This window comes from Pleurodeles waltl, chromosome 11, assembly GCF_031143425.1.
Source record: "Pleurodeles waltl isolate 20211129_DDA chromosome 11, aPleWal1.hap1.20221129, whole genome shotgun sequence".
NCBI lineage: Eukaryota > Metazoa > Chordata > Amphibia > Caudata > Salamandridae > Pleurodeles > Pleurodeles waltl.
The window spans coordinates 153,765,627-153,837,715 of record NC_090450.1 but is presented as its reverse complement, the minus strand read 5'-3'; positions in this window follow the sequence as shown (position 1 = coordinate 153,837,715).

The following is a 72,089-nucleotide window of genomic DNA, read 5'->3' as shown; positions in this document are numbered from 1 at the left end:
GGATTTTTTGTTTTGCTACTCAGAAAAGCTATTAAATGCTTGGATTTTCACATGGACTTGTGCCTGGGCTTTTCGTGTTTGGGAGATATTTTCTGTGGGATGCTTCACCCTAGTAACCCAGGCCGCACTGCAGGGTCTGTGGCCCCTTACGGAGCAGGAGGTGACAATGATAGTTTTTTGGAAGGGGCCCGACACGCTCACCTTCATGCAAACAAGGCATTTATCCGAGAAATATATTGTGATGGAGGTGAGCAAGGGATAGGAGGGAGACAGTGTGCCTCTCCTCTTACTTTTCATGTATTCCTTGTATTGCTGTTATCATGCTGGGCAGCAACTGTAAAAGCAAGTGGACTATCAAGTATTGGATACCTAATGCACACAAGAACATTTGTATGGTGAACTGAAGTGCCTGTGACGCTATTGCAGCTATATGGAAATTAAGCGCTCCAGTTCAGGAGTTTATTTATATGGAACTGTGCATTATGGGAGTTGGAGTTTGGTTATTGAAGTCACATGACTGTGTATTTAAAAAGCACTGGCTCACTCACACCTGCTCTTAATTATCTGTGAACAAGGCATGCTGTTGCCGAAACCCGTCAGGATTTTTTGTTTTGCTACTCAGAAAAGCTATTAAATGCTTGGATTTTCACATGGACTGGTGCCTGGGCTTTTCGTGTTTGGGAGATATTTTCTGTGGGATTCTTCGCCCCAGTAACCCAGGCCGCCCTGCAGGGTCTGTTGCCCCTTACGGAGCAGGAGGTGACAATGATTGTTTGGAAGGTTCCTGACTCGCTCACCTTCATGCAAACAAGGCATTTATCCGAGAAATATATTGTGATGGAGGTGAGCAAGGGATAGGAGGGAGACAGTGTGCCTCTCCTCTTACTTTTCATGTATTCCTTGTATTGCTGTTATCATGCTGGGCAGCAACTGTAAAAACAAGTGGACTATCAAGTATTGGATACTTAATGCACACAAGAACATTTGTATGGTGAACTGAAGTGCCTGTGACGCTATTGCAGCTATATGGATATTAAGCGCTCCAGTTCAGGAATTTATTTATATGGAACTGTGCATTATGGGAGTTGGAGTTTGGTTATTGAAGTCACATGACTGTGTATTTAAAAAGCACTGGCTCACTCACACCTGCTCTTAATTATCTGTGAACAAGGCATGCTGTTGCCGAAAAGTGTCAGGATTTTTTGTTTTGCTGCTCAGAAAAGCTATTAAATGCTTGGATTTTCACATGGACTTGTGCCTGGGCTTTTCGTGTTTGGGAGATATTTTCTGTGGGATGCTTTGCCCCAGTAACCCAGGCCGCCCTGCAGGGTCTGTGGTCCCTTACGGAGCAGGAGGTGACAATGATAGTTTTTTGGAAGGGGCCCGACTCTCTCACCTTCATGCAAACAAGGCATTTATCCGAGAAATATATTGTGATGAAGGTGAGCAAGGGACAGGAGGGAGACAGTGTGCCTCTCCTCTTACTTTTCATGTATTCCTTGTATTGCTGTTATCATGCTGGGCAGCAACTGTAAAAACAAGTGGACTATCAAGTATTGGATACCTAATGCACACAAGAACATTTGTATGGTGAACTGAAGTGCCTGTGACGCTATTGCAGCTATACAGGGAGTGCAGAATTATTAGGCAAATGAGTATTTTGACCACATCATCCTCGTTATGCATGTTGTCTTACTCCAAGCTGTATAGGCTCGAAAGCCTACTACCAATTAAGCATATTAGGTGATGTGCATCTCTGTAATGAGAAGGGGTGTGGTCTAATGACATCAACACCCTATATCAGGTTTGCATAATTATTAGGCAACTTCCTTTCCTTTGGCAAAATGGGTCAAAAGAAGGACTTGACAGGCTCAGAAAAGTCAAAAATAGTGAGATATATTGCAGAGGGATGCAGCACTCTTAAAATTGCAAAGCTTCTGAAGCGTGATCATCGAACAATCAAGCGTTTCATTCAAAATAGTCAACAGGGTCGCAAGAAGCGTGTGGAAAAACCAAGGCGCAAAATAACTGCCCATGAACTGAGAAAAGTCAAGCGTGCAGCTGCCACGATGCCACTTGCCACCAGTTTGGCCATATTTCAGAGCTGCAACATCACTGGTGTGCCCAAAAGCACAAGGTGTGCAATACTCAGAGACATGGCCAAGGTAAGAAAGGCTGAAAGACGACCACCACTGAACAAGACACACAAGCAGAAACGTCAAGACTGGGCCAAGAAATATCTCAAGACTGATTTTTCTAAGGTTTTATGGACTGATGAAATGAGAGTGAGTCTTGATGGGCCAGATGGATGGGCCCGTGGCTGGATTGGTAAAGGGCAGAGAGCTCCAGTCCGACTCAGACGCCAGCAAGGTGGAGGTGGAGTACTGGTTTGGGCTGGTATCATCAAAGATGAGCTTGTGGGGCCTTTTCGTTTTGAGGATGGAGTCAAGCTCAACTCCCAGTCCTACTGCCAGTTCCGGGAAGACTCCTTCTTCAAGCAGTGGTACAGGAAGAAGTCTGCATCCTTCAAGAAAAACATGGTTTTCATGCAGGACAATGCTCCATCACACGCGTCCAAGTACTCCACAGCGTGGCTGGCAAGAAAGGGTATAAAAGAAGGAAATCTAATGACATGGCCTCCTTGTTCACCTGATCTGAACCCCATTGAGAACCTGTGGTCCATCATCAAATGTGAGATTTACAAGGAGGGAAAACAGTACACCTCTCTGAACAGTGTCTGGGAGGCTGTGGTTGCTGCTGCACGCAATGTTGATGGTGAACAGATCAAAACACTGACAGAATCCATGGATGGCAGGCTTTTGAGTGTCCTTGCAAAGAAAGGTGGCTATATTGGTCACTGATTTGTTTTTGTTTTGTTTTTGAATGTCAGAAATGTATATTTGTGAATGTTGAGATGTTATATTGGTTTCACTGGTAATAATAAATAATTGAAATGGGTATATATTTTTTTTTGTTAAGTTGCCTAATAATTATGCACAGTAATAGTCACCTGCACACACAGATATCCCCCTAACATAGCTAAAACTAAAAACAAACTAAAAACTACTTCCAAAAATATTCAGCTTTGATATTAATGAGTTTTTTGGGTTTATTGAGAACATGGTTGTTGTTCAATAATAAAATTAATCCTCAAAAATACAACTTGCCTAATAATTCTGCACTCCCTGTATCGAAATTAAGCGCTCCAGTTCAGGAATTCATTTATATGGAACTGTGCATTATGGGAGTTGGAGTTTGGTTATTGAAGTCACATGACTGTGTATTTAAAAAACACTGGCTCACTCAAACCTGCTCTTACTTATCTGTGAACAAGGCATGCTGTTGCCGAAACACATCAGAATTTTTTGTTTTGCTGCTCAGAAAAGCTATTAAATGCTTGGATTTTCACTTGGACTTGTGCCTGGGCTTTTCGTGTTTGGGAGATATTTTCTGTGGGATGCTTCGCCCCAGTAACCCAGGCCGCCCTGCAGGGTCTGTGGCCCCTTACGGAGCAGGAGGTGACAATGATTGTTTGGAAGGGTCCTGACTCGCTCACCTTCATGCAAACAAGGCATTTATCCGAGAAATATATTGTGATGGAGGTGAGCAAGGGATAGGAGGGAGACAGTGTGCCTCTCCTCTTACTTTTCATGTATTCCTTGTATTGCTGTTATCATGCTGGGCAGCAACTGTAAAAACAAGTGGACTATCAAGTATTGGATACCTAATGCACACAAGAACATTTGTATGGTGAACTGAAGTGCCTGTGACGCTATTGCAGCTATATGGATATTAAGCGCTCCAGTTCAGGAATTTATTTATATGGAAGTGTGCATTATGGGAGTTGGAGTTTGGTTATTGAAGTCACATGACTGTGTATTTAAAAAGCACTGGCTCACTCACACCTGCTCTTACTTATCTGTGAACAAGGCATGCTGTTGCCGAAACGCGTCAGGATTTTTTGTTTTGCTGCTCAGAAAAGCTATTAAATGCTTGGATTTTCACATGGACTTGTGCCTGGGCTTTTCGTGTTTGGGAGATATTTTCTGTGGGATGCTTTGCCCCAGTAACCCAGGCCGCCCTGCAGGGTCTGTGGCCCCTTACGGAGCAGGAGGTGACAATGATTGTTTTGAAGGGTCCTGACTCGCTCACCTTCATGCAAACAAGGCATTTATCAGAGAAATATATTGTGATGGAGATGAGCAAGGGATAGGAGGTAGACAGTGTGCCTCTCCTCTTACTTTTCATGTATTCCTTGTATTGCTGTTATCATGATGGGCAGCAACTGTAAAAACAAGTGGACTATCAAGTATTGGATACCTAATGCACACAAGAACATTTGTATGGTGAACTGAAGTGCCTGTGACGCTATTGCAGCTATATGGAAATTAAGAGCTCCAGTTCAGGAATTTATTTATATGGAACTGTGCATTATGGGAGTTGGAGTTTGGTTATTGAAGTCACATGACTGTGTATTTAAAAAGCACTGGCTCACTCACACCTGCTCTTACTTATCTGTGAACAAGGCATGCTGTTGCCGAAACGCGTCACGATTTTTTGTTTTGCTGCTCAGAAAAGCTATTAAATGCTTGGATTTTCACATGGACTTGTGCCTGGGCTTTTCGTATTTGGGAGATATTTTCTGTGGGATGCTTCGCCCCAGTAACCCAGGCCGCCCTGCAGGGTCTGTGGCCCCTTACAGAGCAGGAGGTGACAATGATAGTTTTTTGGTTGGTGCCCGACTCGCTCACCTTCATGCAAACAAGGCATTTATCCGAGAAATATATTGTGATGGAGGTGAGCAAGGGATAGGAGGGAGACAGTGTGCCTCTCCTCTTACTTTTCATGTATTCCTTGTATTGCTGTTATCATGCTGGGCAGCAACTGTAAAGTAGGTGGACTATCGAGTATTGGATACCTAATGCACACAAGAACATTTGTATAGTGAACTGAAGTGCCTGTGACGCTATTGCAGTTATTTGGAAATTAAGCGCTCCAGTTCAGGAATTTATTTATATGGAAGTGTGCATTATGGGAGTTGGAGTTTGGTTATTGAAGTCACATGACTGTGTATTTAAAAAGCACTGGCTCACTCACACCTGCTCTTACTTATCTGTGAACAAGGCATGCTGTTGCCGAAACGCGTCAGGATTTTTTGTTTTGTTCTCAGAAAAGCTATTAAATGCTTGGATTTTCACATGGACTTGTGCCTGGGCTTTTCGTGTTCGGGATATATTTTCTGTGGGATGCTTCGCCTCAGTAACCCAGGCCACCCTGCAGGGTCTGTGGCCCCTTACGGAGCAGGAGGTGACAATGATAGTTTTTTGGAAGGGGCCCGACTCGCTCACCTTCATGCAAACAAGGCATTTATCCGAGAAATATATTGTGATGGAGGTGAGCAAGGGATAGGAGGGAGACAGTGTGCCTCTCCTCTTACTTTTCATGTATTCCTTGTATTGCTGTTATCATGCTGGGCAGCAACTGTAAAAACAAGTGGACTATCAAGTATTGGATACCTAATGCACACAAGAACATTTGTATGGTGAACTGAAGTGCCTGTGACGCTATTGCAGCTATATGGAAATTAAGTGCTCCAGTTCAGGAATTTATTAATATGGAACTGTGCATTATGGGAGTTGGAGTTTGGTTATTGAAGTCACATGACGGTGTATTTAAAAAGCACTGGCTAACTCACACCTGCTCTTACTTATCTGTGAACAAGGCATGCTGTTGCCGAAACGAGTCAGGATTTTTTGTTTTGCTGCTCAGAAAAGCTATTAAATGGTTGGATTTTCACATGGACTGCTGCCTGGGCTTTTCGTGTTTGGGAGATATATTCTGTGGGATGCTTCGCCCCAGTAACCCAGGCCGCCCTGCAGGGTCTGTGGCCCCTTACGGAGCAGGAGGTGACAATGATTGTTTGGAAGGGTCCTGACTCGCTCACCTTCATGCAAACAAGGCATTTATCCGAGAAATATATTGTGATGGAGGTGAGCAAGGGATAGGAGGTAGACAGTGTGCCTCTCCTCTTACTTTTCATGTATTCCTTGTATTGCTATTATCATGCTGGGCAGCAACTGTAAAAGCAAGTGGACTATCAAGTATTGGATACCTAATGCACACAAAAACATTTGTGTGGTGAACTGAAGTGCCTGTGACGCTATTGCAGCTATATGGAAATTAAGCGCTCCAGTTCAGGAATTTATTTATATGGAACTGTGCATTATGGGAGTTGGAGTTTGGTTATTGAAGTGACATGACTGTGTATTTAAAAAGCACTGGCTCACTCACACCTGCTCTTACTTATCTGTGAACAAGGCATGCTGTTGCCGAAACACGTCAGGATTTTTTGTTTTGCTGCTCAGAAAAGCTATTAAATGCTTGGATTTTCACATGGACTGGTGCCTGGGCTTTTCGTGTTTGGGAGATATTTTCTGTGGGATGCTTCGCCCCAGTAACCCAGGCCGCCCTGCAGGGTCTGTGGCCCCTTACGGAGCAGGAGGTGACAATGATTGTTTGGAAGGTTCCTGACTCGCTCACCTTCATGCAAACAAGGCATTTATCCGAGAAATATATTGTGATGGAGGTGAGCAAGGGATAGGAGGGAGACAGTGTGCCTCTCCTCTTACTTTTCATGTATTCCTTGTATTGCTGTTATCATGCTGGGCAGCAACTGTAAAAACAAGTGGACTATCAAGTATTGGATACCTAATGCACACAAGAACATTTGTATGGTGAACTGAAGTGCCTGTGACGCTATTGCAGCTATATGGATATTAAGCGCTCCAGTTCAGGAATTTATTTATATGGAAGTGTGCATTATGGGATTTGGAGTTTGGTTATTGAAGTCACATGACTGTGTATTTAAAAAGCACTGGCTCACTCACACCTGCTCTTAATTATCTGTGAACAAGGCATGCTGTTGCCGAAAAGTGTCAGGATTTTTTGTTTTGCTGCTCAGAAAAGCTATTAAATGCTTGGATTTTCACATGGACTTGTGCCTGGGCTTTTCGTGTTTGGGAGATATTTTCTGTAGGATGCTTTGCCCCAGTAACCCAGGCCACCCTGCAGGGTCTGTGGCCCCTTACGGAGCAGGAGGTGACAATGATAGTTTTTTGGAAGGGGGCCGACTCGCTCACCTTCATGCAAACAAGGCATTTATCCGAGAAATATATTGTGATGAAGGTGAGCAAGGGACAGGAGGGAGACAGTGTGCCTCTCCTCTTTCTTTTCATGTATTCCTTGTATTGCTGTTATCATGCTGGGCAGCAACTGTAAAAACAAGTGGACTATCAAGTATTGGATACCTAATGCACACAAGAACATTTGTATGGTGAACTGAAGTGCCTGTGACGCTATTGCAGCTATATGGAAATTCAGCGCTCCAGTTCAGGAATTTATTTATATGGAACTGTGCATTATGGGAGTTGGAGTTTGGTTATTGAAGTCACATGACTGTGTATTTAAAAAGCACTGGCTCACTCACACCTGTTCTTACTTATCAGTGAACAAGGCATGCTGTTGCCGAAACGCGTCAGGATTTTTTGTTTTGCTGCTCAGAAAAGCTATTAAATGCTTGGATTTTCACATGGACTTGTGCCTGGGCTTTTCGTGTTTGGGAGATATTTTCTGTGGGATGCTTCACCCTAGAAACCCAGGCCGCCCTGCAGGGTCTGTGGCCCCTTACGGAGCAGGAGGTGACAATTATTATTTGGAAGGGTCCTGACTCGCTCACCTTCATGCAAACAAGGTATTTATCCGAGAAATATATTGTGATGGAGGTGAGCAAAGGACTGGAGGGAGACAGTGTGCCTCTCCTCTTACTTTTCATGTATTCCTTGTATTGCTGTTATCATGCTGGGCAGCAACTGTAAAAGCAAGTGGACTATCAAGTATTGGATACCTAATGCACACAAGAACATTTGTATGGTGAACTAAAGTGCCTGTGACGCTATTGCAGCTATATGGAAATTAAGCGCTCCAGTTCAGGAATTTCTTTATATGGAACTCTGCATTATGGGAGTTGGAGTTTGGTTATTGAAGTCACATGACTGTGTATTTAAAAAGCACTGGCTCACTCACACCTGCTCTTACTTATCAGTGAACAAGGCATGCTGTTGCCGAAACGCGTCAGGATTTTTTGTTTTGCTGCTCAGAAAAGCTATTAAATGCTTGGATTTTCACATGGACTTGTGCCTGGGCTTTTCGTGTTTGGGAGATATTTTCTGTGGGATGCTTCACCCTAGTAACCCAGGCCGCCCTGCAGGGTCTGTGGCCCCTTACGGAGCAGGAGGTGACAATGATTGTTTGGAAGGGTCCTGACTCGCTCACCTTCATGCAAACAAGGCATTTATCAGAGAAATATATTGTGATGGAGGTGAGCAAGGGATAGGAGGGAGACAGTGTGCCTCTCCTCTTACTTTTCATGTATTCCTTGTATTGCTGTTATCATGCTGGGCAGCAACTGTAAAAACAAGTGGACTATCAAGTATTGGATACCTAATGCACACAAGAACATTTGTATGGTGAACTGAAGTGCCTGTGACGCTATTGCAGCTATATGGATATTAAGCGCTCCAGTTCAGGAATTTATTTATATGGAAGTGTGCATTATGGGAGTTGGAGTTTGGTTATTGAAGTCACATGACTGTGTATTTAAAAAGCACTGGCTCACTCACACCTGCTCTTACTTATCTGTGAACAAGGCATGCTGTTGCCGAAACGCGTCAGGATTTTTTGTTTTGCTGCTCAGAAAAGCTATTAAATGCTTGGATTTTCACATGGACTGGTGCCTGGGCTTTTCGTGTTTGGGAGATATTTTCTGTGGGATGCTTCGCCCCAGTAACCCAGGCCGCCCAGCAGGGTCTGTGGCCCCTTACGGAGCAGGAGGTGACAATGATTGTTTTGAAGGGTCCTGACTCGCTCACCTTCATGCAAACAAGGCATTTATCTGAGAAATATATTGTGATGGAGGTGAGCAAGGGATAGGAGGTAGACAGTGTGCCTCTCCTCTTACTTTTCATGTATTCCTTGTATTGCTGTTATCATGCTGGGCAGCAACTGTAAAAACAAGTGGACTATCAAGTATTGGATACCTAATGCACACAAAAACATTTGTGTGGTGAACTGAAGTGCCTGTGACGCTATTGCAGCTATATGGAAATTAAGCGCTCCAGTTCAGGAATTTATTTATATGGAACTGTGCATTATGGGAGTTGGAGTTTGGTTATTGAAGTGACATAAACTTCTGTGGCCCCTTACGGAGCAGGAGGTGACAATGATTGTTTGGAAGGTTCCTGACTCGCTCACCTTCATGCAAACAAGGCATTTATCCGAGAAATATATTGTGATGGAGGTGAGCAAGGGATAGGAGGGAGACAGTGTGCCTCTCCTCTTACTTTTCATGTATTCCTTGTATTGCTGTTATCATGCTGGGCAGCAACTGTAAAAACAAGTGGACTATCAAGTATTGGATACCTAATGCACACAAGAACATTTGTATGGTGAACTGAAGTGCCTGTGACGCTATTGCAGCTATATGGATATTAAGCGCTCCAGTTCAGGAATTTATTTATATGGAAGTGTGCATTATGAGAGTTGGAGTTTGGTTATTGAAGTCACATGACTGTGTATTTAAAAAGCACTGGCTCACTCACACCTGCTCTTAATTATCTGTGAACAAGGCATGCTGTTGCCGAAAAGTGTCAGGATTTTTTGTTTTGCTGCTCAGAAAACCTATTAAATGCTTGGATTTTCACATGGACTTGTGCCTGGGCTTTTCGTGTTTGGGAGATATTTTCTGTGGGATGCTTTGCCCCAGTAACCCAGGCCGCCCTGCAGGGTCTGTGGCCCCTTACGGAGCAGGAGGTGACAATGATGGTTTTTTGGAAGGGGGCCGACTCGCTCACCTTCATGCAAACAAGGCATTTATCCGAGAAATATATTGTGATGAAGGTGAGCAAGGGACAGGAGGGAGACAGTGTGCCTCTCCTCTTACTTTTCATGTATTCCTTGTATTGCTGTTATCATGCTGGGCAGCAACTGTAAAAACAAGTGGACTATCAAGTATTGGATACCTAATGCACACAAGAACATTTGTATGGTGAACTGAAGTGCCTGTGACGCTATTGCAGCTATATGGAAATTCAGCGCTCTAGTTCAGGAATTTATTTATATGGAACTGTGCATTATGGGAGTTGGAGTTTGGTTATTGAAGTCACATGACTGTGTATTTAAAAAGCACTGGCTCACTCACACCTGTTCTTACTTATCAGTGAACAAGGCATGCTGTCGCCGAAACGCGTCAGGATTTTTTGTTTTGCTGCTCAGAAAAGCTATTAAATGCTTGGATTTTCACATGGACTTGTGCCTGGGCTTTTCGTGTTTGGGAGATATTTTCTGTGGGATGCTTCACCCTAGTAACCCAGGCCGCCCTGCAGGGTCTGTGGCCCCTTACGGAGCAGGAGGTGACAATGATTATTTGGAAGGGTCCTGACTCGCTCACCTTCATGCAAACAAGGCATTTATCCGAGAAATATATTGTGATGGAGGTGAGCAAGGGATTGGAGGGAGACAGTGTGCCTCTCCTCTTACTTTTCATGTATTCCTTGTATTGCTGTTATCATGCTGGGCAGCAACTGTAAAAACAAGTGGAATATCAAGTATTGGATACCTAATGCACACAAGAACATTTGTATGGTGAACTGAAGTGCCTGTGACGCTATTGCAGCTATATGGATATTAAGCGCTCCAGTTCAGGAATTTATTTATATCGAAGTGTGCATTATGGGAGTTGGAGTTTGGTTATTGAAGTGACATGACTGTGTATTTAAAAAACACTGGCTCACTCAAACCTGCTCTTACTTATCTGTGAACAAGGCATGCTGTTGCCGAAACGCATCAGAATTTTTAGTTTTGCTGCTCAGAAAAGCTATTAAATGCTTGGATTTTCACTTGGACTTGTGCCTGGGCTTTTCGTGTTTGGAAGATATTTTCTGTGGGATGCTTCGCCCCAGTAACCCAGGCCGCCCTGCAGGGTCTGTGGCCCCTTACGGAGCAGGAGGTGACAATGATTGTTTGGAAGGGTCCTGACTCGCTCACCTTCATTCAAACAAGGCATTTATCCGAGAAATATATTGTGATGGAGGTGAGCAAGGGATAGGAGGGAGACAGTGTGCCTCTCCTCTTACTTTCATGTATTCCTTGTATTGCTGTTATCATGCTGGGCAGCAACTGTAAAAGCAAGTGGACTATCAAGTATTAGATACCTAATGCACACAAGAACATTTGTATGGTGAACTAAAGTGCCTGTGACGCTATTGCAGCTATATGGAAATTAAGCGCTCCAGTTCAGGAATTTATTTATATGGAACTGTGCATTATGGGAGTTGGAGTTTGGTTATTGAAGTCACATGACTGTGTATTTAAAAAGCACTGGCTCACTCACACCTGCTCTTACTTATCAGTGAACAAGGCATGCTGTTGCCGAAACGCGTCAGGATTTTTTGTTTTGCTGCTCAGAAAAGCTATTAAATGCTTGGATTTTCACATGGACTTGTGCCTGGGCTTTTCGTGTTTGGGAGATATTTTCTGTGGGATGCTTCACCCTAGTAACCCAGGCCGCCCTGCAGGGTCTGTGGCCCCTTACGGAGCAGGAGGTGACAATGATTGTTTGGAAGGGTCCTGACTCGCTCACCTTCATGCAAACAAGGCATTTATCCGAGAAATATATTGTGATGGAGGTGAGCAAGGGATAGGAGGGAGACAGTGTGCCTCTCCTCTTACTTTTCATGTATTCCTTGTATTGCTGTTATCATGCTGGGCAGCAACTGTAAAAACAAGTGGACTATCAAGTATTGGATACCTAATGCACACAAGAAAATTTGTATGGTGATCTGAAGTGCCTGTGACGCTATTGCAGCTATATGGATATTAAGCACTCCAGTTCAGGAATTTATTTATATGGAAGTGTGCATTATGGGAGTTGGAGTTTGGTTATTGAAGTGACATGACTGTGTATTTAAAAAGCACTGGCTCACTCACACCTGCTCTTACTTATCTGTGAACAAGGCATGCTGTTGCCGAAACGCGTCAGGATTTTTTGTTTTGCTGCTCAGAAAAGCTATTAAATGCTTGGATTTTCACATGGAGTGGTGCCTGGGCTTTTCGTGTTTGGGAGATATTTTCTGTGGGATGCTTCGCCCCAGTAACCCAGGCCGCCCTGCAGGGTCTGTGGCCCCTTACGGAGCAGGAGGTGACAATGATTGTTTTGAAGGGTCCTGACTCGCTCACCTTCATGCAAACAAGGCCTTTATCCGAAAAATGTATTGTGATGGAGGTGAGCAAGGGATAGGAGGTAGACAGTGTGCCTCTCCTCTTACTTTTCATGTATTCCTTGTATTGCTGTTATCATGCTGGGCAGCAACTGTAAAAACAAGTGGACTATCAAGTATTGGATACCTAATGCACACAAGAACATTTGTATGGTGAACTGAAGTTCCTGTGACGCTATTGCAGCTATATGGAAATTAAGCGCTCCAGTTCAGGAATTTATTAATATGGAACTGTGCATTATGGGAGTTGGAGTTTGGTTATTGAAGTCACATAACTGTGTAACTAAAAAGCACTGGCTCACTCACACCTGCTCTTACTTATCTGTGAACAAGGCATGCTGTTGCCGAAACGCGTCAGGATTTTTTGTTTTGCTGCTCAGAAAAGCTATTAAATGCTTGGATTTTCACATGGACTGGTGCCTGGGCTTTTCGTGTTTGGTAGAAATTTTCTGTGGGATGCTTCGCCCCAGTAACCCAGGCCGCCCTGCAGGGTCTGTGGCCCCTTACGGAGCAGGAGGTGACAATGATTGTTTGGAAGGGTCCTGACTCGCTCACCTTCATGCAAACAAGGCATTTATCCGAGAAATATATTGTGATGGAGGTGAGCAATGGATAGGAGGTAGACAGTGTGCCTCTCCTCTTACTTTTCATGTATTCCTTATATTGCTATTATCATGCTGGGCAGCAACTGTAAAAGCAAGTGGACTATCAAGTATTGGATACCTAATGCACACAAAAACATTTGTGTGGTGAACTGAAGTGCCTGTGACGCTATTGCAGCTATATGGAAATTAAGCGCTCCAGTTCAGGAATTTATTTATATGGAACTGTGCATTATGGGAGTTGGAGTTTTGTTATTGAAGTGACATGACTGTGTATTAAAAAAGCACTGGCTCACTCACACCTGCTCTTACTTATCTGTGAACAAGGCATGCTGTTGCCGAAACGCGTCAGGATTTTTTGTTTTGCTGCTCAGAAAAGCTATTAAATGCTTGGATTTTCACATGGACTTGTGCCTGGGCTTTTCGTGTTTGGGAGATATTTTCTGTGGGATGCTTCACCCTAGTAACCCAGGCCGCCCTGCAGGGTCTGTGGCCCCTTACGGAGCAGGAGGTGACAATTATTATTTGGAAGGGTCCTGACTCGCTCACCTTCATGCAAACAAGGTATTTATCCGAGAAATATATTGTGATGGTGGTGAGCAAAGGACTGGAGGGAGACAGTGTGCCTCTCCTCTTACTTTTCATGTATTCCTTGTATTGCTGTTATCATGCTGGGCAGCAACTGTAAAAGCAAGTGGACTATCAAGTATTGGATACCTAATGCACACAAGAACATTTGTATGGTGAACTAAAGTGCCTGTGACGCTGTTGCAGCTATATGGAAATTAAGCGCTCCAGTTCAGGAATTTATTTATATGGAACTCTGCATTATGGGAGTTGGAGTTTGGTTATTGAAGTCACATGACTGTGTATTTAAAAAGCACTGGCTCACTCACACCTGCTCTTACTTATCAGTGAACAAGGCATGCTGTTGCCGAAACGCGTCAGGATTTTTTGTTTTGCTGCTCAGAAAAGCTATTAAATGCTTGGATTTTCACATGGACTTGTGCCTGGGCTTTTCGTGTTTGGGAGATATTTTCTGTGGGATGCTTCACCCTAGTAACCCAGGCCGCCCTGCAGGGTCTGTGGCCCCTTACGGAGCAGGAGGTGACAATGATTGTTTGGAAGGGTCCTGACTCGCTCACCTTCATGCAAACAAGGCATTTATCAGAGAAATATATTGTGATGGAGGTGAGCAAGGGATAGGAGGGAGACAGTGTGCCTCTCCTCTTACTTTTCATGTATTCCTTGTATTGCTGTTATCATGCTGGGCAGCAACTGTAAAAACAAGTGGACTATCAAGTATTGGATACCTAATGCACACAAGAACATTTGTATGGTGAACTGAAGTGCCTGTGACGCTATTGCAGCTATATGGAAATTAAGCGCTCCAGTTCAGGAATTTATTTATATGGAAGTGTGCATTATGGGAGTTGGAGTTTGGTTATTGAAGTCACATGACTGTGTATTTAAAAAGCACTGGCTCACTCACACCTGCTCTTACTTATCTGTGAACAAGGCATGCTGTTGTCGAAACGCGTCAGGATTTTTTGTTTTGCTGCTCAGAAAAGCTATTAAATGCTTGGATTTTCACATGGAGTGGTGCCTGGGCTTTTCGTGTTTGGGAGATATTTTCTGTGGGATGCTTCGCCCCAGTAACCCAGGCCGCCCAGCAGGGTCTGTGGCCCCTTACGGAGCAGGAGGTGACAATGATTGTTTTGAAGGGTCCTGACTCGCTCACCTTCATGCAAACAAGGCATTTATCCGAGAAATATATTGTGATGGAGGTGAGCAAGGGATAGGAGGTAGACAGTGTGCCTCTCCTCTTACTTTTCATGTATTCCTTGTATTGCTGTTATCATGCTGGGCAGCAACTGTAAAAACAAGTGGACTATCAAGTATTGGATACCTAATGCACACAAGAACATTTGTATGGTGAACTGAAGTTCCTGTGACGCTATTGCAGCTATATGGAAATTAAGCGCTCCAGTTCAGGAATTTATTAATATGGAACTGTGCATTATGGGAGTTGGAGTTTGGTTATTGAAGTCACATAACTGTGTAACTAAAAAGCACTGGCTCACTCACACCTGCTCTTACTTATCTGTGAACAAGGCATGCTGTTGCCGAAACGCGTCAGGATTTTTTGTTTTGCTGCTCAGAAAAGCTATTAAATGCTTGGATTTTCACATGGACTGGTGCCTGGGCTTTTCGTGTTTGGGAGATATTTTCTGTGGGATGCTTCGCCCCAGTAACCCAGGCCGCCCTGCAGGGTCTGTGGCCCCTTACGGAGCAGGAGGTGACAATGATTGTTTGGAAGGTTCCTGACTCGCTCACCTTCATGCAAACAAGGCATTTATCCGAGAAATATATTGTGATGGAGGTGAGCAAGGGATAGGAGGAAGACAGTGTGCCTCTCCTCTTACTTTTCATGTATTCCTTGTATTGCTGTTATCATGCTGGGCAGCAACTGTAAAAACAAGTGGACTATCAAGTATTGGATACCTAATGCACACAAGAACATTTGTATGGTGAACTGAAGTGCCTGTGATGCTATTGCAGCTATATGGATATTAAGCGCTCCAGTTCAGGAATTTATTTATATGGAAGTGTGCATTATGGGAGTTGGAGTTTGGTTATTGAAGTCACATGACTGTGTATTTAAAAAGCACTGGCTCACTCACACCTGCTCTTACATATCTGTGAACAAGGCATGCTGTTGCCGAAAAGTGTCAGGATTTTTTGTTTTGCTGCTCAGAAAAGCTATTAAATGCTTGGATTTTCACATGGACTTGTGCCTGGGCTTTTCGTGTTTGGGAGATATTTTCTGTGGGATGCTTTGCCCCAGTAACCCAGGCCGCCCTGCAGGGTCTGTGGCCCCTTACGGAGCAGGAGGTGACAATGATAGTTTTTTGGAAGGGGCCCGACTCGCTCACCTTCATGCAAACAAGGCATTTATCCGAGAACGTATATTGTGATGGAGGTGAGCAAGGGATAGGAGGGAGACAGTGTGCCTCTCCTCTTACTTTTCATGTATTCCTTGTATTGCTGTTATCATGCTGGGCAGCAACTGTAAAGCAAGTGGACTATCAAGTATTGGATACCTAATGCACACAAGAACATTTGTATGGTGAACTGAAGTGCCTGTGACGCTATTGCAGCTATATGGATATTAAGCGCTCCAGTTCAGGAATTTATTTATATCGAAGTGTGCATTATGGGAGTTGGAGTTTGGTTATTGAAGTCACATGACTGTGTATTTAAAAAACACTGGCTCACTCAAACCTGCTCTTACTTATCTGTGAACAAGGCATGCTGTTGCCGAAACGCATCAGAATTTTTTGTTTTGCTGCTCAGAAAAGCTATTAAATGCTTGGATTTTCACTTGGACTTGTGCCTGGGCTTTTCGTGTTTGGAAGATATTTTCTGTGGGATGCTTCGCCCCAGTAACCCAGGCCGCCCTGCAGGGTCTGTGGCCCCTTACGGAGCAGGAGGTGACAATGATTGTTTGGAAGGGTCCTGACTCGCTCACCTTCATTCAAACAAGGCATTTATCCGAGAAATATATTGTGATGGAGGTGAGCAAGGGATAGGAGGGAGACAGTGTGCCTCTCCTCTTACTTTCATGTATTCCTTGTATTGCTGTTATCATGCTGGGCAGCAACTGTAAAAGCAAGTGGACTATCAAGTATTGGATACCTAATGCACACAAGAACATTTGTATGGTGAACTAAAGTGCCTGTGACGCTATTGCAGCTATATGGAAATTAAGCGCTCCAGTTCAGGAATTTCTTTATATGGAACTGTGCATTATGGGAGTTGGAGTTCGGTTATTGAAGTCACATGACTGTGTATTTAAAAAGCACTGGCTCACTCACACCTGCTCTTACTTATTAGTGAACAAGGCATGCTGTTGACGAAACGCGTCAGGATTTTTTGTTTTGCTGCTCAGAAAAGCTATTAAATGCTTGGATTTTCACATGGACTTGTGCCTGGGCTTTTCGTGTTTGGGAGATATTTTCTGTGGGATGCTTCACCCTAGTAACCCAGGCCGCCCTGCAGGGTCTGTGGCCCCTTACGGAGCAGGAGGTGACAATGATTGTTTGGAAGGGTCCTGACTCGCTCACCTTCATGCAAACAAGGCATTTATCCGAGAAATATATTGTGATGGAGGTGAGCAAGGGATAGGAGGGAGACAGTGTGCCTCTCCTCTTACTTTTCATGTATTCCTTGTATTGCTGTTATCATGCTGGGCAGCAACTGTAAAAACAAGTGGACTATCAAGTATTGGATACCTAATGCACACAAGAACATTTGTATGGTGAACTGAAGTGCCTGTGACGCTATTGCAGCTATATGGATATTAAGCGCTCCAGTTCAGGAATTTATTTATATGGAAGTGTGCATTATGGGAGTTGGAGTTTGGTAATCGAAGTGACATGACTGTGTATTTAAAAAGCACTGGCTCACTCACACCTGCTCTTACTTATCTGTGAACAAGGCATGCTGTTGCCGAAACGCGTCAGGATTTTTTGTTTTGCTGCTCAGAAAAGCTATTAAATGCTTGGATTTTCACATGGAGTGGTGCCTGGGCTTTTCGTGTTTGGGAGATATTTTCTGTGGGATGCTTCGCCCCAGTAACCCAGGCCGCCCTGCATGGTCTGTGGCCCCTTACGGAGCAGGAGGTGACAATGATTGTTTTGAAGGGTCCTGACTCGCTCACCTTCATGCAAACAAGGCATTTATCCGAGAAATATATTGTGATGGAGGTGAGCAAGGGATAGGAGGTAGACTGTGTGCCTCTCCTCTTACTTTTCATGTATTCCTTGTATTGCTGTTATCATGCTGGGCAGCAACTGTAAAAACAAGTGGACTATCAAGTATTGGATACCTAATGCACACAAGTACATTTGTATGGTGAACTGAAGTTCCTGTGACGCTATTGCAGCTATATGGAAATTAAGCGCTCCAGTTCAGGAATTTATTAATATGGAACTGTGCATTATGGGAGTTGGAGTTTGGTTATTGAAGTCACATAACTGTGTAACTAAAAAGCACTGGCTCACTCACACCTGCTCTTACTTATCTGTGAACAAGGCATGCTGTTGCCGAAACGCGTCAGGATTTTTTGTTTTGCTGCTCAGAAAAGCTATTAAATGCTTGGATTTTCACATGGACTTGTGCCTGGGCTTTTCGTGTTTGGGAGATATTTTCTGTGGGATGCTTCGCCCCAGTAACCCAGGCCGCCCTGCAGGGTCTGTGGCCCCTTACGGAGCAGGAGGTGACAATCATTGTTTGGAAGGGTCCTGACTCGCTCACCTTCATGCAAACAAGGCATTTATCCGAGAAATATATTGTGATGGAGGTGAGCAATGGATAGGAGGTAGACAGTGTGCCTCTCCTCTTACTTTTCATGTATTCCTTGTATTGCTATTATCATGCTGGGCAGCAACTGTAAAAGCAAGTGGACTATCAAGTATTGGATACCTAATGCACACAAAAACATTTGTGTGGTGAACTGAAGTGCCTGTGACGCTATTGCAGCTATATGGAAATTAAGCGCTCCAGTTCAGGAATTTATTTATATGGAACTGTGCATTATGTGAGTTGGAGTTTGGTTATTGAAGTGACATAAACTTCTGTGGCCCCTTACGGAGCAGGAGGTGACAATGATTGTTTGGAAGGTTCCTGACTCGCTCACCATCATGCAAACAAGGCATTTATCCGAGAAATATATTGTGATGGAGGTGAGCAAGGGATAGGAGGGAGACAGTGTGCCTCTCCTCTTACTTTTCATGTATTCCTTGTATTGCTGTTATCATGCTGGGCAGCAACTGTAAAAACAAGTGGACTATCAAGTATTGGATACCTAATGCACACAAGAACATTTGTATGGTGAACTGAAGTGCCTGTGACGCTATTGCAGCTATATGGATATTAAGCGCTCCAGTTCAGGAATTTATTTATATGGAAGTGTGCATTATGGGAGTTGGAGTTTGGTTATTGAAGTCACATGACTGTGTATTTAAAAAGCACTGGCTCACTCACACCTGCTCTTAATTATCTGTGAACAAGGCATGCTGTTGCCGAAAAGTGTCAGGATTTTTTGTTTTGCTGCTCAGAAAACCTATTAAATGCTTGGATTTTCACATGGACTTGTGCCTGGGCTTTTCGTGTTTGGGAGATATTTTCTGTGGGATGCTTTGCCCCAGTAACCCAGGCCGCCCTGCAGGGTCTGTGGCCCCTTACGGAGCAGGAGGTGACAATGATGGTTTTTTGGAAGGGGGCCGACTCGCTCACCTTCATGCAAACAAGGCATTTATCCGAGAAATATATTGTGATGAAGGTGAGCAAGGGACAGGAGGGAGACAGTGTGCCTCTCCTCTTACTTTCATGTATTCCTTGTATTGCTGTTATCATGCTGGGCAGCAACTGTAAAAGCAAGTGGACTATCAAGTATTGGATACCTAATGCACACAAGAACATTTGTAGGGTGAACTAAAGTGCCTGTGACGCTATTGCAGCTATATGGAAATTAAGCGCTCCAGTTCAGGAATTTATTTATATGGAACTGTGCATTATGGGAGTTGGAGTTTGGTTATTGAAGTCACATGACTGTGTATTTAAAAAGCACTGGCTCACTCACACCTGCTCTTACTTATCAGTGAACAAGGCATGCTGTTGCCGAAACGCGTCAGGATTTTTTGTTTTGCTGCTCAGAAAAGCTATTAAATGCTTGGATTTTCACATGGACTTGTGCCTGGGCTTTTCGTGTTTGGGAGATATTTTCTGTGGGATGCTTCACCCTAGTAACCCAGGCCGCCCTGCAGGGTCTGTGGCCCCTTACGGAGCAGGAGGTGACAATGATTGTTTGGAAGGGTCCTGACTCGCTCACCTTCATGCAAACAAGGCATTTATCCGAGAAATATATTGTGATGGAGGTCAGCAAGGGATAGGAGGGAGACAGTGTGCCTCTCCTCTTACTTTTCATGTATTCCTTGTATTGCTGTTATCATGCTGGGCAGCAACTGTAAAAACAAGTGGACTATCAAGTATTGGATACCTAATGCACACAAGAACATTTGTATGGTGATCTGAAGTGCCTGTGACGCTATTGCAGCTATATGGATATTAAGCGCTCCAGTTCAGGAATTTATTTATATGGAAGTGTGCATTATGGGAGTTGGAGTTTGGTTATTGAAGTGACATGACTGTGTATTTAAAAAGCACTGGCTCACTCACACCTGCTCTTACTTATCTGTGAACAAGGCATGCTGTTGCCGAAACGCGTCAGGATTTTTTGTTTTGCTGCTCAGAAAAGCTATTAAATGCTTGGATTTTCACATGGAGTGGTGCCTGGGCTTTTCGTGTTTGGGAGATATTTTCTGTGGGATGCTTCACCCTAGTAACCCAGGCCGCCCTGCAGGGTCTGTGGCCCCTTACGGAGCAGGAGGTGACAATTATTATTTGGAAGGGTCCTGACTCGCTCACCTTCATGCAAACAAGGTATTTATCCGAGAAATATATTGTGATGGAGGTGAGCAAAGGACTGGAGGGAGACAGTGTGCCTCTCCTCTTACTTTTCATGTATTCCTTGTATTGCTGTTATCATGCTGGGCAGCAACTGTAAAAGCAAGTGGACTATCAAGTATTGGATACCTAATGCACACAAGAACATTTGTATGGTGAACTAAAGTGCCTGTGACGCTATTGCAGCTATATGGAAATTAAGCGCTCCAGTTCAGGAATTTATTTATATGGAACTCTGCATTATGGGAGTTGGAGTTTGGTTATTGAAGTCACATGACTGTGTATTTAAAAAGCACTGGCTCACTCACACCTGCTCTTACTTATCAGTGAACAAGGCATGCTGTTGCCGAAACGCGTCAGGATTTTTTGTTTTGCTGCTCAGAAAAGCTATTAAATGCTTGGATTTTCACATGGACTTGTGCCTGGGCTTTTCGTGTTTGGGAGATATTTTCTGTGGGATGCTTCACCCTAGTAACCCAGGCCGCCCTGCAGGGTCTGTGGCCCCTTACGGAGCAGGAGGTGACAATGATTGTTTGGAAGGGTCCTGACTCGCTCACCTTCATGCAAACAAGGCATTTATCAGAGAAATATATTGTGATGGAGGTGAGCAAGGGATAGGAGGGAGACAGTGTGCCTCTCCTCTTACTTTTCATGTATTCCTTGTATTGCTGTTATCATGCTGGGCAGCAACTGTAAAAACAAGTGGACTATCAAGTATTGGATACCTAATGCACACAAGAACATTTGTATGGTGAACTGAAGTGCCTGTGACGCTATTGCAGCTATATGGAAATTAAGCGCTCCAGTTCAGGAATTTATTTATATGGAAGTGTGCATTATGGGAGTTGGAGTTTGGTTATTGAAGTCACATGACTGTGTATTTAAAAAGCACTGGCTCACTCACACCTGCTCTTACTTATCTGTGAACAAGGCATGCTGTTGTCGAAACGCGTCAGGATTTTTTGTTTTGCTGCTCAGAAAAGCTATTAAATGCTTGGATTTTCACATGGAGTGGTGCCTGGGCTTTTCGTGTTTGGGAGATATTTTCTGTGGGATGCTTCGCCCCAGTAACCCAGGCCGCCCAGCAGGGTCTGTGGCCCCTTACGGAGCAGGAGGTGACAATGATTGTTTTGAAGGGTCCTGACTCGCTCACCTTCATGCAAACAAGGCATTTATCCGAGAAATATATTGTGATGGAGGTGAGCAAGGGATAGGAGGTAGACAGTGTGCCTCTCCTCTTACTTTTCATGTATTCCTTGTATTGCTGTTATCATGCTGGGCAGCAACTGTAAAAACAAGTGGACTATCAAGTATTGGATACCTAATGCACACAAGAACATTTGTATGGTGAACTGAAGTTCCTGTGACGCTATTGCAGCTATATGGAAATTAAGCGCTCCAGTTCAGGAATTTATTAATATGGAACTGTGCATTATGGGAGTTGGAGTTTGGTTATTGAAGTCACATAACTGTGTAACTAAAAAGCACTGGCTCACTCACACCTGCTCTTACTTATCTGTGAACAAGGCATGCTGTTGCCGAAACGCGTCAGGATTTTTTGTTTTGCTGCTCAGAAAAGCTATTAAATGCTTGGATTTTCACATGGACTGGTGCCTGGGCTTTTCGTGTTTGGGAGATATTTTCTGTGGGATGCTTCGCCCCAGTAACCCAGGCCGCCCTGCAGGGTCTGTGGCCCCTTACGGAGCAGGAGGTGACAATGATTGTTTGGAAGGTTCCTGACTCGCTCACCTTCATGCAAACAAGGCATTTATCCGAGAAATATATTGTGATGGAGGTGAGCAAGGGATAGGAGGAAGACAGTGTGCCTCTCCTCTTACTTTTCATGTATTCCTTGTATTGCTGTTATCATGCTGGGCAGCAACTGTAAAAACAAGTGGACTATCAAGTATTGGATACCTAATGCACACAAGAACATTTGTATGGTGAACTGAAGTGCCTGTGATGCTATTGCAGCTATATGGATATTAAGCGCTCCAGTTCAGGAATTTATTTATATGGAAGTGTGCATTATGGGAGTTGGAGTTTGGTTATTGAAGTCACATGACTGTGTATTTAAAAAGCACTGGCTCACTCACACCTGCTCTTACATATCTGTGAACAAGGCATGCTGTTGCCGAAAAGTGACAGGATTTTTTGTTTTGCTGCTCAGAAAAGCTATTAAATGCTTGGATTTTCACATGGACTTGTGCCTGGGCTTTTCGTGTTTGGGAGATATTTTCTGTGGGATGCTTTGCCCCAGTAACCCAGGCCGCCCTGCAGGGTCTGTGGCCCCTTACGGAGCAGGAGGTGACAATGATAGTTTTTTGGAAGGGGCCCGACTCGCTCACCTTCATGCAAACAAGGCATTTATCCGAGAACGTATATTGTGATGGAGGTGAGCAAGGGATAGGAGGGAGACAGTGTGCCTCTCCTCTTACTTTTCATGTATTCCTTGTATTGCTGTTATCATGCTGGGCAGCAACTGTAAAGCAAGTGGACTATCAAGTATTGGATACCTAATGCACACAAGAACATTTGTATGGTGAACTGAAGTGCCTGTGACGCTATTGCAGCTATATGGATATTAAGCGCTCCAGTTCAGGAATTTATTTATATCGAAGTGTGCATTATGGGAGTTGGAGTTTGGTTATTGAAGTCACATGACTGTGTATTTAAAAAACACTGGCTCACTCAAACCTGCTCTTACTTATCTGTGAACAAGGCATGCTGTTGCCGAAACGCATCAGAATTTTTTGTTTTGCTGCTCAGAAAAGCTATTAAATGCTTGGATTTTCACTTGGACTTGTGCCTGGGCTTTTCGTGTTTGGAAGATATTTTCTGTGGGATGCTTCGCCCCAGTAACCCAGGCCGCCCTGCAGGGTCTGTGGCCCCTTACGGAGCAGGAGGTGACAATGATTGTTTGGAAGGGTCCTGACTCGCTCACCTTCATTCAAACAAGGCATTTATCCGAGAAATATATTGTGATGGAGGTGAGCAAGGGATAGGAGGGAGACAGTGTGCCTCTCCTCTTACTTTCATGTATTCCTTGTATTGCTGTTATCATGCTGGGCAGCAACTGTAAAAGCAAGTGGACTATCAAGTATTGGATACCTAATGCACACAAGAACATTTGTATGGTGAACTAAAGTGCCTGTGACGCTATTGCAGCTATATGGAAATTAAGCGCTCCAGTTCAGGAATTTCTTTATATGGAACTGTGCATTATGGGAGTTGGAGTTTGGTTATTGAAGTCACATGACTGTGTATTTAAAAAGCACTGGCTCACTCACACCTGCTCTTACTTATTAGTGAACAAGGCATGCTGTTGACGAAACGCGTCAGGATTTTTTGTTTTGCTGCTCAGAAAAGCTATTAAATGCTTGGATTTTCACATGGACTTGTGCCTGGGCTTTTCGTGTTTGGGAGATATTTTCTGTGGGATGCTTCACCCTAGTAACCCAGGCCGCCCTGCAGGGTCTGTGGCCCCTTACGGAGCAGGAGGTGACAATGATTGTTTGGAAGGGTCCTGACTCGCTCACCTTCATGCAAACAAGGCATTTATCCGAGAAATATATTGTGATGGAGGTGAGCAAGGGATAGGAGGGAGACAGTGTGCCTCTCCTCTTACTTTTCATGTATTCCTTGTATTGCTGTTATCATGCTGGGCAGCAACTGTAAAAACAAGTGGACTATCAAGTATTGGATACCTAATGCACACAAGAACATTTGTATGGTGAACTGAAGTGCCTGTGACGCTATTGCAGCTATATGGAAATTAAGCGCTCCAGTTCAGGAATTTATTAATATGGAACTGTGCATTATGGGAGTTGGAGTTTGGTTATTGAAGTCACATAACTGTGTAACTAAAAAGCACTGGCTCACTCACACCTGCTCTTACTTATCTGTGAACAAGGCATGCTGTTGCCGAAACGCGTCAGGATTTTTTCTTTTGCTGCTCAGAAAAGCTATTAAATGCTTGGATTTTCACATGGACTGGTGCCTGGGCTTTTCGTGTTTGGGAGATATTTTCTGTGGGATGCTTCGCCCCAGTAACCCAGGCCGCCCTGCAGGGTCTGTGGCCCCTTACGGAGCAGGAGGTGACAATGATTGTTTGGAAGGGTCCTGACTCGCTCACCTTCATGCAAACAAGGCATTTATCCGAGAAATATATTGTGATGGAGGTGAGCAATGGATAGGAGGTAGACAGTGTGCCTCTCCTCTTACTTTTCATGTATTCCTTGTATTGCTATTATCATGCTGGGCAGCAACTGTAAAAGCAAGTGGACTATCAAGTATTGGATACCTAATGCACACAAAAACATTTGTGTGGTGAACTGAAGTGCCTGTGACGCTATTGCAGCTATATGGAAATTAAGCGCTCCAGTTCAGGAATTTATTTATATGGAACTGTGCATTATGGGAGTTGGAGTTTGGTTATTGAAGTGACATGACTGTGTATTTAAAAAGCACTGGCTCACTCACACCTGTTCTTACTTATCTGTGAACAAGGCATGCTGTTGCCGAAACGCGTCAGGATTTTTTGTTTTGCTGCTCAGAAAAGCTATTAAATGCTTGGATTTTCACATGGACTGGTGCCTGGGCTTTTCGTGTTTGGGAGATATTTTCTGTGGGATGCTTCGCCCCAGTAACCCAGGCCGCCCTGCAGGGTCTGTGGCCCCTTACGGAGCAGGAGGTGACAATGATTGTTTGGAAGGTTCCTGACTCGCTCACCTTCATGCAAACAAGGCATTTATCCGAGAAATATATTGTGATGGAGGTGAGCAAGGGATAGGAGGGAGACAGTGTGCCTCTCCTCTTACTTTTCATGTATTCCTTGTATTGCTGTTATCATGCTGGGCAGCAACTGTAAAAACAAGTGGACTATCAAGTATTGGATACCTAATGCACACAAGAACATTTGTATGGTGAACTGAAGTGCCTGTGACGCTATTGCAGCTATATGGATATTAAGCGCTCCAGTTCAGGAATTTATTTATATGGAAGTGTGCATTATGGGAGTTGGAGTTTGGTTATTGAAGTCACATGACTGTGTATTTAAAAAGCACTGGCTCACTCACACCTGCTCTTAATTATCTGTGAACAAGGCATGCTGTTGCCGAAAAGTGTCAGGATTTTTTGTTTTGCTGCTCAGAAAAGCTATTAAATGCTTGGATTTTCACATGGACTTGTGCCTGGGCTTTTCGTGTTTGGGAGATATTTTCTGTGGGATGCTTTGCCCCAGTAACCCAGGCCGCCCTGCAGGGTCTGTGGCCCCTTACGGAGCAGGAGGTGACAATGATGGTTTTTTGGAAGGGGGCCGACTCGCTCACCTTCATGCAAACAAGGCATTTATCCGAGAAATATATTGTGATGAAGGTGAGCAAGGGACAGGAGGGAGACAGTGTGCCTCTCCTCTTACTTTTCATGTATTCCTTGTATTGCTGTTATCATGCTGGGCAGCAACTGTAAAAACAAGTGGACTATCAAGTATTGGATACCTAATGCACACAAGAACATTTGTATGGTGAACTGAAGTGCCTGTGACGCTATTGCAGCTATATGGAAATTCAGCGCTCCAGTTCAGGAATTTATTTATATGGAACTGTGCATTATGGGAGTTGGAGTTTGGTTATTGAAGTCACATGACTGTGTATTTAAAAAGCACTGGCTCACTCACACCTGTTCTTACTTATCAGTGAACAAGGCATGCTGTCGCCGAAACGCGTCAGGATTTTTTGTTTTGCTGCTCAGAAAAGCTATTAAATGCTTGGATTTTCACATGGACTTGTGCCTGGGCTTTTCGTGTTTGGGAGATATTTTCTGTGGGATGCTTCACCCTAGTAACCCAGGCCGCCCTGCAGGGTCTGTGGCCCCTTACGGAGCAGGAGGTGACAATGATTGTTTGGAAGGGTCCTGACTCGCTCACCTTCATGCAAACAAGGCATTTATCCGAGAAATATATTGTGATGGAGGTGAGCAATGGATAGGAGGTAGACAGTGTGCCTCTCCTCTTACTTTTCATGTATTCCTTGTATTGCTATTATCATGCTGGGCAGCAACTGTAAAAGCAAGTGGACTATCAAGTATTGGATACCTAATGCACACAAAAACATTTGTGTGGTGAACTGAAGTGCCTGTGACGCTATTGCAGCTATATGGATATTAAGCGCTCCAGTTCAGGAATTTATTTATATCGAAGTGTGCATTATGGGAGTTGGAGTTTGGTTATTGAAGTCACATGACTGTGTATTTAAAAAACACTGGCTCACTCAAACCTGCTCTTACTTATCTGTGAACAAGGCATGCTGTTGCCGAAACGCATCAGAATTTTTTGTTTTGCTGCTCAGAAAAGCTACTAAATGCTTGGATTTTCACTTGGACTTGTGCCTGGGCTTTTCGTGTTTGGAAGATATTTTCTGTGGGATGCTTCGCCCCAGTAACCCAGGCCGCCCTGCAGGGTCTGTGGCCCCTTACGGAGCAGGAGGTGACAATGATTGTTTGGAAGGGTCCTGACTCGCTCACCTTCATTCAAACAAGGCATTTATCCGAGAAATATATTGTGATGGAGGTGAGCAAGGGATAGGAGGGAGACAGTGTGCCTCTCCTCTTACTTTCATGTATTCCTTGTATTGCTGTTATCATGCTGGGCAGCAACTGTAAAAGCAAGTGGACTATCAAGTATTGGATACCTAATGCACACAAGAACATTTGTATGGTGAACTAAAGTGCCTGTGACGCTATTGCAGCTATATGGAAATTAAGCGCTCCAGTTCAGAAATTTATTTATATGGAACTGTGCATTATGGGAGTTGGAGTTTGGTTATTGAAGTCACATGACTGTGTATTTAAAAAGCACTGGCTCACTCACACCTGCTCTTACTTATCAGTGAACAAGGCATGCTGTTGCCGAAACGCGTCAGGATTTTTTGTTTTGCTGCTCAGAAAAGCTATTAAATGCTTGGATTTTCACATGGACTTGTGCCTGGGCTTTTCGTGTTTGGGAGATATTTTCTGTGGGATGCTTCACCCTAGTAACCCAGGCCGCCTTGCAGGGTCTGTGGCCCCTTACGGAGCAGGAGGTGACAATGATTGTTTGGAAGGGTCCTGACTCGCTCACCTTCATGCAAACAAGGCATTTATCCGAGAAATATATTGTGATGGAGGTGAGCAAGGCATAGGAGGGAGACAGTGTGCCTCTCCTCTTACTTTTCATGTATTCCTTGTATTGCTGTTATCATGCTGGGCAGCAACTGTAAAAACAAGTGGACTATCAAGTATTGGATACCTAATGCACACAAGAACATTTGTATGGTGAACTGAAGTGCCTGTGACGCTATTGCAGCTATATGGATATTAAGCGCTCCAGTTCAGGAATTTATTTATATGGAAGTGTGCATTATGGGAGTTGGAGTTTTGTTATTGAAGTGACATGACTGTGTATTTAAAAAGCACTGGCTCACTCACACCTGCTCTTACTTATCTGTGAACAAGGCATGCTGTTGCCGAAACGCGTCAGGATTTTTTGTTTTGCTGCTCAGAAAAGCTATTAAATGCTTGGATTTTCACATGGAGTGGTGCCTGGGCTTTTCGTGTTTGGGAGATATTTTCTGTGGGATGCTTCGCCCCAGTAACCCAGGCCGCCCTGCAGGGTCTGTGGCCCCTTACGGAGCAGGAGGTGACAATGATTGTTTTGAAGGGTCCTGACTCGCTCACCTTCATGCAAACAAGGCATTTATCCGAGAAATATATTGTGATGGAGGTGAGCAAGGGATAGGAGGTAGACAGTGTGCCTCTCCTCTTACTTTTCATGTATTCCTTGTATTGCTGTTATCATGCTGGGCAGCAACTGTAAAAACAAGTGGACTATCAAGTATTGGATACCTAAGGCACACAAGAACATTTGTATGGTGAACTGAAGTTCCTGTGACGCTATTGCAGCTATATGGAAATTAAGCGCTCCAGTTCAGGAATTTATTAATATGGAACTGTGCATTATGGGAGTTGGAGTTTGGTTATTGAAGTCACATAACTGTGTAACTAAAAAGCACTGGCTCACTCACACCTGCTCTTACTTATCTGTGAACAAGGCATGCTGTTGCCGAAACGCGTCAGGATTTTTTGTTTTGCTGCTCAGAAAAGCTATTAAATGCTTGGATTTTCACATGGACTGGTGCCTGAGCTTTTCTTGTTTGGGAGATATTTTCTGTGGGATGCTTCGCCCCAGTAACCCAGGCCGCCCTGCAGGGTCTGTGGCCCCTTACGGAGCAGGAGGTGACAATGATTGTTTGGAAGGTTCCTGACTCGCTCACCTTCATGCAAACAAGGCATTTATCCGATAAATATATTGTGATGGAGGTGAGCAAGGGATAGGAGGAAGACAGTGTGCCTCTCATCTTACTTTTCATGTATTCCTTGTATTGCTGTTATCATGCTGGGCAGCAACTGTAAAAACAAGTGGACTATCAAGTATTGGATACCTAATGCACACAAGAACATTTGTATGGTGAACTGAAGTGCCTGTGACGCTATTGCAGCTATATGGAAATTAAGCGCTCCAGTTCAGGAATTTATTTATATGGAACTGTGCATTATGGGAGTTGGAGTTTGGTTATTGAAGTCACATGACTGTGTATTTAAAAAGCACTGGCTCACTCACACCTGCTCTTACTTATCTGTGAACAAGGCATGCTGTTGCCGAAACGCGTCAGGATTTTTTGTTTTGCTGCTCAGAAAAGCTATTAAATGCTTGGATTTTCACATGGACTTGTGCCTGGGCTTTTCGTGTTTTGGAGATATTTTCTGTGGGATGCTTTGCCCCAGTAACCCAGGCCGCCCTGCAGGGTCTGTGGCCCCTTACGGAGCAGGAGGTGACAATGATTGTTTTGAAGGGTCCTCTAACTCGCTCACCTTCATGCAAACAAGGCATTTATCCGAGAAATATATTGTGATGGAGATGAGCAAGGGATAGGAGGTGGACAGTGTGCCTCTCCTCTTACTTTTCATGTATTCCTTGTATTGCTGTTATCATGCTGGGCAGCAACTGTAAAAACAAGTGGACTATCAAGTATTGGATACCTAATGCACACAAGAACATTTGTATGGTGAACTGAAGTTCCTGTGACGCTATTGCAGCTATGTGGAAATTAAGCGCTCCAGTTCAGGAATTTATTAATATGGAACTGTGCATTATGGGAGTTGGAGTTTGGTTATTGAAGTCACATAACTGTGTAACTAAAAAGCACTGGCTCACTCACACCTGCTCTTACTTATCTGTGAACAAGGCATGCTGTTGCCGAAACGCGTCAGGATTTTTTGTTTTGCTGCTCAGAAAAGCTATTAAATGCTTGGATTTTCACATGGACTGGTGCCTGGGCTTTTCGTGTTTGGGAGATATTTTCTGTGGGATGCTTCGCCCCAGTAACCCAGGCCGCCCTGCAGGGTCTGTGGCCCCTTACGGAGCAGGAGGTGACAATGATTGTTTGGAAGGTTCCTGACTCGCTCACCTTCATGCAAACAAGGCATTTATCCGAGAAATATATTGTGATGGAGGTGAGCAAGGGATAGGAGGAAGACAGTGTGCCTCTCATCTTACTTTTCATGTATTCCTTGTATTGCTGTTATCATGCTGGGCAGCAACTGTAAAAACAAGTGACTATCAAGTATTGGATACCTAATGCACACAAGAACATTTGTATGGTGAACTGAAGTGCCTGTGATGCTATTGCAGCTATATGGATATTAAGCGCTCCAGTTCAGGAATTTATTTATATGGAAGTGTGCATTATGGGAGTTGGAGTTTGGTTATTGAAGTCACATGACTGTGTATTTAAAAAGCACTGGCTCACTCACACCTGCTCTTACATATCTGTGAACAAGGCATGCTGTTGCCGAAAAGTGTCAGGATTTTTTGTTTTGCTGCTCAGAAAAGCTATTAAATGCTTGGATTTTCACATGGACTTGTGCCTGGGCTTTTCGTGTTTGGGTGATATTTTCTGTGGGATGCTTTGCCCCAGTAACCCAGGCCGCCCTGCAGGGTCTGTGGCCCCTTACGGAGCAGGAGGTGACAATGATAGTTTTTTGGAAGGGGCCCGACTCGCTCACCTTCATGCAAACAAGGCATTTATCCGAGAAATATATTGTGATGGAGGTGAGCAAGGGACAGGAGGGAGACAGTGTGCCTCTCCTCTTACTTTTCATGTATTCCTTGTATTTCTGTTATCATGCTGGGCAGCAACTGTAAAAGCAAGTGGACTATCAAGTATTGGATACCTAATGCACACAAGAACATTTGTATGGTGAACTGAAGTGCCTGTGACGCTATTGCAGCTATATGGAAATTAAGCGCTCCAGTTCAGGAATTTATTTATATGGAACTGTGCATTATGGGAGTTGGAGTTTGGTTATTTAAGTCACATGACTGTGTATTTAAAAAGCACTGGCTCACTCACACCTGCTCTTACTTATCTGTGAACAAGGCATGCTGTCCCGAAACGTGTCAGGATTTTTTGTTTTGCTGCTCAGAAAAGCTATTAAATGCTTTTATTTTCAAATGGACTGGTGCCTGGGCTTTTCGTGTTTGGGAGATATTTTCTGTGGGATGCTTCGCCCCAGTAACCCAGGCCGCCCTGCAGGGTCTGTGGCCACTTATGGAGCTGGAGGTGACAATGATAGTTTTTTGGAAGGGGCCCGACTCGCTCACCTTCATGCATACAAGGCATTTATCCAAGAAATATATTGTGATGGAGGTTAGCAAGGGATAGGAGGGAGACAGTGTGCCTCTCCTCTTACTTTTCATGTATTCCTTGTATTGCTATTATCATGCTGGGCAGCAACTGTAAAAGCAAGTGGACTATCAAGTATTGGATACCTAATGCATACAAGAACATTTGTATGGTGAACTGATGTGCCTGTGACGCTATTGCAGCTATATGGAAATTAAGCGCTCCAGTTCAGGAATTTATTTATATGGAACTGTGCATTATGGGAGTTGGAGTTTGGTTATTGAAGTGACATGACTGTGTATTTAAAAAGCACTGGCTCACTCACACCTGCTCTTACTTATCTGTGAACAAGGCATGCTGTTGCCGAAACGCGTCAGGATTTTTTGTTTTGCTGCTCAGAAAAGCTATTAAATGCTTGGATTTTCACATGGACTTGTGCCTGGGCTTTTCGTATTTGGGAGATATTTTCTGTGGGATGCTTCGCCCCAGTAACCCAGGCCGCCCTGCAGGGTCTGTGGCCCCTTACAAAGCAGGAGGTGACAATGATAGTTTTTTGGTTGGTGCCCGACTCGCTCACCTTCATGCAAACAAGGCATTTATCCAAGAAATATATTGTGATGGAGGTGAGCAAGGGATAGGAGGGAGACAGAGTGCCTCTCCTCTTACTTTTCATGTATTCCTTGTATTGCTGTTATCATGCTGGGCAGCAACTGTAAAAGCAAGTGGACAATCAAGTATTGGAAACCTAATGCACACAAGAACATTTGTATGGTGAACTGAAGTGCCTGTGACGCTATTGCAGTTATATGGAAATTAAGCGCTCCAGTTCAGGAATTTATTTATATGGAAGTGTGCATTATGGGAGTTGGAGTTTGGTTATTGAAGTCACATGACTGTGTATTTAAAAAGCACTGGCTCACTCACACCTGCTCTTACTTATCTGTGAACAAGGCATGCTGTTGCCGACACGCGTCCGGATTTTTTGTTTTGCTACTCAGAAAAGCTATTAAATGCTTGGATTTTCACATGGACTGGTGCCTGGGCTTTTCGTGTTTGGGAGATATTTTCTGTGGGATGCTTTGCCCCAGTAACCAATCCCCCCTGCAGGGTATGTGGCCCCTTACAGAGCGGGAGGTGACAATAATAGTTTTTTGGAAGGGGCCCGACTCGCTCACCTTCATGCAAACAAGGCATTTATACGAGAAATATATTGTGATGGAGGTGAGCAAGGGGCAGGAGGGAGACAGTGTGCCTCTCCTCTTACTTTTCATGTATTCCTTGTATTGCTGTTATCATGCTGGGCAGCAACTGTAAAAACAAGTGGACTATCAAGTATTGGATACCTAATGCACACAAGAACATTTGTATGGTGAATTGAAGTGCCTGTGACGCTATTGCAGCTATATGGAAATTAAGCGCTCCAGTTCAGGAATTTATTTATATGGAACTGTGCATTATGGGAGTTGGAGTTTGGTTATTGAAGTCACATGACTGTGTATTTAAAAACACTGGCTCACTCACACCTGCTCTTACTTATCTGTGAACAAGGCATGCTGTTGCCGAAACGCGTCATGATTTTTTGTTTTGCTGCTCAGAAAAGCTATTAAATGCTTGGATTTTCACATGGACTGGTGCCCGGGCTTTTCGTGTTTGGGAGATATTTTCCCAGACCCAGGCCGCCCTGGAGGGTCTGTGGCCCCTTACGGAGCAGGAGGTGACAATGATTGTTTGGAAGGGTCCTGACTCGCTCACCTTCATGCAAACAAGGCATTTATCCGAGAAATATATTGTGATGGAGGTCAGCAAGGGATAGGAGGTAGACAGTGTGCCTCTCCTCTTACTTTTCATGTATTCCTTGTATTGCTGTTATCATGCTGGGCAGCAACTATAAAAACAAGTGGACTATCAAGTATTGGATACCTAATGCACACAAGAACATTTGTATGGTGAACTGAAGTGCCTGTGACGCTGTTGCAGCTATATGGAAATTAAGCGCTCCAGTTCAGGAATTTATTAATATGGAACTGTGCATTATGGGAGTTGGAGTTTGGTTATTGAACTCACATGACTGTGTATTTAAAAAGCACTGGCTCACTCACACCTGCTCTTAATTATCTGTGAACAAGGCATGCTGTTGCCGAAACGAGTCAGGATTTTTTGTTTTGCTGCTCAGAAAAGCTATTAAATGCTTGGATTTTCACATGGACTGGAGCCTGGGCTTTTCGTGTTTGGGAGATATTTTCTGTGGGATGCTTCGCCCCAGTAACCCAGGCCGCCCTGCAGGGTCTGTGGCCCCTTACGGAGCAGGAGGTGACAATGATTGTTTGGAAGGGTCCTGACTCGCTCACCTTCATGCAAACAAGGCATTTATCCGAGAAATATATTGTGATGGAGGTGAGCAAGGGATAGGAGGGAGAAAGTGTGCCTCTCCTCTTACTTTTCATGTATTCCTTGTATTGCTGTTATCATGCTGGGCAGCAAGTGTAAAAGCAAGTGGACTATCAAGTATTGGATACCTAATACACACAAGAATATTTGTATAGTGAACTAAAGTGCCTGTGACGCTATCGCAGCTATATGGAAATTAAACGCTCCAGTTCAGGAATTTATTTATATGGAACTGTGCATTATGGGAGTTGGAGTTTGGTTATTGAAGTCACATGACTGTGTATTTAAAAAGCACTGGCTCACTCACACCTGCTCTTACTTATCTGTGAACAAGGCATGCTGTTGCCGAAACGCGTCAGGATTTTTTGTTTTGCTGCTCAGAAAAGCTATTAAATGCTTGGATTTTCACATGGACTTGTGCCTGGGCTTTTCGTGTTTGGGAGATATTTTCTGTGGGATGCTTTGCCCCAGTAACCCAGGCCGCCCTGCAGGGTCTGTGGCCCCTTACGGGGAGGAGGTGACAATGATAGTTTTTTGGAAGGGGCCCGACTCGCTCACCTACATGCAAACTAGGCATTTATCCGCGAAATATATTGTGATGGAGGTGAGCAAGGGATAGGAGGGAGACAGTGTGCCTCTCCTCTTATTTTTCATGTATTCCTTGTATTGCTGTTATCATGCTGGGCAGCAACTGTAAAAACAAGTGGACTATCAAGTATTGGATACCTAATGCATACAAGAACATTTGTATGGTGAACTGAAGTGCCTCTGACGCTATTGCAGCTATATGGAAATTAAGCGCTCCAGTTCAGGAATTTATTTATATGGAACTGTGCATTATGGGAGTTGGAGTTTGGTTATTGAAGTCACATGACTGTGTATTTAAAAAGCACTGGCTCACTCACACCTGCTCTTACTTATCAGTGAACAAGGCATGCTGTTGCCGAAACGCGTCAGGATTTTTTGTTTTGCTGCTCCGAAAAGATATTAAATGCTTGGATTTTCACATGGACTGGTGCCTGGGCTTTTCGTGTTTGGGAGATATTTTCTCTGGGATGCTTCGCCCCAGTAACCCAGGCCGCCCTGCAGGGTCTGTGGCCCCTTACGGAGCAGGAGGTGACAATGATAGTTTTTTGGAAGGGGCCCGACTCGCTCACCTTCATGCAAACAAGGCATTTATCCGAGAAATATATTGTGATGGAGGTGAGCAAGGGTCAGGAGGGAGACAGTGTGCCTCTCCTCTTACTTTTCATGTATTCCTTGTATTGCTGTTATCATGCTGGGCAGCAACTGTAAAAACAAGTGGACTATCAAGTATTGGATACCTAATACACACAAGAACATTTGTATGGTGAACTGAAGTGCCTGTGACGCTATTGCAGCTATATGGAAATTAAGCGCTCCAGTTCAGGAATTTATTTATATGGAACTGTGCATTATGGGAGTTGGAGTTTGGTTATTCAAGTCACATGACTGTGTATTTAAAAAGCACTGGCTCACTCACACCTGCTCTTACTTATCTGTGAACAAGGCATGCTGTTGCCGAAACGCGTCAGGATTTTTTGTTTTGCTGCTCAGAAAAGCTATTAAATGCTTGGATTTTCACATGGACTGGGGCCTGGGCTTTTCGTGTTTGGGAGATATTTTCTGTGGGATGCTTCGCCCCAGTAACCCAGACCGCCCTGCAGGGTCTGTGGCCCCTTACGGAGCAGGAGGTGACAATGATTGTTTGGAAGGGTCCTGACTCGCTCACCTTCATGCAAACAAGGCATTTATCCGAGAAATATATTGTGATGGAGGTGAGCAAGGGATAGGAGGGAGACAGTGTGCCTCTCGTCTTACTTTTCATGTATTCCTTGTATTGCTGTTATCATGCTGGGCAGCAACTGTAAAAACAAGTGGACTATCAAGTATTGGATACCTAATGCATACATGAACATTTGTATGGTGAACTGAAGTGCCTGTGACGCTATTGCAGCTATATGGAAATTAAGCGCTCAGGTTCAGGAATTTATTTATATGGAACTGTGCATTATGGGAGTTGGAGTTTGGTTATTTAAGTCACATGACTGTGTATTTAAAAAGCACTGGCTCACTCACACCTGCTCTTACTTATCTGTGAACAAGGCATGCTGTCCTGAAACGTGTCAGGATTTTTGTTTTGCTGCTCAGAAAAGCTATTAAATGCTTGGATTTTCACATAGACTGGTGCCTGGGCTTTTTGTGTTTGGGAGATATTTTCTGTGGGATGCTTCGCCCCAGTAACCCAGGCCGCCCTGCAGGGTCTGTGGCCCCTTACAGAGCAGGAGGTGACAATGATAGTTTTTTGGAAGGGGCCCGACTCGCTCACCTTCATGCAAACAAGGCATTTATCCGAGAAATATATTGTGATGGAGGTGAGCAAGGAATAGGAGGCAGACAGTGTGCCTCTCCTCTTACTTTTCATGTATTCCTTGTATTGCTGTTATCATGCTGGGCAGCAACTGTAAAAGCAAGTGGACTAACAAGTATTGGATACCTAATGCACACAAGAACATTTGTATGGTGAACTAAAGAGCCTGTGACGCTATTGCAGCTATATGGAAATTAAGCGCTCCAGTTCAGGAATTTATTTATATGGAACTGTGCATTATGGGAGTTGGAGTTTGGTTATTGAAGTCACATGACTGTGTATTTAAAAAGCACTGGCTCACTCACACCTGCTCTTACTTATCTGTGAACAAGGCATGCTGTTGCCGAAACACGTCAGGATTTTTTGTTTTGCTGCTCAGAAAAGCTTTTAAATGCTTGGATTTTCACATGGACTGGTGCCCGGGCTTTTCGTGTTTGGGAGATATTTTCCCAGACCCAGGCCGCCCTGGAGGGTCTGTGGCCCCTTACGGAGCAGGAGGTGACAATGATTATTTGGAAGGGTCCTGACTCGCTCACCTTCATGCAAACAAGGCATTTATCCGAGAAATATATTGTGATGGAGGTCAGCAAGGGATAGGAGGTAGACAGTGTGCCTCTCCTCTTACTTTTCATGTATTCCTTGTATTGCTGGTATCATGCTGGGCAGCAACTGTAAAAACAAGTGGACTATCAAGTATTGGATACCTAATGCACACAAGAACATTTGTATGGTGAACTGAAGTGCCTGTGACGCTGTTGCAGCTATATGGAAATTAAGCGCTCCAGTTCAGGAATTTATTAATATGGAACTGTGCATTATGGGAGTTGGAGTTTGGTTATTGAAGTCACATGACTGTGTATTTAAAAAGCACTGGCTCACTCACACCTGCTCTTAATTATCTGTGAACAAGGCATGCTGTTGCCGAAACGAGTCAGGATTTTTTGTTTTGCTGCTCAGAAAAGATATTAAATGCTTGGATTTTCACATGGACTGGTGCCTGGGCTTTTCGTGTTTGGGAGATATTTTCTGTGGGATGCTTCGCCCCAGTAACCCAGGCCGCCCTGCAGGGTCTGTGGCCCCTTACGGAGCAGGAGGTGACAATGATTGTTTGGAAGGGTCCTGACTCGCTCACCTTCATGCAAACAAGGCATTTATCCGAGAAATATATTGCGATGGAGGTGAGCAAGGGATAGGAGGGAGACAGTGTGCCTCTCCTCTTACTTTTCATGTATTCCTTGTATTGCTGTTATCATGCTGGGCAGCAAGTGTAAAAGCAAGTGGACTATCAAGTATTGGATACCTAATACACACAAGAATATTTGTATAGTGAACTAAAGTGCCTGTGACGCTATTGCAGCTATATGGAAATTAAACGCTCCAGTTCAGGAATTTATTTATATGGAACTGTGCATTATGGGAGTTGGAGTTTGGTTATTGAAGTCACATGACTGTGTATTTAAAAATAACTGGCTCACTCACACCTGCTCTTACTTATCTGTGAACAAGGCATGCTGTTGCCGAAACGCGTCAGGATTTTTTGTTTTGCTGCTCAGAAAAGCTATTAAATGCTTGGATTTTCACATGGACTTGTGCCTGGGCTTTTCGTGTTTGGGAGATATTTTCTGTGGGATGCTTTGCCCCAGTAACCCAGGCCGCCCTGCAGGGTCTGTGGCCCCTTACGGGGAGGAGGTGACAATGATAGTTTTTTGGAAGGGGCCCGACTCGCTCACCTACATGCAAACTAGGCATTTATCCGCGAAATATATTGTGATGGAGGTGAGCAAGGGATAGGAGGGAGACAGTGTGCCTCTCCTCTTATTTTTCTTGTATTCCTTGTATTGCTGTTATCATGCTGGGCAGCAACTGTAAAAACAAGTGGACTATCAAGTATTGGATACCTAATGCATACAAGAACATTTGTATGGTGAACTGAAGTGCCTCTGACGCTATTGCAGCTATATGGAAATTAAGCGCTCCAGTTCAGGAATTTATTTATATGGAACTGTGCATTATGGGAGTTGGAGTTTGGTTATTGAAGTCACATGACTGTGTATTTAAAAAGCACTGGCTCACTCACACCTGCTCTTACTTATCAGTGAACAAGGCATGCTGTTGCCGAAACGCGTCAGGATTTTTTGTTTTGCTGCTCCGAAAAGATATTAAATGCTTGGATTTTCACATGGACTGGTGCCTGGGCTTTTCGTGTTTGGGAGATATTTTCTGTGGGATGCTTCGCCCCAGTAACCCAGGCCGCCCTGCAGGGTCTGTGGCCCCTTACGGAGCAGGAGGTGACAATGATAGTTTTTTGGAAGGGGCCCGACTCGCTCACCTTAATGCAAACAAGGCATTTATCCGAGAAATATATTGTGATGGAGGTGAGCAAGGGTCAGGAGGGAGACAGTGTGCCTCTCCTCTTGCTTTTCATGTATTCCTTGTATTGCTGTTATCATGCTGGGCAGCAACTGTAAAAACAAGTGGACTATCAAGTATTGGATACCTAATACACACAAGAACATTTGTATGGTGAACTGAAGTGCCTGTGACGCTATTGCAGCTATATGGAAATTAAGTGCTCCAGTTCAGGAATTTATTTATATGGAACTGTGCATTATGGGAGTTGGAGTTTGGTTATTCAAGTCACATGACTGTGTATTTAAAAAGCACTGGCTCACTCACACCTGCTCTTACTTATCTGTGAACAAGGCATGCTGTTGCCGAAACGCGTCAGGATTTTTTGTTTTGCTGCTCAGAAAAGCTATTAAATGCTTAGATTTTCACATGGACTGGGGCCTGGGCTTTTCGTGTTTGGGAGATATTTTCTGTGGGATGCTTCGCCCCAGTAACCCAGGCCGCCCTGCAGGGTCTGTGGCCCCTTACGGAGCAGGAGGTGACAATGATTGTTTGGAAGGGTCCTGACTCGCTCACCTTCATGCAAACAAGGCATTTATCCGAGAAATATATTGTGATGGAGGTGAGCAAGGGATAGGAGGGAGACAGTGTGCCTCTCGTCTTACTTTTCATGTATTCCTTGTATTGCTGTTATCATGCTGGGCAGCAACTGTAAAAACAAGTGGACTATCAAGTATTGGATACCTAATGCATACAAGAACATTTGTATGGTGAACTGAAGTGCCTGTGACGCTATTGCAGCTATATGGAAATTAAGCGCTCAGGTTCAGGAATTTATTTATATGGAACTGTGCATTATGGGAGTTGGAGTTTGGTTATTTAAGTCACATGACTGTGTATTTAAAAAGCACTGGCTCACTCACACCTGCTCTTACTTATCTGTGAACAAGGCATGCTGTCCTGAAACGTGTCAGGATTTTTGTTTTGCTGCTCAGAAAAGCTATTAAATGCTTGGATTTTCACATAGACTGGTGCCTGGGCTTTTTGTGTTTGGGAGATATTTTCTGTGGGATGCTTCGCCCCAGTAACCCAGGCCGCCCTGCAGGGTCTGTGGCCCCTTACAGAGCAGGAGGTGACAATGATAGTTTTTTGGAAGGGGCCCGACTCGCTCACCTTCATGCAAACAAGGCATTTATCCGAGAAATATATTGTGATGGAGGTGAGCAAGGAATAGGAGGCAGACAGTGTGCCTCTCCTCTTACTTTTCATGTATTCCTTGTATTGCTGTTATCATGCTGGGCAGCAACTGTAAAAGCAAGTGGACTAACAAGTATTGGATACCTAATGCACACAAGAACATTTGTATGGTGAACTAAAGTGCCTGTGACGCTATTGCAGCTATATGGAAATTAAGCGCTCCAGTTCAGGAATTTATTTATATGGAACTGTGCATTATGGGAGTTGGAGTTTGGTTATTGAAGTCACATGACTGTGTATTTAAAAAGCACTGGCTCACTCACACCTGCTCTTACTTATCTGTGAACAAGGCATGCTGTTGCCGAAACGCGTCAGGATTTTTTGTTTTGCTGCTCAGAAAAGCTATTAAATGCTTGGATTTTCACATGGACTGGTGCCTGGGCTTTTCGTGTTTGGGAGATATTTTCTGTGGGATGCTTCACCCCAGTAACCCAGGCCGCCCTGCAGGGTCTGTGGCCCCTTACGGAGCAGGAGCTGACAATGATTGTTTGGAAGGGTCCTGACTCGCTCACCTTCATGCAAACAAGGCATTTATCCGAGAAATATATTGTGATGGAGGTGATCAAGGGAGAGGAGGGAGACAGTGTGCCTCTCCTCTTACTTTTCATGTATTCCTTTTATTGCTGTTATCATGCTGGGCAGCAACTGTAAAAGCAAGTGGACTATCAAGTATTGGATACCTAATGCACACAAGAACATTTGTATGGTGAACTGAAGTGCCTGTGACTCTATTGCAGCTATATGGAAATTAAGCGCTCCAGTTCAGGAATTTCTTTATATGGAACTGTGCATTATGGAAGTTGGAGTTTGGTTATTGAAGTCATATGACTGTGTATTTAAAAAGCACTGGCTCACTCACACCTGCTCTTACTTATCTGTGAACAAGGCATGCTGTTGCCGAAACGCGTCAGGATTTTTTGTTTTGCTGCTCAGAAAAGCTAATAAATGCTTGGACTTTCACATGGACTGGTGCCTGGGCTTTTCGTGTTTGGGACATATTTTCTGTGGGATGCTTCACCCCAGTAACCCAGGCTCCCCTTCAGGGTCTGTGGCACCTTACGGAGCAGGAGGTGACAATGATTGTTTGGAAGGGTCCTGACTCGCTCACCTTCATGCAAACAAGGCATTTATCCGAGAAATATATTGTGATGGAGGTGAGCAAGGGATAGGAGGGAGACAGTGTGCCTCTCCTCTTACTTTTCATGTATTCCTTGTATTGCTGTTATCATGCTGGGCAGCAACTGTAAAAGCAAGTGGACTATCAAGTATTGGATACCTAATACACACAAGAATATTTGTAAAGTGAACTAAAGTGCCTGTGACGCTATTGCAGCTATATGGAAATTAAACGCTCCAGTTCAGGAATTTATTTATATGGAACTGTGCATTATGGGAGTTGGAGTTTGGTTATTGAAGTCACATGACTGTGTATTTAAAAAGCACTGGCTCACTCACACCTGCTCTTACTTATCTGTGAACAAGGCATGCTGTTGCCGAAACGCGTCAGGATTTTTTGTTTTGCTGCTCAGAAAAGCTATTAAATGCTTGGATTTTCACATGGACTTGTGCCTGGGCTTTTCGTGTTTGGGAGATATTTTCTGTGGGATGCTTTGCCCCAGTAACCCAGGCCGCCCTGCAGGGTCTGTGGCCCCTTACGGGGAGGAGGTGACAATGATAGTTTTTTGGAAGGGGCCCAACTCGCTCACCTACATGCAAACTAGGCATTTATCCGCGAAATATATTGTGATGGAGGTGAGCAAGGGATAGGAGGGAGACAGTGTGCCTCTCCTCTTACTTTTCATGTATTCCTTGTATTTCTGTTATCATGCTGGGCAGCAACTGTAAAAGCAAGTGGACTATCAAGTATTGGATACCTAATGCACACAAGAACATTTGTATGGTGAACTGAAGTGCCTGTGACGCTATTGCAGCTATATGGAAATTAAGCGCTCCAGTTCAGGAATTTATTTATATGGAACTGTGCATTATGGGAGTTGGAGTTTGGTTATTTAAGTCACATGACTGTGTATTTAAAAAGCACTGGCTCACTCACACCTGCTCTTACTTATCTGTGAACAAGGCATGCTGTCCCGAAACGTGTCAGGATTTTTTGTTTTGCTGCTCAGAAAAGCTATTAAATGCTTGGATTTTCACATGGACTGGTGCCTGGGCTTTTCGTGTTTGGGAGATATTTTCTGTGGGATGCTTCGCCCCAGTAACCCAGGCCGCCCTGCAGGGTCTGTGGCCCCTTACGGAGCAGGAGGTGACAATGATTGTTTGGAAGGGTCCTGACTCGCTCACCTTCATGCAAACAAGGCATTTATCCGAGAAATATATTGTGATGGAGGTGAGCAAGGGATAGGAGGGAGACAGTGTGCCTCTCCTCTTACTTTTCATGTATTCCTTGTATTGCTGTTATCATGCTGGGCAGCAAGTGTAAAAGCAAGTGGACTATCAAGTATTGGATACCTAATACACACAAGAATATTTGTATAGTGAACTAAAGTGCCTGTGACGCTATTGCAGCTATATGGAAATTAAACGCTCCAGTTCAGGAATTTATTTATATGGAACTGTGCATTATGGGAGTTGGAGTTTGGTTATTGAAGTCACATGACTGTGTATTTAAAAAGCACTGGCTCACTCACACCTGCTCTTACTTATCTGTGAACAAGGCATGCTGTTGCCGAAACGCGTCAGGATTTTTTGTTTTGCTGCTCAGAAAAGCTATTAAATGCTTGGATTTTCACATGGACTTGTGCCTGGGCTTTTCGTGTTTGGGAGATATTTTCTGTGGGATGCTTTGCCCCAGTAACCCAGGCCGCCCTGCAGGGTCTGTGGCCCCTTACGGGGAGGAGGTGACAATGATAGTTTTTTGGAAGGGGCCCGACTCGCTCACCTACATGCAAACTAGGCATTTATCCGCGAAATATATTGTGATGGAGGTGAGCAAGGGATAGGAGGGAGACAGTGTGCCTCTCCTCTTATTTTTCTTGTATTCCTTGTATTGCTGTTATCATGCTGGGCAGCAACTGTAAAAACAAGTGGACTATCAAGTATTGGATACCTAATGCATACAAGAACATTTGTATGGTGAACTGAAGTGCCTCTGACGCTATTGCAGCTATATGGAAATTAAGCGCTCCAGTTCAGGAATTTATTTATATGGAACTGTGCATTATGGGAGTTGGAGTTTGGTTATTGAAGTCACATGACTGTGTATTTAAAAAGCACTGGCTCACTCACACCTGCTCTTACTTATCAGTGAACAAGGCATGCTGTTGCCGAAACGCGTCAGGATTTTTTGTTTTGCTGCTCCGAAAAGATATTAAATGCTTGGATTTTCACATGGACTGGTGCCTGGGCTTTTCGTGTTTGGGAGATATTTTCTGTGGGATGCTTCGCCCCAGTAACCCAGGCCGCCCTGCAGGGTCTGTGGCCCCTTATGGAGCAGGAGGTGACAATGATAGTTTTTTGGAAGGGGCCCGACTCGCTCACCTTAATGCAAACAAGGCATTTATCCGAGAAATATATTGTGATGGAGGTGAGCAAGGGTCAGGAGGGAGACAGTGTGCCTCTCCTCTTGCTTTTCATGTATTCCTTGTATTGCTGTTATCATGCTGGGCAGCAACTGTAAAAACAAGTGGACTATCAAGTATTGGATACCTAATACACACAAGAACATTTGTATGGTGAACTGAAGTGCCTGTGACGCTATTGCAGCTATATGGAAATTAAGCGCTCCAGTTCAGGAATTTATTTATATGGAACTGTGCATTATGGGAGTTGGAGTTTGGTTATTCAAGTCACATGACTGTGTATTTAAAAAGCACTGGCTCACTCACACCTGCTCTTACTTATCTGTGAACAAGGCATGCTGTTGCCGAAACGCGTCAGGATTTTTTGTTTTGCTGCTCAGAAAAGCTATTAAATGCTTAGATTTTCACATGGACTGGGGCCTGGGCTTTTCGTGTTTGGGAGATATTTTCTGTGGGATGCTTCGCCCCAGTAACCCAGGCCGCCCTGCAGGGTCTGTGGCCCCTTACGGAGCAGGAGGTGACAATGATTGTTTGGAAGGGTCCTGACTCGCTCACCTTCATGCAAACAAGGCATTTATCCGAGAAATATATTGTGATGGAGGTGAGCAAGGGATAGGAGGGAGACAGTGTGCCTCTCGTCTTACTTTTCATGTATTCCTTGTATTGCTGTTATCATGCTGGGCAGCAACTGTAAAAACAAGTGGACTATCAAGTATTGGATACCTAATGCATACAAGAACATTTGTATGGTGAACTGAAGTGCCTGTGACGCTATTGCAGCTATATGGAAATTAAGCGCTCAGGTTCAGGAATTTATTTATATGGAACTGTGCATTATGGGAGTTGGAGTTTGGTTATTTAAGTCACATGACTGTGTATTTAAAAAGCACTGGCTCACTCACACCTGCTCTTACTTATCTGTGAACAAGGCATGCTGTCCTGAAACGTGTCAGGATTTTTGTTTTGCTGCTCAGAAAAGCTATTAAATGCTTGGATTTTCACATAGACTGGTGCATGGGCTTTTTGTGTTTGGGAGATATTTTCTGTGGGATGCTTCGCCCCAGTAACCCAGGCCGCCCTGCAGGGTCTGTGGCCCCTTACAGAGCAGGAGGTGACAATGATAGTTTTTTGGAAGGGGCCCGACTCGCTCACCTTCATGCAAACAAGGCATTTATCCGAGAAATATATTGTGATGGAGGTGAGCAAGGAATAGGAGGCAGACAGTGTGCCTCTCCTCTTACTTTTCATGTATTCCTTGTATTGCTGTTATCATGCTGGGCAGCAACTGTAAAAGCAAGTGGACTAACAAGTATTGGATACCTAATGCACACAAGAACATTTGTATGGTGAACTAAAGTGCCTGTGACGCTATTGCAGCTATATGGAAATTAAGCGCTCCAGTTCAGGAATTTATTTATATGGAACTGTGCATTATGGGAGTTGGAGTTTGGTTATTGAAGTCACATGACTGTGTATTTAAAAAGCACTGGCTCACTCACACCTGCTCTTACTTATCTGTGAACAAGGCATGCTGTTGCCGAAACGCGTCAGGATTTTTTGTTTTGCTGCTCAGAAAAGCTATTAAATGCTTGGATTTTCACATGGACTGGTGCCTGGGCTTTTCGTGTTTGGGAGATATTTTCTGTGGGATGCTTCACCCCAGTAACCCAGGCCGCCCTGCAGGGTCTGTGGCCCCTTACGGAGCAGGAGCTGACAATGATTGTTTGGAAGGGTCCTGACTCGCTCACCTTCATGCAAACAAGGCATTTATCCGAGAAATATATTGTGATGGAGGTGATCAAGGGAGAGGAGGGAGACAGTGTGCCTCTCCTCTTACTTTTCATGTATTCCTTTTATTGCTGTTATCATGCTGGGCAGCAACTGTAAAAGCAAGTGGACTATCAAGTATTGGATACCTAATGCACACAAGAACATTTGTATGGTGAACTGAAGTGCCTGTGACTCTATTGCAGCTATATGGAAATTAAGCGCTCCAGTTCAGGAATTTCTTTATATGGAACTGTGCATTATGGAAGTTGGAGTTTGGTTATTGAAGTCATATGACTGTGTATTTAAAAAGCACTGGCTCACTCACACCTGCTCTTACTTATCTGTGAACAAGGCATGCTGTTGCCGAAACGCGTCAGGATTTTTTGTTTTGCTGCTCAGAAAAGCTAATAAATGCTTGGACTTTCACATGGACTGGTGCCTGGGCTTTTCGTGTTTGGGACATATTTTCTGTGGGATGCTTCACCCCAGTAACCCAGGCTCCCCTTCAGGGTCTGTGGCACCTTACGGAGCAGGAGGTGACAATGATTGTTTGGAAGGGTCCTGACTCGCTCACCTTCATGCAAACAAGGCATTTATCCGAGAAATATATTGTGATGGAGGTGAGCAAGGGATAGGAGGGAGACAGTGTGCCTCTCCTCTTACTTTTCATGTATTCCTTGTATTGCTGTTATCATGCTGGGCAGCAACTGTAAAAGCAAGTGGACTATCAAGTATTGGATACCTAATACACACAAGAATATTTGTAAAGTGAACTAAAGTGCCTGTGACGCTATTGCAGCTATATGGAAATTAAACGCTCCAGTTCAGGAATTTATTTATATGGAACTGTGCATTATGGGAGTTGGAGTTTGGTTATTGAAGTCACATGACTGTGTATTTAAAAAGCACTGGCTCACTCACACCTGCTCTTACTTATCTGTGAACAAGGCATGCTGTTGCCGAAACGCGTCAGGATTTTTTGTTTTGCTGCTCAGAAAAGCTATTAAATGCTTGGATTTTCACATGGACTTGTGCCTGGGCTTTTCGTGTTTGGGAGATATTTTCTGTGGGATGCTTTGCCCCAGTAACCCAGGCCGCCCTGCAGGGTCTGTGGCCCCTTACGGGGAGGAGGTGACAATGATAGTTTTTTGGAAGGGGCCCGACTCGCTCACCTACATGCAAACTAGGCATTTATCCGCGAAATATATTGTGATGGAGGTGAGCAAGGGATAGGAGGGAGACAGTGTGCCTCTCCTCTTACTTTTCATGTATTCCTTGTATTTCTGTTATCATGCTGGGCAGCAACTGTAAAAGCAAGTGGACTATCAAGTATTGGATACCTAATGCACACAAGAACATTTGTATGGTGAACTGAAGTGCCTGTGACGCTATTGCAGCTATATGGAAATTAAGCGCTCCAGTTCAGGAATTTATTTATATGGAACTGTGCATTATGGGAGTTGGAGTTTGGTTATTTAAGTCACATGACTGTGTATTTAAAAAGCACTGGCTCACTCACACCTGCTCTTACTTATCTGTGAACAAGGCATGCTGTCCCGAAACGTGTCAGGATTTTTTGTTTTGCTGCTCAGAAAAGCTATTAAATGCTTGGATTTTCACATGGACTGGTGCCTGGGCTTTTCGTGTTTCGGAGATATTTTCTGTGGGATGCTTCGCCCCAGTAACCCAGGCCGCCCTGCAGGGTCTGTGGCCACTTATGGAGCTGGAGGTGACAATGATAGTTTTTTGGAAGGGGCCCGACTCGCTCACCTTCATGCAAACAAGGCATTTATCCGAGAAATATATTGTGATGGAGGTGAGCAAGGGTCAGGAGGGAGACAGTGTGCCTCTCCTCTTACTTTTCATGTATTCCTTGTATTGCTGTTATCATGCTGGGCAGCAACTGTAAAAACAAGTGGACTATCAAGTATTGGATACCTAATACACACAAGAACATTTGTATGGTGAACTGAAGTGCCTGTGACGCTATTGCAGCTATATGGAAATTAAGCGCTCCAGTTCAGGAATTTATTTATATGGAACTGTGCATTATGGGAGTTGGAGTTTGGTTATTCAAGTCACATGACTGTGTATTTAAAAAGCACTGGCTCACTCACACCTGCTCTTACTTATCTGTGAACAAGGCATGCTGTTGCCGAAACGCGTCAGGATTTTTTGTTTTGCTGCTCAGAAAAGCTATTAAATGCTTGGATTTTCACATGGACTGGGGCCTGGGCTTTTCGTGTTTGGGAGATATTTTCTGTGGGATGTTTCGCCCCAGTAACCCAGGCCGCTCTGCAGGGTCTGTGGCCCCTTACGGAGCAGGAGGTGACAATGATTGTTTGGAAGGGTCCTGACTCGCTCACCTTCATGCAAACAAGGCATTTATCTGAGAAATATATTGTGATGGAGGTGAGCAAGGGATAGGAGGGAGACAGTGTGCCTCTCGTCTTACTTTTCATGAATTCCTTGTATTGCTGTTATCATGCTGGGCAGCAACTGTAAAAACAAGTGGACTATCAAGTATTGGATACCTAATGCATACAAGAACATTTGTATGGTGAACTGAAGTGCCTGTGACGCTATTGCAGCTATATGGAAATTAAGCGCTCCAGTTCAGGAATTTATTTATATGGAACTGTGCATTATGGGAGTTGGAGTTTGGTTATTTAAGTCACATGACTGTGTATTTAAAAAGCACTGGCTCACTCACACCTGCTCTTACTTATCTGTGAACAAGGCATGCTGTCCTGAAACGTGTCAGGATTTTTGTTTTGCTGCTCAGAAAAGCTATTAAATGCTTGGATTTTCACATAGACTGGTGCCTGGGCTTTTTGTGTTTGGGAGATAATTTCTGTGGGATGCTTCGCCCCAGTAACCCAGGCCGCCCTGCAGGGTCTGTGGCCCCTTACAGAGCAGGAGGTGACAATGATAGTTTTTTGGAAGGGGCCCGACTCGCTCACCTTCATGCAAACAAGGCATTTATCCGAGAAATATATTGTGATGGAGGTGAGCAAGGGATAGGAGGGAGACAGTGTGCCTCTCCTCTTACTTTTCATGTATTCCTTGTATTTCTGTTATCATGCTGGGCAGCAACTGTAAAAGCAAGTGGACTATCAAGTATTTGATACCTAATGCACACAAGAACATTTGTATGGTGAACTGAAGTGCCTGTGACGCTATTGCAGCTATATGGAAATTAAGCGCTCCAGTTCAGGAATTTATTTATATGGAACTGTGCATTATGGGAGTTGGAGTTTGGTTATTTAAGTCACATGACTGTGTATTTAAAAAGCACTGGCTCACTCACACCTGCTCTTACTTATCTGTGAACAAGGCATGTTGTCCCGAAACGTGTCAGGATTTTTTGTTTTGCTGCTCAGAAAAGCTATTAAATGCTTGGATTTTCACATGGACTGGTGCCTGGGCTTTTCGTGTTTCGGAGATATTTTCTGTGGGATGCTTCGCCCCAGTAACCCAGGCCGCCCTGCAGGGTCTGTGGCCACTTATGGAGCTGGAGGTGACAATGATAGTTTTTTGGTTAGTGCCCGACTCGCTCACCTTCATGCAAAAAAGGCATTTATCCGAGAAATATATTGTGATGGAGGTGAGCAAGGGATAGGAGGGAGACAGTGTGCCTCTCCTCTTACTTTTCATGTATTCCTTGTATTGCTGTTATCATGCTGGGCAGCAACTGTAAAAGCAAGTGGACTATCAAGTATTGGATACCTAATGCACACAAGAACATTTGTATGGTGAACTGAAGTGCCTGTGACGCTATTGCAGTTATATGGAAATTAAACGCTCCAGTTCAGGAATTTATTTATATGGAAGTGTGCATTATGGGAGTTGGAGTTTGGTTATTGAAATCACATGACTGTGTATTTAAAAAGCACTGGCTCACTCACACCTGCTCTTACTTATCTGTGAACAAGGCATGCTGTTGCCGAAACGCGTCAGGATTTTTTGTTTTGCTGCTCAGAAAAGCTATTAAATGCTTGGATTTTCACATGGACTTGTGCTTGGGCTTTTCGTGTTTGGGAGATATTTTCTGTGGGATGCTTTGCCCCAGTAACCCAGGCCGCCCTGCAGGGTCTGTGGCCCCTTACGGGGAGGAGGTGACAATGATAGTTTTTTGGAAGGGCCCGACTCGCTCACCTACATGCAAACTAGGCATTTATCCGCGAAATATATTGTGATGGAGGTGAGCAAGGGATAGGAGGGAGACAGTGTGCCTCTCCTCTTACTTTTCATGTATTCCTTGTATTTCTGTTATCATGCTGGGCAGCAACTGTAAAAGCAAGTGGACTATCAAGTATTTGATACCTAATGCACACAAGAACATTTGTATGGTGAACTGAAGTGCCTGTGACGCTATTGCAGCTATATGGAAATTAAGCGCTCCAGTTCAGGAATTTATTTATATGGAACTGTGCATTATGGGAGTTGGAGTTTGGTTATTGAAGTCACATGACTGTGTATTTAAAAAGCACTGGCTCACTCACACCTGCTCTTACTTATCTGTGAACAAGGCATGCTGTTGCCGAAACGCGTCAGGATTTTTTGTTTTGCTGCTCAGAAAAGCTATTAAATGCTTGGATTTTCACATGGACTGGTGCCTGGGCTTTTCGTGTTTGGGAGATATTTTCTGTGGGATGCTTCACCCCAGCAACCCAGGCCGCCCTGCAGGGTCTGTGGCCCCTTACGGAGCAGGAGCTGACAATGATTGTTTGGAAGGGTCCTGACTCGCTCACCTTCATGCAAACAAGGCATTTATCCGAGAAATATATTGTGATGGAGGTGATCAAGGGAGAGGAGGGAGACAGTGTGCCTCTCCTCTTACTTTTCATGTATTCCTTTTATTGCTGTTATCATGCTGGGCAGCAACTGTAAAAGCAAGTGGACTATCAAGTATTGGATACCTAATGCACACAAGAACATTTGTATGGTGAACTGAAGTGCCTGTGACTCTATTGCAGCTATATGGAAATTAAGCGCTCCAGTTCAGGAATTTCTTTATATGGAACTGTGCATTATGGAAGTTGGAGTTTGGTTATTGAAGTCATATGACTGTGTATTTAAAAAGCACTGGCTCACTCACACCTGCTCTTACTTATCTGTGAACAAGGCATGCTGTTGCCGAAACGCGTCAGGATTTTTTGTTTTGCTGCTCAGAAAAGCTAATAAATGCTTGGACTTTCACATGGACTGGTGCCTGGGCTTTTCGTGTTTGGGACATATTTTCTGTGGGATGCTTCACCCCAGTAACCCAGGCTCCCCTTCAGGGTCTGTGGCACCTTACGGAGCAGGAGGTGACAATGATTGTTTGGAAGGGTCCTGACTCGCTCACCTTCATGCAAACAAGGCATTTATCCGAGAAATATATTGTGATGGAGGTGAGCAAGGGATAGGAGGGAGACAGTGTGCCTCTCCTCTTACTTTTCATGTATTCCTTGTATTGCTGTTATCATGCTGGGCAGCAACTGTAAAAGCAAGTGGACTATCAAGTATTGGATACCTAATACACACAAGAATATTTGTAAAGTGAACTAAAGTGCCTGTGACGCTATTGCAGCTATATGGAAATTAAACGCTCCAGTTCAGGAATTTATTTATATGGAACTGTGCATTATGGGAGTTGGAGTTTGGTTATTGAAGTCACATGACTGTGTATTTAAAAAGCACTGGCTCACTCACACCTGCTCTTACTTATCTGTGAACAAGGCATGCTGTTGCCGAAACGCGTCAGGATTTTTTGTTTTGCTGCTCAGAAAAGCTATTAAATGCTTGGATTTTCACATGGACTTGTGCCTGGGCTTTTCGTGTTTGGGAGATATTTTCTGTGGGATGCTTTGCCCCAGTAACCCAGGCCGCCCTGCAGGGTCTGTGGCCCCTTACGGGGAGGAGGTGACAATGATAGTTTTTTGGAAGGGGCCCGACTCGCTCACCTACATGCAAACTAGGCATTTATCCGCGAAATATATTGTGATGGAGGTGAGCAAGGGATAGGAGGGAGACAGTGTGCCTCTCCTCTTACTTTTCATGTATTCCTTGTATTTCTGTTATCATGCTGGGCAGCAACTGTAAAAGCAAGTGGACTATCAAGTATTGGATACCTAATGCACACAAGAACATTTGTATGGTGAACTGAAGTGCCTGTGACGCTATTGCAGCTATATGGAAATTAAGCGCTCCAGTTCAGGAATTTATTTATATGGAACTGTGCATTATGGGAGTTGGAGTTTGGTTATTTAAGTCACATGACTGTGTATTTAAAAAGCACTGGCTCACTCACACCTGCTCTTACTTATCTGTGAACAAGGCATGCTGTCCCGAAACGTGTCAGGATTTTTTGTTTTGCTGCTCAGAAAAGCTATTAAATGCTTGATTTTCACATGGACTGGTGCCTGGGCTTTTCGTGTTTCGGAGATATTTTCTGTGGGATGCTTCGCCCCAGTAACCCAGGCCGCCCTGCAGGGTCTGTGGCCACTTATGGAGCTGGAGGTGACAATGATAGTTTTTTGGAAGGGGCCCGACTCGCTCACCTTCATGCAAACAAGGCATTTATCCGAGAAATATATTGTGATGGAGGTGAGCAAGGGTCAGGAGGGAGACAGTGTGCCTCTCCTCTTACTTTTCATGTATTCCTTGTATTGCTGTTATCATGCTGGGCAGCAACTGTAAAAACAAGTGGACTATCAAGTATTGGATACCTAATACACACAAGAACATTTGTATGGTGAACTGAAGTGCCTGTGACGCTATTGCAGCTATATGGAAATTAAGCGCTCCAGTTCAGGAATTTATTTATATGGAACTGTGCATTATGGGAGTTGGAGTTTGGTTATTCAAGTCACATGACTGTGTATTTAAAATGCACTGGCTCACTCACACCTGCTCTTACTTATCTGTGAACAAGGCATGCTGTTGCCGAAACGCGTCAGGATTTTTTGTTTTGCTGCTCAGAAAAGCTATTAAATGCTTGGATTTTCACATGGACTGGGGCCTGGGCTTTTCGTGTTTGGGAGATATTTTCTGTGGGATGTTTCGCCCCAGTAACCCAGGCCGCTCTGCAGGGTCTGTGGCCCCTTACGGAGCAGGAGGTGACAATGATTGTTTGGAAGGGTCCTGACTCGCTCACCTTCATGCAAACAAGGCATTTATCTGAGAAATATATTGTGATGGAGGTGAGCAAGGGATAGGAGGGAGACAGTGTGCCTCTCGTCTTACTTTTCATGAATTCCTTGTATTGCTGTTATCATGCTGGGCAGCAACTGTAAAAACAAGTGGACTATCAAGTATTGGATACCTAATGCATACAAGAACATTTGTATGGTGAACTGAAGTGCCTGTGACGCTATTGCAGCTATATGGAAATTAAGCGCTCCAGTTCAGGAATTTATTTATATGGAACTGTGCATTATGGGAGTTGGAGTTTGGTTATTTAAGTCACATGACTGTGTATTTAAAAAGCACTGGCTCACTCACACCTGCTCTTACTTATCTGTGAACAAGGCATGCTGTCCTGAAACGTGTCAGGATTTTTGTTTTGCTGCTCAGAAAAGCTATTAAATGCTTGGATTTTCACATAGACTGGTGCCTGGGCTTTTTGTGTTTGGGAGATAATTTCTGTGGGATGCTTCGCCCCAGTAACCCAGGCCGCCCTGCAGGGTCTGTGGCCCCTTACAGAGCAGGAGGTGACAATGATAGTTTTTTGGAAGGGGCCCGACTCGCTCACCTTCATGCAAACAAGGCATTTATCCGAGAAATATATTGTGATGGAGGTGAGCAAGGAATAGTAGGCAGACAGTGTGCCTCTCCTCTTACTTTTCATGTATTCCTTGTATTGCTGTTATCATGCTGGGCAGCAACTGTAAAAGCAAGTGGACTAACAAGTATTGGATACCTAATGCACACAAGAACATTTGTATGGTGAACTAAAGTGCCTGTGACGCTATTGCAGCTATATGGAAATTAAGCGCTCCAGTTCAGGAATTTATTTATATGGAACTGTGCATTATGGGAGTTGGAGTTTGGTTATTGAAGTCACATGACTGTGTATTTAAAAAGCACTGGCTCACTCACACCTGCTCTTACTTATCTGTGAACAAGGCATGCTGTTGCCGAAACGCGTCAGGATTTTTTGTTTTGCTGCTCAGAAAAGCTATTAAATGCTTGGATTTTCACATGGACTGGTGCCTGGGCTTTTCGTGTTTGGGAGATATTTTCTGTGGGATGCTTCACCCCAGTAACCCAGGCCGCCCTGCAGGGTCTGTGGCCCCTTACGGAGCAGGAGGTGACAATGATTGTTTGGAAGGGTCCTGACTCGCTCACCTTCATGCAAACAAGGCATTTATCCGAGAAATATATTGTGATGGAGGTGATCAAGGGAGAGGAGGGAGACAGTGTGCCTCTCCTCTTACTTTTCATGTATTCCTTTTATTGCTGTTATCATGCTGGGCAGCAACTGTAAAAGCAAGTGGACTATCAAATATTGGATACCTAATGCACACAAGAACATTTGTATGGTGAACTGAAGTGCCTGTGACTCTATTGCAGCTATATGGAAATTAAGCGCTCCAGTTCAGGAATTTCTTTATATGGAACTGTGCATTATGGAAGTTGGAGTTTGGTTATTGAAGTCATATGACTGTGTATTTAAAAAGCACTGGCTCACTCACCCCTGCTCTTACTTATCTGTGAACAAGGCATGCTGTTGCCGAAACGCGTCAGAATTTTTTGTTTTGCTGCTCAGAAAAGCTAATAAATGCTTGGACTTTCACATGGACTGGTGCCTGGGCTTTTCGTGTTTGGGACATATTTTCTGTGGGATGCTTCACCCCAGTAACCCAGGCTCCCCTTCAGGGTCTGTGGCACCTTACGGAGCAGGAGGTGACAATGATTGTTTGGAAGGGTCCTGACTCGCTCACCTTCATGCAAACAAGGCATTTATCCGAGAAATATATTGTGATGGAGGTGAGCAAGGGATAGGAGGGAGACAGTGTGCCTCTCCTCTTACTTTTCATGTATTCCTTGTATTGCTGTTATCATGCTGGGCAGCAACTGTAAAAGCAAGTGGACTATCAAGTATTGGATACCTAATACACACAAGAATATTTGTAAAGTGAACTAAAGTGCCTGTGACGCTATTGCAGCTATATGGAAATTAAACGCTCCAGTTCAGGAATTTATTTATATGGAACTGTGCATTATGGGAGTTGGAGTTTGGTTATTGAAGTCACATGACTGTGTATTTAAAAAGCACTGGCTCACTCACACCTGCTCTTACTTATCTGTGAACAAGGCATGCTGTTGCCGAAACGCGTCAGGATTTTTTGTTTTGCTGCTCAGAAAAGCTATTAAATGCTTGGATTTTCACATGGACTTGTGCCTGGGCTTTTCGTGTTTGGGAGATATTTTCTGTGGGATGCTTTGCCCCAGTAACCCAGGCCGCCCTGCACGGTCTGTGGCCCCTTACGGGGAGGAGGTGACAATGATAGTTTTTTGGAAGGGCCCGACTCGCTCACCTACATGCAAACTAGGCATTTATCCGCGAAATATATTGTGATGGAGGTGAGCAAGGGATAGGAGGGAGACAGTGTGCCTCTCCTCTTACTTTTCATGTATTCCTTGTATTTCTGTTATCATGCTGGGCAGCAACTGTAAAAGCAAGTGGACTATCAAGTATTTGATACCTAATGCACACAAGAACATTTGTATGGTGAACTGAAGTGCCTGTGACGCTATTGCAGCTATATGGAAATTAAGCGCTCCAGTTCAGGAATTTATTTATATGGAACTGTGCATTATGGGAGTTGGAGTTTGGTTATTTAAGTCACATGACTGTGTATTTAAAAAGCACTGGCTCACTCACACCTGCTCTTACTTATCTGTGAACAAGGCATGTTGTCCCGAAACGTGTCAGGATTTTTTGTTTTGCTGCTCAGAAAAGCTATTAAATGCTTGGATTTTCACATGGACTGGTGCCTGGGCTTTTCGTGTTTCGGAGATATTTTCTGTGGGATGCTTCGCCCCAGTAACCCAGGCCGCCCTGCAGGGTCTGTGGCCACTTATGGAGCTGGAGGTGACAATGATAGTTTTTTGGTTAGTGCCCGACTCGCTCACCTTCATGCAAAAAAGGCATTTATCCGAGAAATATATTGTGATGGAGGTGAGCAAGGGATAGGAGGGAGACAGTGTGCCTCTCCTCTTACTTTTCATGTATTCCTTGTATTGCTGTTATCATGCTGGGCAGCAACTGTAAAAGCAAGTGGACTATCAAGTATTGGATACCTAATGCACACAAGAACATTTGTATGGTGAACTGAAGTGCCTGTGACGCTATTGCAGTTATATGGAAATTAAACGCTCCAGTTCAGGAATTTATTTATATGGAAGTGTGCATTATGGGAGTTGGAGTTTGGTTATTGAAATCACATGACTGTGTATTTAAAAAGCACTGGCTCACTCACACCTGCTCTTACTTATCTGTGAACAAGGCATGCTGTTGCCGAAACGCGTCAGGATTTTTTGTTTTGCTGCTCAGAAAAGCTATTAAATGCTTGGATTTTCACATGGACTTGTGCTTGGGCTTTTCGTGTTTGGGAGATATTTTCTGTGGGATGCTTTGCCCCAGTAACCCAGGCCGCCCTGCAGGGTCTGTGGCCCCTTACGGGGAGGAGGTGACAATGATAGTTTTTTGGAAGGGCCCGACTCGCTCACCTACATGCAAACTAGGCATTTATCCGCGAAATATATTGTGATGGAGGTGAGCAAGGGATAGGAGGGAGACAGTGTGCCTCTCCTCTTACTTTTCATGTATTCCTTGTATTTCTGTTATCATGCTGGGCAGCAACTGTAAAAGCAAGTGGACTATCAAGTATTTGATACCTAATGCACACAAGAACATTTGTATGGTGAACTGAAGTGCCTGTGACGCTATTGCAGCTATATGGAAATTAAGCGCTCCAGTTCAGGAATTTATTTATATGGAACTGTGCATTATGGGAGTTGGAGTTTGGTTATTGAAGTCACATGACTGTGTATTTAAAAAGCACTGGCTCACTCACACCTGCTCTTACTTATCTGTGAACAAGGCATGCTGTTGCCGAAACGCGTCAGGATTTTTTGTTTTGCTGCTCAGAAAAGCTATTAAATGCTTGGATTTTCACATGGACTGGTGCCTGGGCTTTTCGTGTTTGGGAGATATTTTCTGTGGGATGCTTCACCCCAGTAACCCAGGCCGCCCTGCAGGGTCTGTGGCCCCTTACGGAGCAGGAGCTGACAATGATTGTTTGGAAGGGTCCTGACTTGCTCACCTTCATGCAAACAAGGCATTTATCCGAGAAATATATTGTGATGGAGGTGATCAAGGGAGAGGAGGGAGACAGTGTGCCTCTCCTCTTACTTTTCATGTATTCCTTTTATTGCTGTTATCATGCTGGGCAGCAACTGTAAAAGCAAGTGGACTATCAAGTATTGGATACCTAATGCACACAAGAACATTTGTATGGTGAACTGAAGTGCCTGTGACTCTATTGCAGCTATATGGAAATTAAGCGCTCCAGTTCAGGAATTTCTTTATATGGAACTGTGCATTATGGAAGTTGGAGTTTGGTTATTGAAGTCATATGACTGTGTATTTAAAAAGCACTGGCTCACTCACACCTGCTCTTACTTATCTGTGAACAAGGCATGCTGTTGCCGAAACGCGTCAGGATTTTTTGTTTTGCTGCTCAGAAAAGCTAATAAATGCTTGGACTTTCACATGGACTGGTGCCTGGGCTTTTCGTGTTTGGGACATATTTTCTGTGGGATGCTTCACCCCAGTAACCCAGGCTCCCCTTCAGGGTCTGTGGCACCTTACGGAGCAGGAGGTGACAATGATTGTTTGGAAGGGTCCTGACTCGCTCACCTTCATGCAAACAAGGCATTTATCCGAGAAATATATTGTGATGGAGGTGAGCAAGGGATAGGAGGGAGACAGTGTGCCTCTCCTCTTACTTTTCATGTATTCCTTGTATTGCTGTTATCATGCTGGGCAGCAACTGTAAAAGCAAGTGGACTATCAAGTATTGGATACCTAATACACACAAGAATATTTGTAAAGTGAACTAAAGTGCCTGTGACGCTATTGCAGCTATATGGAAATTAAACGCTCCAGTTCAGGAATTTATTTATATGGAACTGTGCATTATGGGAGTTGGAGTTTGGTTATTGAAGTCACATGACTGTGTATTTAAAAAGCACTGGCTCACTCACACCTGCTCTTACTTATCTGTGAACAAGGCATGCTGTTGCCGAAACGCGTCAGGATTTTTTGTTTTGCTGCTCAGAAAAGCTATTAAATGCTTGGATTTTCACATGGACTTGTGCCTGGGCTTTTCGTGTTTGGGAGATATTTTCTGTGGGATGCTTTGCCCCAGTAACCCAGGCCGCCCTGCAGGGTCTGTGGCCCCTTACGGGGAGGAGGTGACAATGATAGTTTTTTGGAAGGGGCCCGACTCGCTCACCTACATGCAAACTAGGCATTTATCCGCGAAATATATTGTGATGGAGGTGAGCAAGGGATAGGAGGGAGACAGTGTGCCTCTCCTCTTACTTTTCATGTATTCCTTGTATTTCTGTTATCATGCTGGGCAGCAACTGTAAAAGCAAGTGGACTATCAAGTATTGGATACCTAATGCACACAAGAACATTTGTATGGTGAACTGAAGTGCCTGTGACGCTATTGCAGCTATATGGAAATTAAGCGCTCCAGTTCAGGAATTTATTTATATGGAACTGTGCATTATGGGAGTTGGAGTTTGGTTATTTAAGTCACATGACTGTGTATTTAAAAAGCACTGGCTCACTCACACCTGCTCTTACTTATCTGTGAACAAGGCATGCTGTCCCGAAACGTGTCAGGATTTTTTGTTTTGCTGCTCAGAAAAGCTATTAAATGCTTGGATTTTCACATGGACTGGTGCCTGGGCTTTTCGTGTTTCGGAGATATTTTCTGTGGGATGCTTCGCCCCAGTAACCCAGGCCGCCCTGCAGGGTCTGTGGCCACTTATGGAGCTGGAGGTGACAATGATAGTTTTTTGGAAGGGGCCCGACTCGCTCACCTTCATGCAAACAAGGCATTTATCCGAGAAATATATTGTGATGGAGGTGAGCAAGGGTCAGGAGGGAGACAGTGTGCCTCTCCTCTTACTTTTCATGTATTCCTTGTATTGCTGTTATCATGCTGGGCAGCAACTGTAAAAACAAGTGGACTATCAAGTATTGGATACCTAATACACACAAGAACATTTGTATGGTGAACTGAAGTGCCTGTGACGCTATTGCAGCTATATGGAAATTAAGCGCTCCAGTTCAGGAATTTATTTATATGGAACTGTGCATTATGGGAGTTGGAGTTTGGTTATTCAAGTCACATGACTGTGTATTTAAAAAGCACTGGCTCACTCACACCTGCTCTTACTTATCTGTGAACAAGGCATGCTGTTGCCGAAACGCGTCAGGATTTTTTGTTTTGCTGCTCAGAAAAGCTATTAAATGCTTGGATTTTCACATGGACTGGGGCCTGGGCTTTTCGTGTTTGGGAGATATTTTCTGTGGGATGTTTCGCCCCAGTAACCCAGGCCGCCCTGCAGGGTCTGTGGCCCCTTACGGAGCAGGAGGTGACAATGATTGTTTGGAAGGGTCCTGACTCGCTCACCTTCATGCAAACAAGGCATTTATCTGAGAAATATATTGTGATGGAGGTGAGCAAGGGATAGGAGGGAGACAGTGTGCCTCTCGTCTTACTTTTCATGAATTCCTTGTATTGCTGTTATCATGCTGGGCAGCAACTGTAAAAACAAGTGGACTATCAAGTATTGGATACCTAATGCATACAAGAACATTTGTATGGTGAACTGAAGTGCCTGTGACGCTATTGCAGCTATATGGAAATTAAGCGCTCAGGTTCAGGAATTTATTTATATGGAACTGTGCATTATGGGAGTTGGAGTTTGGTTATTTAAGTCACATGACTGTGTATTTAAAAAGCACTGGCTCACTCACACCTGCTCTTACTTATCTGTGAACAAGGCATGCTGTCCTGAAACGTGTCAGGATTTTTGTTTTGCTGCTCAGAAAAGCTATTAAATGCTTGGATTTTCACATAGACTGGTGCCTGGGCTTTTCGTGTTTGGGAGATATTTTCTGTGGGATGCTTCACCCCAGTAACCCAGGCCGCCCTGCAGGGTCTGTGGCCCCTTACGGAGCAGGAGGTGACAATGATTGTTTGGAAGGGTCCTGACTCGCTCACCTTCATGCAAACAAGGCATTTATCCGAGAAATATATTGTGATGGAGGTGATCAAGGGAGAGGAGGGAGACAGTGTGCCTCTCCTCTTACTTTTCATGTATTCCTTTTATTGCTGTTATCATGCTGGGCAGCAACTGTAAAAGCAAGTGGACTATCAAGTATTGGATACCTAATGCACACAAGAACATTTGTATGGTGAACTGAAGTGCCTGTGACTCTATTGCAGCTATATGGAAATTAAGCGCTCCAGTTCAGGAATTTCTTTATATGGAACTGTGCATTATGGAAGTTGGAGTTTGGTTATTGAAGTCATATGACTGTGTATTTAAAAAGCACTGGCTCACTCACACCTGCTCTTACTTATCTGTGAACAAGGCATGCTGTTGCCGAAACGCGTCAGAATTTTTTGTTTTGCTGCTCAGAAAAGCTAATAAATGCTTGGACTTTCACATGGACTGGTGCCTGGGCTTTTCGTGTTTGGGACATATTTTCTGTGGGATGCTTCACCCCAGTAACCCAGGCTCCCCTTCAGGGTCTGTGGCACCTTACGGAGCAGGAGGTGACAATGATTGTTTGGAAGGGTCCTGACTCGCTCACCTTCATGCAAACAAGGCATTTATCCGAGAAATATATTGTGATGGAGGTGAGCAAGGGATAGGAGGGAGACAGTGTGCCTCTCCTCTTACTTTTCATGTATTCCTTGTATTGCTGTTATCATGCTGGGCAGCAACTGTAAAAGCAAGTGGACTATCAAGTATTGGATACCTAATACACACAAGAATATTTGTAAAGTGAACTAAAGTGCCTGTGACGCTATTGCAGCTATATGGAAATTAAACGCTCCAGTTCAGGAATTTATTTATATGGAACTGTGCATTATGGGAGTTGTAGTTTGGTTATTGAAGTCACATGACTGTGTATTTAAAAAGCACTGGCTCACTCACACCTGCTCTTACTTATCTGTGAACAAGGCATGCTGTTGCCAAAACGCGTCAGGATTTTTTGTTTTGCTGCTCAGAAAAGCTATTAAATGCTTGGATTTTCACATGGACTTGTGCCTGGGCTTTTCGTGTTTGGGAGATATTTTCTGTGGGATGCTTTGCCCCAGTAACCCAGGCCGCCCTGCAGGGTCTGTGGCCCCTTACGGGGAGGAGGTGACAATGATAGTTTTTTGGAAGGGCCCGACTCGCTCACCTACATGCAAACTAGGCATTTATCCGCGAAATATATTGTGATGGAGGTGAGCAAGGGATAGGAGGGAGACAGTGTGCCTCTCCTCTTACTTTTCATGTATTCCTTGTATTTCTGTTATCATGCTGGGCAGCAACTGTAAAAGCAAGTGGACTATCAAGTATTTGATACCTAATGCACACAAGAACATTTGTATGGTGAACTGAAGTGCCTGTGACGCTATTGCAGCTATATGGAAATTAAGCGCTCCAGTTCAGGAATTTATTTATATGGAACTGTGCATTATGGGAGTTGGAGTTTGGTTATTTAAGTCACATGACTGTGTATTTAAAAAGCACTGGCTCACTCACACCTGCTCTTACTTATCTGTGAACAAGGCATGCTGTCCCGAAACGTGTCAGGATTTTTTGTTTTGCTGCTCAGAAAAGCTATTAAATGCTTGGATTTTCACATGGACTGGTGCCTGGGCTTTTCGTGTTTCGGAGATATTTTCTGTGGGATGCTTCGCCCCAGTAACCCAGGCCGCCCTGCAGGGTCTGTGGCCACTTATGGAGCTGGAGGTGACAATGATAGTTTTTTGGTTAGTGCCCGACTCGCTCACCTTCATGCAAAAAAGGCATTTATCCGAGAAATATATTGTGATGGAGGTGAGCAAGGGATAGGAGGGAGACAGTGTGCCTCTCCTCTTACTTTTCATGTATTCCTTGTATTGCTGTTATCATGCTGGGCAGCAACTGTAAAAGCAAGTGGACTATCAAGTATTGGATACCTAATGCACACAAGAACATTTGTATGGTGAACTGAAGTGCCTGTGACGCTATTGCAGTTATATGGAAATTAAACGCTCCAGTTCAGGAATTTATTTATATGGAAGTGTGCATTATGGGAGTTGGAGTTTGGTTATTGAAGTCACATGACTGTGTATTTAAAAAGCACTGGCTCACTCACACCTGCTCTTACTTATCTGTGAACAAGGCATGCTGTTGCCGAAACGCGTCAGGATTTTTTGTTTTGCTGCTCAGAAAAGCTATTAAATGCTTGGATTTTCACATGGACTTGTGCCTGGGCTTTTCGTGTTTGGGAGATATTTTCTGTGGGATGCTTTGCCCCAGTAACCCAGGCCGCCCTGCAGGGTCTGTGGCCCCTTACGGGGAGGAGGTGACAATGATAGTTTTTTGGAAGGGCCCGACTCGCTCACCTACATGCAAACTAGGCATTTATCCGCGAAATATATTGTGATGGAGGTGAGCAAGGGATAGGAGGGAGACAGTGTGCCTCTCCTCTTACTTTTCATGTATTCCTTGTATTTCTGTTATCATGCTGGGCAGCAACTGTAAAAGCAAGTGGACTATCAAGTATTTGATACCTAATGCACACAAGAACATTTGTATGGTGAACTGAAGTGACTGTGACGCTATTGCAGCTATATGGAAATTAAGCGCTCCAGTTCAGGAATTTATTTATATGGAACTGTGCATTATGGGAGTTGGAGTTTGGTTATTGAAGTCACATGACTGTGTATTTAAAAAGCACTGGCTCACTCACCTGCTCTTACTTATCTGTGAACAAGGCATGCTGTTGCCGAAACGCGTCAGGATTTTTTGTTTTGCTGCTCAGAAAAGCTATTAAATGCTTGGATTTTCACATGGACTGGTGCCTGGGCTTTTCGTGTTTGGGAGATATTTTCTGTGGGATGCTTCACCCCAGTAACCCAGGCCGCCCTGCAGGGTCTGTGGCCCCTTACGGAGCAGGAGCTGACAATGATTGTTTGGAAGGGTCCTGACTCGCTCACCTTCATGCAAACAAGGCATTTATCCGAGAAATATATTGTGATGGAGGTGATCAAGGGAGAGGAGGGAGACAGTGTGCCTCTCCTCTTACTTTTCATGTATTCCTTTTATTGCTGTTATCATGCTGGGCAGCAACTGTAAAAGCAAGTGGACTATCAAGTATTGGATACCTAATGCACACAAGAACATTTGTATGGTGAACTGAAGTGCCTGTGACTCTATTGCAGCTATATGGAAATTAAGCGCTCCAGTTCAGGAATTTCTTTATATGGAACTGTGCATTATGGAAGTTGGAGTTTGGTTATTGAAGTCATATGACTGTGTATTTAAAAAGCACTGGCTCACTCACACCTGCTCCTACTTATCTGTGAACAAGGCATGCTGTTGCCGAAACGCGTCAGGATTTTTTGTTTTGCTGCTCAGAAAAGCTAATAAATGCTTGGACTTTCACATGGACTGGTGCCTGGGCTTTTCGTGTTTGGGACATATTTTCTGTGGGATGCTTCACCCCAGTAACCCAGGCTCCCCTTCAGGGTCTGTGGCACCTTACGGAGCAGGAGGTGACAATGATTGTTTGGAAGGGTCCTGACTCGCTCACCTTCATGCAAACAAGGCATTTATCCGAGAAATATATTGTGATGGAGGTGAGCAAGGGATAGGAGGGAGACAGTGTGCCTCTCCTCTTACTTTTCATGTATTCCTTGTATTGCTGTTATCATGCTGGGCAGCAACTGTAAAAGCAAGTGGACTATCAAGTATTGGATACCTAATACACACAAGAATATTTGTAAAGTGAACTAAAGTGCCTGTGACGCTATTGCAGCTATATGGAAATTAAACGCTCCAGTTCAGGAATTTATTTATATGGAACTGTGCATTATGGGAGTTGGAGTTTGGTTATTGAAGTCACATGACTGTGTATTTAAAAAGCACTGGCTCACTCACACCTGCTCTTACTTATCTGTGAACAAGGCATGCTGTTGCCGAAACGCGTCAGGATTTTTTGTTTTGCTGCTCAGAAAAGCTATTAAATGCTTGGATTTTCACATGGACTTGTGCCTGGGCTTTTCATGTTTGGGAGATATTTTCTGTGGGATGCTTTGCCCCAGTAACCCAGGCCGCCCTGCAGGGTCTGTGGCCCCTTACGGGGAGGAGGTGACAATGATAGTTTTTTGGAAGGGGCCCGACTCGCTCACCTACATGCAAACTAGGCATTTATCCGCGAAATATATTGTGATGGAGGTGAGCAAGGGATAGGAGGGAGACAGTGTGCCTCTCCTCTTACTTTTCATGTATTCCTTGTATTTCTGTTATCATGCTGGGCAGCAACTGTAAAAGCAAGTGGACTATCAAGTATTGGATACCTAATGCACACAAGAACATTTGTATGGTGAACTGAAGTGCCTGTGACGCTATTGCAGCTATATGGAAATTAAGCGCTCCAGTTTAGGAATTTATTTATATGGAACTGTGCATTATGGGAGTTGGAGTTTGGTTATTTAAGTCACATGACTGTGTATTTAAAAAGCACTGGCTCACTCACACCTGCTCTTACTTATCTGTGAACAAGGCATGCTGTCCCGAAACGTGTCAGGATTTTTTGTTTTGCTGCTCAGAAAAGCTATTAAATGCTTGGATTTTCACATGGACTGGTGCCTGGGCTTTTCGTGTTTCGGAGATATTTTCTGTGGGATGCTTCGCCCCAGTAACCCAGGCCGCCCTGCAGGGTCTGTGGCCACTTATGGAGCTGGAGGTGACAATGATAGTTTTTTGGAAGGGGCCCGACTCGCTCACCTTCATGCAAACAAGGCATTTATCCGAGAAATATATTGTGATGGAGGTGAGCAAGGGTCAGGAGGGAGACAGTGTGCCTCTCCTCTTACTTTTCATGTATTCCTTGTATTGCTGTTATCATGCTGGGCAGCAACTGTAAAAACAAGTGGACTATCAAGTATTGGATACCTAATACACACAAGAACATTTGTATGGTGAACTGAAGTGCCTGTGACGCTATTGCAGCTATATGGAAATTAAGCGCTCCAGTTCAGGAATTTATTTATATGGAACTGTGCATTATGGGAGTTGGAGTTTGGTTATTCAAGTCACATGACTGTGTATTTAAAAAGCACTGGCTCACTCACACCTGCTCTTACTTATCTGTGAACAAGGCATGCTGTTGCCGAAACGCGTCAGGATTTTTTGTTTTGCTGCTCAGAAAAGCTATTAAATGCTTGGATTTTCACATGGACTGGGGCCTGGGCTTTTCGTGTTTGGGAGATATTTTCTGTGGGATGTTTCGCCCCAGTAACCCAGGCCGCCCTGCAGGGTCTGTGGCCCCTTACGGAGCAGGAGGTGACAATGATTGTTTGGAAGGGTCCTGACTCGCTCACCTTCATGCAAACAAGGCATTTATCTGAGAAATATATTGTGATGGAGGTGAGCAAGGGATAGGAGGGAGACAGTGTGCCTCTCGTCTTACTTTTCATGAATTCCTTGTATTGCTGTTATCATGCTGGGCAGCAACTGTAAAAACAAGTGGACTATCAAGTATTGGATACCTAATGCATACAAGAACATTTGTATGGTGAACTGAAGTGCCTGTGACGCTATTGCAGCTATATGGAAATTAAGCGCTCAGGTTCAGGAATTTATTTATATGGAACTGTGCATTATGGGAGTTGGAGTTTGGTTATTTAAGTCACATGACTGTGTATTTAAAAAGCACTGGCTCACTCACACCTGCTCTTACTTATCTGTGAACAAGGCATGCTGTCCCGAAACGTGTCAGGATTTTTGTTTTGCTGCTCAGAAAAGCTATTAAATGCTTGGATTTTCACATAGACTGGTGCCTGGGCTTTTTGTGTTTGGGAGATAATTTCTGTGGGATGCTTCGCCCCAGTAACCCAGGCCGCCCTGCAGGGTCTGTGGCCCCTTACAGAGCAGGAGGTGACAATGATAGTTTTTTGGAAGGGGCCCGACTCGCTCACCTTCATGCAAACAAGGCATTTATCCGAGAAATATATTGTGATGGAGGTGAGCAAGGAATAGGAGGCAGACAGTGTGCCTCTCCTCTTACTTTTCATGTATTCCTTGTATTGCTGTTATCATGCTGGGCAGCAACTGTAAAAGCAAGTGGACTAACAAGTATTGGATACCTAATGCACACAAGAACATTTGTATGGTGAACTAAAGTGCCTGTGACGCTATTGCAGCTATATGGAAATTAAGCGCTCCAGTTCAGGAATTCATTTATATGGAACTGTGCATTATGGGAGTTGGAGTTTGGTTATTGAAGTCACATGACTGTGTATTTAAAAAGCACTGGCTCACTCACACCTGCTCTTACTTATCTGTGAACAAGGCATGCTGTTGCCGAAACGCGTCAGGATTTTTTGTTTTGCTGCTCAGAAAAGCTATTAAATGCTTGGATTTTCACATGGACTGGTGCCTGGGCTTTTCGTGTTTGGGAGATATTTTCTGTGGGATGCTTCACCCCAGTAACCCAGGCCGCCCTGCAGGGTCTGTGGCCCCTTACGGAGCAGGAGGTGACAATGATTGTTTGGAAGGGTCCTGACTCGCTCACCTTCATGCAAACAAGGCATTTATCCGAGAAATATATTGTGATGGAGGTGATCAAGGGAGAGGAGGGAGACAGTGTGCCTCTCCTCTTACTTTTCATGTATTCCTTTTATTGCTGTTATCATGCTGGGCAGCAACTGTAAAAGCAAGTGGACTATCAAGTATTGGATACCTAATGCACACAAGAACATTTGTATGGTGAACTGAAGTGCCTGTGACTCTATTGCAGCTATATGGAAATTAAGCGCTCCAGTTCAGGAATTTCTTTATATGGAACTGTGCATTATGGAAGTTGGAGTTTGGTTATTGAAGTCATATGACTGTGTATTTAAAAAGCACTGGCTCACTCACACCTGCTCTTACTTATCTGTGAACAAGGCATGCTGTTGCCGAAACGCGTCAGAATTTTTTGTTTTGCTGCTCAGAAAAGCTAATAAATGCTTGGACTTTCACATGGACTGGTGCCTGGGCTTTTCGTGTTTGGGACATATTTTCTGTGGGATGCTTCACCCCAGTAACCCAGGCTCCCCTTCAGGGTCTGTGGCACCTTACGGAGCAGGAGGTGACAATGATTGTTTGGAAGGGTCCTGACTCGCTCACCTTCATGCAAACAAGGCATTTATCCGAGAAATATATTGTGATGGAGGTGAGCAAGGGATAGGAGGGAGACAGTGTGCCTCTCCTCTTACTTTTCATGTATTCCTTGTATTGCTGTTATCATGCTGGGCAGCAACTGTAAAAGCAAGTGGACTATCAAGTATTGGATACCTAATACACACAAGAATATTTGTAAAGTGAACTAAAGTGCCTGTGACGCTATTGCAGCTATATGGAAATTAAACGCTCCAGTTCAGGAATTTATTTATATGGAACTGTGCATTATGGGAGTTGTAGTTTGGTTATTGAAGTCACATGACTGTGTATTTAAAAAGCACTGGCTCACTCACACCTGCTCTTACTTATCTGTGAACAAGGCATGCTGTTGCCGAAACGCGTCAGGATTTTTTGTTTTGCTGCTCAGAAAAGCTATTAAATGCTTGGATTTTCACATGGACTTGTGCCTGGGCTTTTCGTGTTTGGGAGATATTTTCTGTGGGATGCTTTGCCCCAGTAACCCAGGCCGCCCTGCAGGGTCTGTGGCCCCTTACGGGGAGGAGGTGACAATGATAGTTTTTTGGAAGGGCCCGACTCGCTCACCTACATGCAAACTAGGCATTTATCCGCGAAATATATTGTGATGGAGGTGAGCAAGGGATAGGAGGGAGACAGTGTGCCTCTCCTCTTACTTTTCATGTATTCCTTGTATTTCTGTTATCATGCTGGGCAGCAACTGTAAAAGCAAGTGGACTATCAAGTATTTGATACCTAATGCACACAAGAACATTTGTATGGTGAACTGAAGTGCCTGTGACGCTATTGCAGCAATATGGAAATTAAGCGCTCCAGTTCAGGAATTTATTTATATGGAACTGTGCATTATGGGAGTTGGAGTTTGGTTATTTAAGTCACATGACTGTGTATTTAAAAAGCACTGGCTCACTCACGCCTGCTCTTACTTATCTGTGAACAAGGCATGCTGTCCCGAAACGTGTCAGGATTTTTTGTTTTGCTGCTCAGAAAAGCTATTAAATGCTTGGATTTTCACATGGACTGGTGCCTGGGCTTTTCGTGTTTCGGAGATATTTTCTGTGGGATGCTTCGCCCCAGTAACCCAGGCCGCCCTGCAGGGTCTGTGGCCACTTATGGAGCTGGAGGTGACAATGATAGTTTTTTGGTTAGTGCCCGACTCGCTCACCTTCATGCAAAAAAGGCATTTATCCGAGAAATATATTGTGATGGAGGTGAGCAAGGGATAGGAGGGAGACAGTGTGCCTCTCCTCTTACTTTTCATGTATTCCTTGTATTGCTGTTATCATGCTGGGCAGCAACTGTAAAAGCAAGTGGACTATCAAGTATTGGATACCTAATGCACACAAGAACATTTGTATGGTGAACTGAAGTGCCTGTGACGCTATTGCAGTTATATGGAAATTAAACGCTCCAGTTCAGGAATTTATTTATATGGAAGTGTGCATTATGGGAGTTGGAGTTTGGTTATTGAAGTCACATGACTGTGTATTTAAAAAGCACTGGCTCACTCACACCTTCTCTTACATATCAGTGAACAAGGCATGCTGTTGCCGAAACGCGTCAGGATTTTTTGTTTTGCTGCTCCGAAAAGATATTAAATGCTTGGATTTTCACATGGACTGGTGTCTGGGCTTTTCGTGTTTGGGAGATATTTTCTGTGGGATGCTTCGCCCCAGTAACCCAGGCCGCCCTGCAGGGTCTGTGGCCCCTTACGGAGCAGGAGGTGACAATGATAGTTTTTTGGAAGGGGCCCGACTCGCTCACCTTCATGCAAACAAGGCATTTATCCGAGAAATATATTGTGATGGAGGTGAGCAAGGGTCAGGAGGGAGACAGTGTGCCTCTCCTCTTACTTTTCATGTATTCCTTGTATTGCTGTTATCATGCTGGGCAGCAACTGTAAAAACAAGTGGACTATCAAGTATTGGATACCTAATACACACAAGAACATTTGTATGGTGAACTGAAGTGCCTGTGACGCTATTGCAGCTATATGGAAATTAAGCTCCCCAGTTCAGGAATTTATTTATATGGAACTGTGCATTATGGGAGTTGGAGTTTGGTTATTCAAGTCACATGACTGTGTATTTAAAAAGCACTGGCTCACTCACACCTGCTCTTACTTATCTGTGAACAAGGCATGCTGTTGCCGAAACGCGTCAGGATTTTTTGTTTTGCTGCTCAGAAAAGCTATTAAATGCTTGGATTTTCACATGGACTGGTGCCTGGGCTTTTCGTGTTTGGGAGATATTTTCTGTGGGATGCTTCACCCCAGTAACCCAGGCCGCCCTGCAGGGTCTGTGGCCCCTTACGGAGCAGGAGGTGACAATGATTGTTTGGAAGGGTCCTGACTCGCTCACCTTCATGCAAACAAGGCATTTATCCGAGAAATATATTGTGATGGAGGTGATCAAGGGAGAGGAGGGAGACAGTGTGCCTCTCCTCTTACTTTTCATGTATTCCTTTTATTGCTGTTATCATGCTGGGCAGCAACTGTAAAAGCAAGTGGACTATCAAGTATTGGATACCTAATGCACACAAGAACATTTGTATGGTGAACTGAAGTGCCTGTGACTCTATTGCAGCTATATGGAAATTAAGCGCTCCAGTTCAGGAATTTCTTTATATGGAACTGTGCATTATGGAAGTTGGAGTTTGGTTATTGAAGTCATATGACTGTGTATTTAAAAAGCACTGGCTCACTCACACCTGCTCTTACTTATCTGTGAACAAGGCATGCTGTTGCCGAAACGCGTCAGGATTTTTTGTTTTGCTGCTCAGAAAAGCTAATAAATGCTTGGACTTTCACATGGACTGGTGCCTGGGCTTTTCGTGTTTGGGACATATTTTCTGTGGGATGCTTCACCCCAGTAACCCAGGCTCCCCTTCAGGGTCTGTGGCACCTTACGGAGCAGGAGGTGACAATGATAGTTTTTTGGAAGGAGCCCGACTCGCTCACTTTCATGCAAACAAGGCATTTATCCGAGAAATATATTGTGATGGAGGTGAGCAAGGGATAGGAGGGAGACAGTGTGCCTCTCCTCTTACTTTTCCTATTTTCCTTGTAGTGCTGTTATCATGCTGGGCAGCAACTGTAAAAGCAAGTGGACTATCAAGTATTGGATACCTAATGCACACAAGAACATTTGTATGGTGAACTGAAGTGCCTGTGACGCTATTGCAGCTATATGGAAATTAAGCGCTCCAGTTCAGGAATTTATTTATATGGAACTGTGCATTATGGGAGTTGGAGTTTGGTTATTGAAGTCACATGACTGTGTATTTAAAAAGCACTGGCTCACTCACACCTACTCTTACTTATCTGTGAACAAGGCATGCTGTTGCCGAAACGCGTCAGGCTTTTTAATTTTGCTGCTCAGAAAAGCTATTAAATGCTTGGATTTTCACATGGACTTGTGCCTGGGCTTTTCGTGTTTGGGAGATATTTTCTGTGGGATGCTTCGCCCCAGTAACCCAGGCCGCCCTGCAGGGTCTGTGGCCCCTTACGGAGCAGGAGGTGACAATGATTGTTTTGAACGGTCCTGACTCGCTCACCTTCATGCAAACAAGGCATTTATCCGAGAAATATATTGTGATGGAGATGAGCAAGGGATAGGAGGTAGACAGTGTGCCTCTCCTCTTACTTTTCATGTATTCCTTGTATTGCTGTTATCATGATGGGCAGCAACTGTAAAAACAAGTGGACTATCAAGTATTGGATACCTAATGCACACAAGAACATTTGTATGGTGAACTGAAGTTCCTGTGACGCTATTGCAGCTATATGGAAATTAAGCGCTCCAATTCAGGAATTTATTAATATGGAAGTGTGCATTATGGGAGTTGGAGTTTGGTTATTGAAGTCACATGACTGTGTATTTAAAAAGCACTGGCTCACTCACACCTGCTCTTACTTATCTGTGAACAAGGCATGCTGTTGCCGAAACGCGTCAGGATTTTTTGTTTTGCTGCTCAGAAAAGCTAATAAATGCTTGGACTTTCACATGGACTGGTGCCTGGGCTTTTCGTGTTTGGGACATATTTTCTGTGGGATGCTTCACCCCAGTAACCCAGGCTCCCCTTCAGGGTCTGTGGCACCTTACGGAGCAGGAGGTGACAATGATAGTTTTTTGGAAGGAGCCCGACTCGCTCACTTTCATGCAATCAAGGCATTTATCCGAGAAATATATTGTGATGGAGGTGAGCAAGGGATAGGAGGGAGACAGTGTGCCTCTCCTCTTACTTTTCATATTTTCCTTGTAGTGCTGTTATCATGCTGGGCAGGCACTGTAAAAGCAAGTGGACTATCAAGTATTGGATACCTAATGCACACAAGAACATTTGTATGGTGAACTGAAGTGCCTGTGACGCTATTGCAGTTATATGGAAATTAAGCGCTCCAGTTCAGGAATTTATTTATATGGAAGTGTGCATTATGGGAGTTGGAGTTTGGTTATTGAAGTCACATGACTGTGTATTTAAAAAGCACTGGCTCACTCACACCTGCTCTTACTTATCTGTGAACAAGGCATGCTGTTGCCGAAACGCGTCAGGATTTTTTGTTTTGTTCTCAGAAAAGCTATTAAATGCTTGGATTTTCACATGGACTTGTGCCTGGGCTTTTCGTGTTCGGGATATATTTTCTGTGGGATGCTTCGCCTCAGTAACCCAGGCCACCCTGCAGGGTCTGTGGCCCCTTACGGAGCAGGAGGTGACAATGATAGTTTTTTGGAAGAGGCCCGACTCGCTCACCCTCATGCAAACAAGGCATTTATCCGAGAAATATATTGTGATGGAGGTGAGCAAGGGATAGGAGGGAGACAGTGTGCCTCTCCTCTTACTTTTCATGTATTCCTTGTATTGCTGTTATCATGCTGGGCAGCAACTGTAAAAACAAGTGGACTATCAAGTATTGGATACCTAATGCACACAAGAACATTTGTATGGTGAACGGAAGTGCCTGTGACACTATTGCAGCTATATGGAAATTAAGTGCTCCAGTTCAGGAATTTATTAATATGGAACTGTGCATTATGGGAGTTGGAGTTTGGTTATTGAAGTCACATGACGGTGTATTTAAAAAGCACTGGCTAACTCACACCTGCTCTTACTTGTCTGTGAACAAGGCATGCTGTTGCCGAAACGAGTCAGGATTTTTTGTTTTGCTGCTCAGAAAAGCTATTAAATGCTTGGATTTTCACATGGACTGCTGCCTGGGCTTTTCGTGTTTGGGAGATATTTTCTGTGGGATGCTTCGCCCCAGTAACCCAGGCCGCCCTGCAGGGTCTGTGGCCCCTTACGGAGCAGGAGGTGACAATGATTGTTTTTTGGAAGGGGCCCGACTCGCTCACCTTCATGCAAACAAGGCATTTATCCGAGAAATATATTGTGATGGAGGTGAGCAAGGAATAGGAGGCAGACAGTGTGCCTCTCCTCTTACTTTTCATGTATTCCTTGTATTGCTGTTATCATGCTGGGCAGCAACTGTAAAAGCAAGTGGACTAACAAGTATTGGATACCTAATGCACACAAGAACATTTGTATGGTGAACTGAAGTGCCTGTGACGCTATTGCAGTTATATGGAAATTAAGCGCTCCAGTTCAGGAATTTATTTATATGGAACTGTGCATTATGGGAGTTGGAGTTTGGTTATTTAAGTCACATGACTGTGTATTTAAAAAGCACTGGCTCACTCACACCTGCTCTTACTTATCTGTGA